The sequence below is a fragment of the Dromaius novaehollandiae genome, chromosome 4 (assembly GCF_036370855.1).
Source record: "Dromaius novaehollandiae isolate bDroNov1 chromosome 4, bDroNov1.hap1, whole genome shotgun sequence".
Taxonomy (NCBI): domain Eukaryota; kingdom Metazoa; phylum Chordata; class Aves; order Casuariiformes; family Dromaiidae; genus Dromaius; species Dromaius novaehollandiae.
The window spans coordinates 81,348,278-81,418,842 of record NC_088101.1 but is presented as its reverse complement, the minus strand read 5'-3'; the positions used below and the strand labels follow the sequence as shown (position 1 = coordinate 81,418,842).

At 50.1% G+C, this 70,565-nt stretch overlaps 1 protein-coding gene across 1 annotated transcript; it reads right to left on the bottom strand.

The window, feature by feature from the left end:
- Positions 1-38,329: 38,329 nt before the first annotated feature.
- On the bottom strand, positions 38,330-55,057 carry ATOH8 (atonal bHLH transcription factor 8). The gene is made up of 3 exons (XM_064511582.1): positions 54,291-55,057; positions 42,406-42,597; positions 38,330-39,387 (listed from the first exon to the last, which is right to left on the bottom strand). The coding sequence occupies exons 1-3, from the start codon at positions 55,047-55,049 to the stop codon at positions 39,382-39,384; spliced, it is 957 nt and encodes a 318-aa protein (XP_064367652.1). The 5' UTR covers positions 55,050-55,057; the 3' UTR covers positions 38,330-39,381.
- Positions 55,058-70,565: the final 15,508 nt, after the last annotated feature.

The window sequence follows — 70,565 nt, the reverse complement described above, 5'->3', positions numbered from 1 at the left end:
GTGCCAGAATATTTAAGCATCTCATGTTCTTGTGATTCCCTTGTGAGGAAGGGGAGGCTATTCTCCTCGTATTATAACAGGGAATTGAAAAATAAGTGTACTAGATGAATAAGGAGAGAGCGAAGGCTTGCAGGGAATTCATAGGTCTCAGAAATGCCACATCTACAACTTCCCTGTCTTTTGCTCTTGGTGTAGAGTTTCTTGGCTCATTTATTCTTGTCACTACTGTGAGCTGCTATGAGCGATATGGGACACAGGAAGAAAAATTTGTCTTGGGCTTGTCCTGCTCCTCCAAAATGTTGAGAAGCCCAAATTTTGTTCTACCTTTGCACCCGATGTCCAGGTTTCTCTCACAACTTCTCATCTTCTTGCAAAGGACAAAACCCCTCCCACGGCCCTTCCAATGAACTTTCCGCCTGGAAACCCTGAAGCTGTCACTTCATTTTGAGCCTGAAGGGGCCAGCTCTGGATTGTGTCAGGCAGGATGTCCTGAGATTCGAGGTCTTGAGGAGAAGTGATGGATAGAAAAAAAAATGAAATGAAACGCCGTTTTTGTTTCATTTCCCAAAGGCCTCTTTAGCACCGTTTCATTTCGAAACAAAAATGTGAGAGAGCTGTGTGCTGGAATGGGAAGACGGTCTCAATTCACAAGTGTGGGGTTAGCTCCTGAACTTGTGATAGTCTCACTCAGGGAACATGGTGAATGGGGAAATTCCTCTGGGCCATGAGAGTGGTGAGGACTTTCAAACGTCCCCTGCCTTCATCTCCCTTGGGGTGAGTAGGAACATGTTCCTGAAGTCTGCAAACCAAGTGCATCTGAGGTTAAATGTTTCTGGAGTAGGTATTAAGCTTGTAATGGCTGTTGCACAGTTGATTATTACACAACTGCAAGAATGCATGTCTCTCCGTTGTTAAACTGAATTAAATTCAACTTTTTTCTCCTAGATGCCCTTGCAGGTGTGGTGAAGCCTATAGCGATTCTTTCGGCATCAGGAAGGTTGCATGAAATGGCTCCTCTCCTGATGCTCCCCCAGCCAGCATTTCTTAAACCTGATATAATTGCTCACATTTTCAGAGTCTCTGATGGCCAGAAGGATCCTAAAAGCACTTGAAGACGGTTGGCCAGAAGAGGAGCATGTGGGATTTACGTAAGATGATTCTGGGCCTGTGAAAACAGCCACTGATTTTTATTGAAACAAATCATGCAATGAGTGCTATGCTTGGTAACTGTTCTTAAAAATGAACCTAAATGTACAGAGGGATTGAGAATGAAATAAGAATTATAAATTTATTAGTTAGACCTTTCACCTACCCATCTGCCCTGAATTGGCTTTATAGATCGATTTCTTTTTTTAATAATCAAATTAAAACATCCCTGGTGAACTTTTTCTGTTAAATATGTAGTATATGGGGAACATATGATAGGGGCTGTGCCAGGAAGATTTTGTTGGCCCTCGTTTGGGATGACTGATCCCCTCATTTGGGATAGAGCCTGAGTAAAATAGATGTGAAGGATAATGTAGCCTAGAAGTGCTTTCAGAATGAATTTGAGTTACAGTGCCTGTGTTATCTAAGATATATTCAGATTACTCCAGGGATGTCAGGGAACCTGTATATCCAGCTATATGCATCACATTTATTTAACAACAAATCTATTTCTGAAATCTTGAAAAGTGTGATCTTTTAGTGAGGGCTAGCTTTTAGCAAATCTCCAGCTGCTAAGCCAGAGCTTTCATTTGGCATGATGAGGAGAAAAAAAATGATATAGTGAATATGTTATTTTGTATACCTAAAATTGCCCTCCAATAGTTATTGTTATTTAGTCTTATGTCAATAGTGAGGGCTGATGGGGAGTGTTCAGAGCTCCCTCTGGACAGATAGCCTCTCTCAGCTGCCATAATCCCCTATTTTACACGTGAAAAAGGCAGCAAACAGTAGATATTCCCACCCAGCTCTTCACCCGCTCTTGGCTTTGCTGTGCCTCAGGGTGAGAAGCCCAGCGACCTCCCTGGCGAGCAGCACAGCGAGTGGGATGTGTAAGAACAGCTGTACAGGCTGGGCTAGAGCCCCTGGACTGGTAAATCTGTCCAAAGCCACCACGATGTGCGTGTGACCATCCGGCTGGGAGGAGATACCAGACCACGCAGAGCAGGGGCGATGCTTCCGGGGGCTGCACCCTTTCGCTGTTGCTGACCCATGCGACGTGTGTGCAGGGAGTGAAACACGGAGCGGCACTCGCAAGGCTGCGTGGGCCGCCGATGTCCTGGCCGAAGCCTGCACCACCGCATGCTGCGAGCTGTGCTGTGGCTTTCCTTTCAGTCGAACGCAAAGGGAAGAAGCTCTCTTTTTGCTCTACGCTAGGGCATTGCCAAAAGGTGCAGAGATCTTTCACGGAAAACTAAAGGGTTGTTTTTGCTGCAAGCAAAAGAGAGGGAAAAAAAGGGAGAATGGGTTGGGGAATGAAAGACTCTCCAAAAGTGAATGTCCAGCCAGAAATGGGACTTCGAGTCTGCACAGATGCTATTGCAGAAGTGTTCCACTTTATTTGAGCATTTCTAGCTGTCCCTCTCTCTTCCCAGCAGACACTGCAAGGCAAGGAGAACAGCACATACTGCAGGGGAAAAAAACAGAGTGCCATAGTGGAGCCAGCTCGAGACAGGAGCACAGTGGGCCAGAGAGGGATGGCTGCCCTTCCGCCTTAGTCCGGGCAGTGCCAGGGCGTATGGAGTGGTGGTGGCAGCCACTGACCGAGGATGTGCATGGTATTAGTGGTTCTTGACTGAAGAAAGGTAAATCTGACTCTCTTTATTTCCACCTGGTCATGTGGCCTGGATCAGACCTTTTCCTTACCTCTTCCCATAGGATGAGCAGGCTAGTCCTGCGCCTTCATCCTCGGGGCAGTGAAATCCAATTTTACCTGCACTTTGAGAAGCCCTGGGCTCGCTCTGCGTTCTGCACAGTAGAGACCATGGTTGCTTTGTCACTGCGTTTCGTAACAGAGTCCTGGTGGGCACTAGCACAAAACAGGTAACAAAAATGGCCAGCCTCATGAAAAAACTTATAATGGGTTTTCTTCTCTTAGCTACGTTACCAAACATGGGTGCTTTGATGGCCAGTCACACAGTTTAGGCCAAATCTCATCTCAGTATTTGCCTACGTGTCTAACAAACTGGCATATGCGTACCCATAAGAACGTGGGACGTGGGACTAGGAGGGATTATCTGGATGAGAATTTTGTTGCTGTGTGTTTCAGGCAGCAGCAGCCACCCCACATCCACCCAACATCCTCGTTAACTTAGCCAGATCCATCTGAAAGGCGCTTTTTTTCCCCCGTAGCCCTTGTTGGAAGGCTGTTCCAGGCGAGAGCTTCTCAGAGGGTTGTCTGCTCTTTCTAATTTCTAGCCTAAATTTATTCCTGGCCTTTTCATACCCGTTTGTTCTTGTGCCAACATTGTCTTTTAGCTTCAATAGTTCTGCTGCCTCCCTGGTGCTTGCCCCTGATTTATTTATAGACAGCAACCATGTCCCCTCTCAGCTTTCATTCGATGGCCTAAATGAGCTTTCTTAGAAGATGACTACCTTGGAAGCAGAGATATATAGACACATTTCAGCTGGCTTTACAGCAGCGGCTGGCACCCATACCATTCCCAGGGTGTCTACGGCAGAGCAGGCTGTACGGCTGCATCGAAGAGCCACTGGGAAACCTGCGCAGCCAGAGTCCCTGCTGGCACATCCTTGATTGCAATGCAGGAGCATGATGACACCTAAGAGATCTGGTCAAAGACCATGCGAGTGACATCAAAGTATGGTGCAGTCACACTGCTGTTGAGCTACATCCAAAAGGATGCTGAAAAATTGCAAACCATTCAGGAAAGAGCTGTGCTGATTGTTCAGGAACCACGCTCGCCCCTCTGGTGAGAGACTCCAAAGTCAATCCTTTCACTTTTGCTCTAAGAAATTTAAGAGGTGACACAAGCATGGTCTGCAGGAGCCCAGACTGTGAAATTTCTGTTTGGAGATGCCTCTTTTTACAGCAGCAGTCACCCAGCTGGAGAGGTGGTGCACTCTGTATTTCTGGCTGGCTTTTAGAAGGACATGGAGGCCTGTCCCCCTCTTTCCAGCGGTTCTGAAGCATGCAGATGTGGAAGAGGGCACTGAGTGCGGGAGCGAGAGGTTGCTCACCACCTTTGACTTCTTCTGGCCTGCACCCAGGTCCACAGACTGGGTGTCGAGGGATGTAGAGCGTGACTTTGGCCCTGACGTGTTACGTGACCCTATCTCAGCTATTCCACCTCTCTTTACTTTCTCATCATCGTTTGTTTAGCCTGCAGCCCCTCCAGGGCCCGCGCTGCCTTGGCGTGCAGCCCGCAGCGCCGCGGGGGACCCGGCTCTTGGGAGTTCCAGGAGCTTCTCCAGCAGCGCTGGTAATCGCTTCCCGTGTTGTTTATTGTTCCCTATGCGTCTCTGATCCAGCTGCTAACAGCACAGGATTTACGAGGGTTGACAGTATTCCATGGGAGGGAAGTATAGTGCATTTTAGCTTATATTTATGTGGTTCTCCTACTCCACCTATGCTTAGGGCTTTGGCGAGATCTGTCATCACTCAGTGGAAAGAAAGGAAACAATGAGTCCTTGCCTGAAAGCGATTTTTCTTTTGCAGAAACTTTTGATGAAAACAAAAGTCTTTCATGTCTGTCAGAACAGAACTGAAATGTTACAGATAAAAGTGGCGGCTGAATTTTGCCCTTCCCATCCCTCTTCGTTTCTGTGACCTGGTTACCCAGCCTACGGCCCTGTTCTTTTCAGGTGCAAGCTGTACGCGTCTTTTCTGCCGTGGTGCATTAGTGAAGGCACACTCCAGCTGGGCCACCAAAGCCTGAGCAAAGCGGAAACCCCGTGAGAAAACTACAGCTCCCAAAAAGCACTGCAACATATATTTCTGGTGTAATGCTTTGTATGCAGTCACAATATGTCAGTGTTAAAAATGACATTTTCTAGGGAAGGGTGGAAAGATGATCCACCCTAATTATGTGTACCAAGCGCCTTGCTGTCATCTTCTCAGAGGCAGAGTATGGGATACAAACACTTCTGACAGCCATATATTATCTCGAGCCTGGTCCCTTCACTAATAAGGCAATAACTGTACATCCTTTATTTCAGGAGATATTGGAGAGTTAATTTGAGGTGTTTGCACACAACTCTAAGGAACATTACAGTGAAGACCAGCTACAGAAAGAGCTACTTGCACCCACTGTGGGGTTTTTACTACATTCTGGGTACTTGGAGAAGATTATTCCCCTTCCCATCCATCTCTCTCATCTCTTCCATCGACAGAGTGTCCTAGTATTGCTGCCTGTTTCTGGACCAAATGAGAAGTCTTCTGTTCTGCCCCTAAGGCCTTGAACAGGCTAGCAAACTTTTTTCTCAGTCTGAATAAATCTGTGAAACTCCTGTTTTCCCCCCATTTGGCACTGGGACAAGCTCCAGAAACTGTTTAGCAAGACGAGAGAGGGCAGAGACAGATGGAGACTTCAGCACAGAGGAGCCAAACCCCAGTGGCTTGGACACTCATGTGGGATAAGAGAGACTAGCTCTCCTGCTCCGGTGCGATGACGTGAACCTGAGATGGTTGATCTGCAGCACTTTAAGCCAGTCTAAGTCAGCACTGATGTGTCCCCCGTCTCCTGCATCCCTCAGGCTCACGTTCCCTCTTTTCATTAGCACCAGTGCTGGTACTTCTCTGTCCTTCTTGTGAACCAGTTTAGGGACTTTAAGGATCTGGACTGAAAGAAGATGATCCTGTTTTCCTGATGGGGCTCAGCAAGGTCAGATGTTTGTCACAGGTAGGGGAGAAGGGACAGTCTGGCTGGGAGAGAAGGGTGACTGTGCCAGCTCTGACCTCCGCCAGCGTAAGCCGTTGTGCCTCCCTTTCCTGCCATCCGAGGGCTGTGCGGCTGCTTGCCTGGATCTTCTGGGGAAGGTGAGGGCTTTCTCTGGCCTTTGCCTTTTTAACTAGAATCTTATTCTTATGAATGCAAGAATGTGTAATTGTCAGTTTATATAAAAAAAAGTATTTTCCAGCCTTCTTACCCCCAGAAACACCCTACTGGGAAGCAGGCTTCCAAAGGCTCCCCCGCCTTTTGGCATGACACCGTGCCACGCTGGGCTCTGAGATGAAGGAGGCTTCACCTCCCGTACGCGGAAAGCACCCACGTGGGTAGAGGAGAGCCGGAGGAAGCCGCAGCGGTGCCCTGGCGATGCCGGGACTCCTGCTCCAGCGGCCCGAAGGCGGCTGGGACTCAGCAGAGCCGGGCACGGCCACGGTGCTGGGGCACGCGGGTCCGTTGCGGCATGCTCGTCGCGGCGCTGAGAGTCGCGCAGGCTCGCGAGTGCCACCACCGAGCCGCGGCCTCGCCGCGAGGGCCGCCGGCTCGGGAAGCGCTGACCGCTATGTCACGTTCGAGCGGCACGGGGATTTTCAGGCAGGCAGAAAGCAATTTGCCAAATTGCCGTGCTTACTTTCTCCTGACGTGTGTGATTGAGAGCAAATAACCCAGGGAAGAAAAAAAAAAGAGGCATATTGAGGTCACAGCCTTCTTGCTTGCAAGAAGGGCTGTAAAAGCTCCTCTGTGTCTCCATTTGAGGGAAGCACTTGGTCTTTCCCATTTCAGGGCTGTCTGTGCTCGCTCTGATTTTTAGTGTGTGCAAGTATGTGCTAGAGGGAGTTGACCATCGCATTTTTGTCAGCTCCCTCCTCAAAGACAGAGCTTGACGTTCTGCTTCTCTTTTTCTCTTACTTGTCTCCCCCCACCCCGCCTCCCCTTTTCCCCTGTCCACATGACAGTCATAAAAATATAATGGAAACAATATGGGAATAGTCCTGGTTAAAGCAGCTTCCTTCTGGATGAGAACCGTGCGCAGGAGCCTGGGAGACTGTGAGATCCCTTGGGAGAGTGCCCCGGGGTGGATTCCTGCACCCGCGTTTCTGAAACCCCAGCTGTGCTCCCCTGCTGCCCCCAGGGGCTTTGCAGTGCCGCTTTATAGGGGAGGTTTCTGCAGCGGGAGCAAAACGCTGGTCGTGTTTTGCTGCTGGGCAGTGCCCATCACCGGCGTAGCCCAGTGCCGCAGAATAGGAAACCCCAGGAGGAGGTTAATATAGCGGATTTTTTCTTACAGAAAGCCTCTTTGGGGCAAGGCTGTGCAGCCATCAGAGGGTGCTAAAAGCACCTTTAATCCTCTCCTTCCTCCCTCACACGTACACCCAGAGCAAAATCGCCGGCCTGGAGAGCTTGGCCTTCCTTGCCAGGCGGGATCTGCGCTGGATGTGTATTGACTGCAGCATCCTGACGGCTGCCTTTGACGGGGGAAGGACAATGCGCTGGGGTTGCTGATTGCAGCATCCACTTTAATTGTTCACAGCACACGCCATTAAAAAACATTGACTGGGCTTTCTCAGGAGGAACACATCTGAACTGACTCACCTTCATAAAACTTGGCTCACATGCTGATTAGATGGCTTGGCTTAAACAGACCGAACCCCTATTCCACTACCAGCTCACAGGATCCAATATTATTTAAAGATCCTAGGTTTCCTTATATAAGAGTTCAATTGTTTCTTCCAAAAAAAAAAAGTCCCAAAAAGAAAAGAAAAAGAAAAAACCCAACCCACCCTTTAAACAGAATATAAATTTATACATCATTGAGTTCTTAATTTTCATGGAATTTCTCTCCCCCTCACAGACAGAAGTTGTATATACAGGATTTTAGTATTTCCTCTCCGGCTCCAGCCCCAATTTGAAGGACTGTAAAAGTTTGAACCGATTCCAATAGTGCGCGGTTTGCATGGTCTCTGCTACGCTGCAGAGTCAAAACAGCCCACACAGTAACAGACATGCAGTAAATCTTGGGAGAAGTGTTTCCTTTCTTCGCACACGCACACGCACACACGCACAGAGGACTGAAATTCAATTACACTTTTAAAATAATGCTGAAATTTTGTGGCGGAAGATAAAGAAACAAGCTGTGTTCCTCGTAGCTAGGAGCCCTTAGTGTTTTGAAGTGATATCAGGTTTCATCGTACTCGGAGCTGACGATAACATGTTTAGCGTATTATGCGGTTGGGCTAGTTTGCAAACATTAACTCGTTATTAGTGAATAATCATACCAGTTAATTGTCTTAGGAGGGAGATTTAGAGTTCCCTCACACCACATTTTGCCTCTGCCATGTACTTTTCCACACGTCCTGGGAAGAACAGAATGTAAAACTGTAGATCATCAAATTAGCCTCAATAAATAACGGGAGACCGGCGTGCATTACCAGTATACAAAATCCTTTTTTCTCCTCTGCTTTTTCTCTCTGGTGTGTATTCTAAACAAAGGAAGGGAGTAGCAGGCTGTGTGCCAAATCTGCCCGTTTCTTCTTTTTATCTAGTGCTCCGTCCCTGGTGCTTTTGCCTAATTGTATCGCAGGGCCTGTAGGAGAGCGGCTGCACCGGCAGATACTTGCACAGCGCTGGGTGAGCCAGCAGCAGCAAGGACACGGGCACCCCGGCTCGTTCTGCAGGACTTTGCTTGCCGAGCGGGATGCACGTGTTGATAACTGACCCAACGCGCTGCCCGGGGTGGGAGCGTGGCGTGAGCTGCGCGGTTCTGCGGCGCGGTACCGGGTCGGTATTTTCCCGGCGATGGGAATGCAAACCGTGCAGCGTGCACCTGAGCTCCCTGGCGCAGATGTGGCTTTCTGAAGGAAGGAGCCCACACTGTAATTTCGGTGCCGAGCGCGGTGCGTGCAGCCCTCTCCGTGTTCGCTGCCGCTGTGCGACGTGCTGCTCGGCTCACCGTGAGCCTGAGCGGGCAGCAGGACCAGGCGTAAAACCCTGCATTTATCTACCAGGCAAAGGGAGGCTGTGAAAATGATAGAGGTGAGACAGAAACGTGGGTCTGGAGGAGAGGGATTGAACCGGAGAAGGGAAAAGCAGTGAGGGCAGGAGCAGGGGGGCAGCAACAAGGCAAGAGGAAAGGAAAAAAGACACAAGGAGCCCAGAAAACCAGCTGGTGGAAACTTTTTCCACTTTAAGTGGTTGAACTTTGCTTTTGAGTTGGTTTCAGGATCAGATGGAAAATCCATGCAGATTACGCCTCGCGCTTGCTGCCTCCAGGGCAATGTGTTAATGGTGCTGCGCGGGAGGTGTTTCGAGGCCACCAGCCCTGCAGTAGTAGCACAGGAGTTTCTGGCTCACAGGTGTTGGATTGCCTGGCCAACCTCAGAGGCCAGGGAGCTGGGCTGCGAAGGTCAGAGATTTAGCACGTGCCCCAGAGTCTTGGAAAGTGTCTTTGTTCGGTTGAGCCCTATCTGGAGCGTGTGGAGAATCAGGGCTGAGGGCCGAGCTCTTTGGTTGGCTTGGAAGAGGCATTGACTTGAGCTGCCGTGCTGTACGTAGGCTGTGGATCCCACCAGGCCAGCCCTACGGTGGGGCTGTGAGACCTTGCAGAAAGGCTGACAGTGAGCAGGAGGTTTCTTCCTCCTAGAAGATGTCGCAACGGCAACTGTGATCTCCTGCCCAGCTGGGGCCTTCTAGACCTTGGGAGGAGGCTGTGGCAGAAAGGCCAGCATTGCTTCTGGGGGTGATGATCTTCCATGTAGTCCAGCTCTTGTTGTGGAGGCTAAAATACCCCTCTGGGGAGAGCGACAGCTGTCCCTGACCACGCAGAGGACAGTCCGTGGGCTGCAGCATGGAGCCTTCTCCCTGGTGCGCCTCTGCGAGGCCACGAGTTTTGGCCTCAGGAAATGAGCTGGCCATGTGTGCCCCTGGCATTCAGTTTGCTCCAGCAAACAGGGCCTGTTAGAAGTCAGTAAACAAATAACCCATGAAAACCCTGCACCCCTCTGCATCCTGCCTCCCGGGCAACCACAGAGCACTCCCGTAGTGCCAAAGCAGAAGCCAGCTCTCCAGCAGGACCTCTGCCAGCCCAGTGCTCCCTCTGGGCCCCTGGGCTGGTGCTCATTTAGAGCTAGTGCTCTCCCCAGTGCCTCCAGTACCAACCACAGATGGGCAGTGTGGGAAGGAGCTGTAATTCCCATGTTTGACAGGATGAAGGGCTGTTCTTTCTCCCCTTTCTGGTGCTCTCAGTTAACTCTTCCGTTCCGTCCTCCTCCTCCTCTTGTTTGCTTTGTGCTAGTTGTCTTCAGTTCCTTCCTTCCTCTGCCTTCATCTCACCCCTTCTCACTCCTCTGATGGCATTCCCTATCTTCCTGGAGTCACTTTCTCTCCTTCTGCTCATTGCAGGAGATTGCACTGCTCCCCTTCCATCACTGTGCATCTCTCTCCCCCTCTCTTTTCCTGCCTTCCCATAGCAGGTGTCAACCATCGCTCGTCCTTCAGCCTTCAGCCACCTTAAGCAGAGGTGGCATGTAGCCCACCCATAGGGAGCCTCTACTAAGTCTCTGCTTCTCAGTGGGTACACAGCCCTTCCTCACTGCTTCTCACTAGTTTTTCAGTGCTGTCCCATAGCATCATCCTTTTTCCTTCTACCATGGCTGGAAGGGTGAACTTCTAGTCTTAAAGTTGCCTAAGGATTTAGGGTGAGGCACAGAAAGCAGCACCTCCACCCTGAATGGGAGATTTGGACTTTTGCTTGAACTCACCTAAGTAAAAATGTTATACACAGTTTCAAAGACTGGCCCCTAATTCCAGTGCCTTTCCTAACTGTCTTTGAGTCTGGAGCTGTAGCTGAGCACTGCTCAAGCCTGAGTCCCTGTACATTCAAATAGAGCTGGCTGGAGGGTTTGTGCGGGTCACTGAAATATTAATGACATCAGATCTGTGCCCCTGACATGGGATTTCAGTAGTGTTAGTGTGCACGCTCCCAAGTAGGCTGTTGCAGGAGACTTATGTTAGTCTGTCCCAACTCACACTGGACATGGTTTTTAATCTGTAGCCAGCTCAAGGCCTAGAGATCTTTCCAAGTATCCTGGATCAGTTTTCTACCACCTTTGGTCTTTCTTCCTCTCTCTTTCTCCTTCTCCCTCTTCTCCTCCCTCTTCTCCCTTTCCTCCTCCTCCTCCTCCTCCTCCTGTGCAGCCTCTCTGCTTTTCAGCATGCACGGTGTGTTTCCCAGCATGGGACTGGGGTCATATGGAGGGGAGGGGAGGTCATAGGGGAAAACTACACACATATTTAGGAAAACAGGCTTCACTGCATCTGCCACTCTATTATTTTAGTGCATCTTAAAATATATCCATTAGGGGAGGTTGTTTTGCTTTCTAATGTCCTGTTTTCATGGCGCTTTGAAAGTGCTGGAAAAAGACTCCAAAAGGTGCTTTTTTCAGATTGCTGACATACAGTGCTAAGCTGTGACTCCCCTCTAAGACCAGGTTACCTTGCATGATGTTATTAATATATTGCTACAGTGGGGTGAAATGACACATGACAGTATAAAGCAGCCTGTATTTAATAGCCCCTGTCTTGGGTGGTTTGGTGCAATGTCTTCTCTAAACCGGTGGAGCATTGGAGCTGGTACACAGGAGGGATGAGCCCTCGCCAGCAGACCTGAACTTCTACTGGTGTGTTCAGTTTGCTGTCAGTAGCTTACCCAAGAATGTAGATCCCAAGGGCTGTAATCACTGGAAAAGCACTGATCTGATTTTTTTTTTCCAGTTCATTCACATATTTAGGAGTGAAAATGCTTTCACAGCTGACAGCTCGATATAGACTGGTTTGCATCACCCAGCAGCTCTAACAGTCCCAGTAGATATTTAACTGTCCAAGCCATTTTGGGTCACCAAACAGGCAGGTTATTTCAGTCACTGTGCATTAAACTTCTCGGAGCCTATAAACTGATGGTTTGCTGTTGTGTAAAGCAGGTGTGGGATGTGGTAGGGAGCCAGGATTTGGTAGCACTTCATCAGAGCACTTGCAAGTAAGGGTACTAGAGCTGTTACAGCTCCATTTCCAGCCAGGTTTCAAGACAGCCAGGAACTGGAGAGGTGGGAAAAATCAGTCTCTCCATTAATGAGGCAACTTTATTTTTGTTTCCTCTTAAGAATAATTCCCCATAAGACATTGCCCTGGCCCAAAAGCTCTCATCTGCCACATAGACAATACAACCGTGGAGGGCTTTGTTATTCGAGGTTCATTTTAAAGTGCTCAGAGGGCTGAAAGACCCTTTTGGATATGGGTGATGTTGTGACAGTCAGGAGCTGTGAGTCCCGTTTCCATCTGCACTAAAGACATGCTTTAGGACTTTGCAGAGGTCACTAGTGGCCTGGTTTTAAGCTGACCAGGAGACCGCTGGAGCTCCCAGCTCCTCCTGGCTTTGGTGAAGATGGAAGATGTTTGGCATTTTTGGAAAGCAGGCCACAAACATCTCTGGGCCGCAGAGCCTCCATGTGTAAACAGGGGGTGTTGCAAAATTGGCTTCATTTATATGTGTGGTGCAATTCACAGGGAAGGACAAATTAGCTTAATCTTGCCAGTTCTTAGTGGGGGTTTTTGTTCCCAGTAGGTTTCAGTACTCATCAAAAGGTACCAGCTGGACACTGGGGAATCTCCCCTGGCAGGAGTTTTTGTTCTCCTGTTGTCTCTGCCCTCCTTGGTCAGGAGTCAATCGGAAGCGGCAGACAAAACTGCGGGACAGGCAGAGCGGTGTCGCAGCAAACTCCCAGGGCTACCCACGGGCAGGTCAAGTCTCAGAGGGACCATGCTGGGTGGCAGCAGGGGGACTTGCCTTCCAGAGGGAGTCCTTTCCCTGTTAGACCCCTTCGAGTGACCTACCCTAGCTGAAGTGCAGCATTGCAGCCCCTCGTTTCACCTCGTGCCCCTCACACACAGGTCAGGCTGATCGGCCGTGTCTGGTGCGTGGGGTCACGGGAGAGAAGCTGCAGCTCAGAGTTAAAATGACTGAGGTGGAGGCCTGGCTGCTGGTGCAGTGGGTCTTGCTGTTACAGACCTGGTCATAAACTGCCACCTGAGGGAGCAGAATGGCTCTTAGTGCCAGCAACGTGGGCTTCTTGTCACTAGGGGAATTTGTCACCGTCGGTTCTGTGCCTCCAAATAAGCAAACCACCAAAGGTGGCATCTCATACCCACGGAAAGCTAGTGGTTTGGAGAGGGACCATTTATTGGGAGGCGAAGCTGAGCTGTGAGAAGCATATTTTTGTTTGTTTATTTGTATGCCTTAGTTACAGAACCAAACATTTGTAAAAAATTTAGGTTTTGCTCCAGCCAAGCTTAAAATTTTTAGCTTTCATTCAATAACCCAACAAATTAAAAAACATTCTTGGGTCGAGTCAAATGTTCTTTTGGTTTAAAGCAAAACGTTTCATTTTCAGGCCTTTGTACAAAAAGCATAAAACAAATGGCTATGTGGAAGTGGTACTTGCCTTATATCTAAAGGCCCATCTCTTCAGGCTTTTATCCATGGTGAAGGAAACTTAGATTCAATTTTCTCCTCCATTGGTTGAGGTCTGCCTTCAAAATCCCACCTATGGCTATCAGTCTCTCCACAAAGCTATAACGTATTCAACAGACAATCTTCTAATCTACTTCTTAGAACTTTGCACACTGAAAAACCCTAAAACTCCATTAGGTCAAAGAAAGAGAGAGCATGTAGCCTGCAGGTGAGCAAGTGAGGCACTTGGGTTTCCCAATATTTGTGTTTATGGATGTATGCAAAGTCGAATAGTGTCAGTAAGAGTCAATGAAAAATACCTGCCAGAGAAGATCTTATAACGGGGTGACTCAAATGGCACATTGAAGTCTGGATCTAGTCTGTGAGTAAGTTTTGCCCAGAGCTCAGCGGGTTCTCTAAGACATGATGTCTCCCACATTTCTGCAGGTGGTTTTGTGTTTCCTACAGGTCGCCTTCGTGCAGGGGGCAGCTTTAGCCCGGTGCTAGAGTTCCCAGCCATGGAGTTGAGGGACAGCATGCTGCTCCTGCAGAGCTGGCCTCGATGAACCAAGCTGCTGGGCATCGGTAAAGATTAATTGTGTAGCTCCGTCTCGTAGCCTGGTGGTTTGGGGCAGGAAGATGGGAGACGTGAATTCAGATCGCCCCAGGCAGAGAAGGAAATTGAACCAGAGTCTCTCATAGTCTAAGTGAATGTACTAACCACAAAGCTATTAGATAAAAGAAAGGAGTGTTGATGTATGTGAGGGAGAAACAATCATAGCATTTTTCGGTAAATTTACTCTCCACTGAAAATAAATAGTTTGGCTTCTCTACTAAGAAGTCACAGTCTCCCATTCAAATCTTTGGGTTCTCTGTTCACAGAATGACCTTTAATTGTTTTAAAGACTCTGCAAATCTCTGTTTCAGGGTCAGCGGTAGCCAGAATGGAATGACTCTTTACGTAAAGCCGAGAGACATGAATAGTTCAAGGCAGCTGCAGGGATTAATGCTTTGCAGGGCGGCTCTTTGTCTTAGGCCATGGAAAGGACTGGTATTTGGCACTCTGTTTTGTTGCATATTTTATGGTCTGGAAGAGGTCTTAACATCTTTTATAATGCAGTCATTCCACAATGGCTCTCATCAGCAGGGCTGAGAGCTCATTGGTAGGGCTGAATGAAAACACGCGCTATTTTTCTCTTTGTATGGGCGTGTGAGAAGAGACACTCTCGGCCAAGGAATTCTTTCCAGGTGGAGGTGAAAGACTTGGTTCTAGGATCTGAAGTAGCAAAGGTCATGAGATTTGGGGTAGAATTGTGAGTTTTGGCAACACGACACATGTTTTTGGTTTGGTTTCTGCTTTTAGAATGGGAACATGCCGATGTAGTGAGCCATTGGCACAGGGCACCGGGGTCTGAGACCATGACCAATGCGCTGCGATGCCTGCCACAGGGATACAAGGACTATCCTCAGTAGACATGAGGTCAAGATATTCAGCAGCAGGATCTCTCACTCATGGTGAAGGAGATGAGCTTGAGCTTTGCAGGATGATTTGATCTCTGGGCCCAACTGCTAAAAAGGGTGTCTATTGTATGTACTAAGCCTGTGTGCTGACTGCTGCATTTTATGCAAGCAGAAGAAATCTCTGTCATGTGTCCTACACGCAGAAGCCTGCTGCTGAACCAACTATTATCGCATATTCCTTTCATGCTGCTTCTTTCTAGCATCCGCTTGCTTTCCCCTTGTTTTTTAGAATAGCATTTCTCTCTTCCATCTCATCCTTTTCTTCCTAAAAATGTGTTGGAGGAGTTGCCTCCTCCTTATAGGCTATAGGAAAGCTGTAGGGATGTGGTCCCAGCTGCATTTTGAAACTTGTGTCGAGGGAAAATGCACATTCTGTGAGATTATCTGTTGGAAGGAACTGGAGATGCCATGAGCTGTGCTCAGCTCACCCAAACCCCATCTGACAGGAAAAGGAATTCCTGTGTAATAAAAGTTAAATAATTACCTATGAAGAAACATTTCATTGTCGAGGGGTTTTGCATAGGCATTAGTGGAGAGAAGGTCAAATTCAGAGAACATAAGATCAAGCCCCAAGAGAGGCGAATTTGTTTTTCTTTAAATTATTGTTTCACTTTTTTCACAGACACTGTTGAACTCTGGGTTCTGGGGCAAGTCATGCACTCGCTGGATGGCACAGTGAGAGGGCGTTGGGCCCCCAAAGCTAGTTCGTATGGCAATTGAGTGGGACGCCTCTCTCCTGACCCCCACCATTGAGCTAAGTGGTTGCAAAGGCAGTGAGAGACAAACATCGTCGGGGAAGGTGATACGTCCTTCATTTGCTCCTGCAGATCAAAGCTGCTGCTCCAGGTTCTGCTTTGCTTTCAGTGAAGCTGATCTTGACCACCCCTCTCTTTCATGGCTGTATTTTTAAGAAAGTCTGAAAGTCCTAAAAACTGTGGGAGCTGTGAGTGAAGGGAACTTTACTCTGTTTTCTCCTCTTCTACACCTATTGAGCTCTGTCATTTCCACTATGTCCCTCAGGCCTTTCTTTTCAGCCTCCTCCATCAAGTAACTGGTTTTGTCATCAGCTTATATTTTAGAGAAGGGTGAGAGTGATCCAGATGCTGAGGAGGAGAACAACTTTTTCTGCCAGCACCTTAAAGCACAAAGCTCAATAGGTCACCTTGTCCCATCTGACCCCACTGACCACAAAGAGCACCAGCTGGGCAACTGCCAGACCTGCTCACCTCTGAATGTGAAGATACTGAGAAGATGGATGTGAAGGAGTCACGGCTGGACTTGGAGAAGTATCTGGCCCTCACTCCTTTTTCTGTTCTGATCCTGCCTGGACAAACTTCAGGTCAAGGGACGATAGAAGTAAGTGTGATTTTTTTGTTAAAGAGAGGAAAAATGAAAAATGAGAGAAAGGCAGGCAGAGAAAGTTATTGTGAGTGTGAGTTTTTGGGACTTCTGTAGCTGGAACAAAGGGAGTTGGGTGGAGGATGAGGTAGAGCCGTGCAGAAGACCTTGTTTTGGTCCTAGCCATCCATTCCTCTACAAAAACATGTAAGCTCAGGACTACTGGGGTTAGATTCATAGTAAAGTTTACTAGGAGAGCTAGTGGGGGTTTCTTAGTGATGAGCAAAGTGCAGAAAGAAAGTAGGCACTCTCCAAAGATTCAGAATGAGAAGAGGTGTTCCTGGTGGTGTGGAACCACCGACTTGGGAGACCTGGGCTCTCTTCAGGAGTCAGCCATAGGGCATGTGTTGACAATTGCAAGCCACAAAGGTTTCCGCTTGTGTTTTGCTTTGCAATTGTAACTGGCTAAGAGCGTGGACGCTCTGAGCTCAAATGCTAAATCCATCACTGTGGTCATTTGTGAGTGCCTGTACAGCTCCACAGACTTCTAGTGTGGTCCTGACTGTATCAGTTGTGCCCGGGGGCTCAGGGGAGCTAGAGGTCTGTGTGAGATAAATGAGTGAAACCCTTTGACTTGATCTGATACTATGGGGAGACGTCTGATGGGAGCTTGCTCTATCAGTTTGAGTTATGGCATGAAATACATTAGGTCGCCATCTGGTAAATTGCTATTTTTGCACAAAAGAGATCTAACTAGGAGATAAAAGTGCAGTGCAGGCAGGTCAGGACTACCTTTTATTCCAAAACCAGCATTGCTGGAAGTGAAGCTGAGCAGTAGCAGAATTTTTTTCCCTTCTTCCCACATTGGAAGCTGCTTAGGTTTTTGTTCAGGTCCATCCCCACCAAAAACAACCATTGATACTAGGCAGACTGAGATCAGAATGGGCTGAGAAGGGAAAATGATGATGGGAAGTGAGGCCTCCATGCCTTCCCTCCCTCGGACTAGCTCCTTGCTTTGTGTGCTGGCCATCACAAAAGGTACACTGAGAGGTTCACCCACAAGTGCTTCCAGGCTCAAGCAAAGCGCCTTCTTGACACCAAAAGATGTTATATTCTCTTCTTTATGTCTGCTAAAGGCCAGTGTTGGAACACCAGGAGCAAAGACCAGCAAGCAAAGTTTCCCTGTAGCTGTCTGTGAGAGAAGGTGGTCAACAGTAGCTTGCTGTTGAGACGAGCGTGGGATTAGCAGAAGCCCAAATCTGAGCTTCCAGGCAACATACAGCTGACAAGTGTAATTCTCAAATACTCAGAATCACGATTGTGATCTCTGCTTATTTTATGCAGTAGTTTTATGGGCCCTTGAAACAATAGGTGTCACTGCTCTGTCATTCCAGAGAGCGCTTATTTCAGTTTGATAAGGAGCCTGGGAGGGGCCTTAGACTGAAATATAGCCTGAGGAACAATGATTGCCTATCTGCTTATCTCCTTTAGCTGCACCGTCCAAAGAAATTATTTTTGGTCTCTGTGTGTCCTACTTACTATTATCTCTTCCCACTTGTCCTTGATTTTATCAGCTGAGAATGTGCCTATGTGTTGTCTACAAAGGATTTTTGAACAAGTGCCTTTTGGCCAGCTGGTGCCGTTGGCAATTTGGTGCAGGCTGGTGAGAAGAAAGCAGAAAGAACTGGATTCAGAGCTCCAAAAAATGAAACCACCTCATTTTTCATCCCCCTTGATTATCTCGCTGGTTTATTTGCCTGTAACAATGACAAATGATGCTACCAGCTGATGCTATCACATTTGGCAGAGTCAGCGTGGTTTTGAACTCTGCAATTAAAACTCCACGTGGGACAGATTTATAGAAATGTTTCACAAACTCTTGGGGAAAAAATGTCTTTGACAGATATAAACTAAGTGGGAATCCGAAAGGTTCTTAACAGCAACAACAAATAGTTCTCTTATATCCTATCTATTTATTCTTAGCTACTAATGCCTGGTAATGTTATTCACTGTTGTGATCATAGGACGCCTGTGTTTTGCTCTCATTGTCTTTTTGTCTGTTTTACTGTCCAAGTAATCCTGTTCCTATTACACCAGTGTAAACAGGGAGCAATTTCATTGAAATTAACTGCACAGGGTTCAGAGAGGCTCGAAATGCCTCGCGCAGGCAGCTGAATGCCGGCAGGCACAAGTGGAAATCTCACCTTTCACTTAAGATCTGCTTGGTGTTAGGAGCGACTCTGAACTTGGGAGGCTCAAAACAGGAAGGCAAATTAAAGAACTCCAAGTATATTTTTCACTTCTCATTATCATTACACGGGAGCTGGTTGGGACGGTGTCTCATGGTTCTTGAGCATTCGGGTTCGATACTGCTGAATGCCAGGGCTTTGCGAGGAAGGGACCACCTGCCAGGTCTGCCACGTTCGCTAAAGTCAGTGGGAGTTTTTTGTGCCAAGTACCTGCTGCTTTGGATGCTCTGGGTGTAAGATGGACCCAAAGCTACTCCCATCCCAAATTCTGAAGTGTTTTACAACCTCCGACTCCCCTGAACTGTTTTAGATACGGCACTAGGAGGGAGGCGTGAACCCCACCTAGAACGGCTGTCGTGGACCAATCCCAGAGTAAAGTCCAGATTAATCCCCCCATGGCTATAGCAAGAGTTATCGTACTTCTTGACCCTGCAAGCTCCATACCCAAATCCTCATGTCCCCGAGAGCCATGGCGCACCTCCCGTGTCCCCGGGAGAGGCTCCTGCAGAAGGTCCTGGCAGGGCTCACCGAAGATGGGAGATGGTTCCCACAGGGCACTGTGAGATGGGAGAAAGAAGACTATTAGGATGTGTTCTTGCCTACCTGGGCACAGAAAAGTGAGAGGTTATTGTGTTTTGATCCACTTTGCTGGGAAGCAGGTCTGATAAAAGCAGGGATGTGATCGCCGGTGCCCTGCCGGTGTGTGGCATGCTGCACACCCAGGAGAAGTCAATAACGATGCACCGTGGCCTCTAGAGGAGAGGCACGTAGACCTAATGTCCAGTTGCTTTCTCTGCCAGGAGGTGTAACCTCACAAATTACATGGTAGGCCTTCAAAAGCCCTGTTTTGACTCTGACCTATACAAAGAAATGCACCAGCCCAGCCCTCTCCTTCTGCGGTGCTGGTAGTAATTCATTCGGCACATCTGCTAATGCTCCCTGTCTCTCTCCACTGCCCATGGCTTTTGTTTAAGTGTTAATTCTGCGTGTGCTACCTTTTATCTATAAATGAAGATAGATTGCTGTGTCAGGCTGGATTTAAATTCATTTTGCTGTTAAAAATGTGTAATTATATCGAAAGGTTGTATGAAGTCCAAGTCCTCTGTGGGCTACTGTGTTTAATTAGCTGCTACAGATATTGTGCATTCAATCAGATCATTCTCATTGCATTAAATTAAGTTATTAAACATCTGAAATAGTTGAGATAGTAGCAATGCTTGATCACTGGAAGGTCACACACTTCGTTACTCATCTGGGCCAAGTGCAGCGTGTTGGGCAATTTAAGTGCAAATGGCTTTGCAGGTTGAAGAACCCTCTGAGAAGGCATTTGCTAATGGTTGCCAAATTTGCACGGACACTGAGGATAGAGCTAGAGATGGGGTGAAGCTGGGACCTCGGGAAAGCAGTGAGTTCCCTGTGCAGCAGATTAAGGGAAGTCTGTCCCTGCTTACAGGCTCCACCAAGCAAACTGTGTTCATTAGGGACTTATTGAAAAGTCCTATCTAGCTGGTTAAAGGAAGGGAGAGGATTCCTGCAAATAAATTTAGGTGGGAGTGAAAAGGTAGCTTGGGATGATAATATGAAATTGGAACTGGGTAGGAAACTGCTACATGTAAATGGAAAGAGATAACTTTATGCTATTATTCTGGAAAATGTTGGCTCTTGTCTTTGTCCTTCTTTTCTTGTCTCTCACACCCTCCTTCATGGCAGGCGGTCTAGGTACATCCTTGCCCAGTCCTGGCAGTCGTCATGTGCTGGATGACTCATGCAGCCTCCTCCCATCCTGCGCTCCTCGCAGCCAGATCTCCGCCACGCAGTGCCTGCGCAGCCCAGGGACGCTCTCAGATGCTTGCCTGCCAGCAACGACCAAGGGTGGAGGTTCCCTAATGACATAGGTCAGCTGGAGCCGGCAGGGCGCTCCTGGGGGGACAAAATGCACCCGTGCCTCCCAGAAGGACCCTTGGTGGGATATTCCCCAATTGCAGCCTCCCTCTGGAGGCTCTCCCCTCTCAACTGACCTGCGTTTGTCCTCTTGCATGACTAAATGCAGTGCTGATCCGTGGGAGGGAGCAGAAGGGCCACGTACACTCTTCCATACGGAGCCAATCGCTCTCCCTCACATGCCAGCAGTCCAGCTTGTCTCTCCTCTTTTTCGCTCTTTGCTCCCTCTTGAGCATCGGCTGCCACTGCTGACAGGCAGCTTTCGGGTGGGAGAGCGAGGAGCGGCTCTCTGAATGCGAATGGAGATCTCATGTTTAATCAAAAGCCTTCTGACCATCGATGGGGCAGGCATCTCCTGAAAGCATGCTGCACCTGGTGGGTCGGCAAACAGGCAGAGGAGAGCCTCTGAGCTGCGGCAAGGCTCTGCCTGGTTTGCTTGGAGACACTAGCTGAGGCTCCCGGAGAGGTAGTTAATGCGACTGCCTTCATTAGGGAAACTGAGGCAGGGGTTACACAGCCCATTCAAGGTCACAGAAGGCACGAGGCTTCGCTTTTCAGCAAACGGACCCAAAGCTTTTCTGTCCCTCAGGTTCCACTTCAGTGCATTAATGAGGATGTAGTTTTAAAGACAGCTCTGAGCGCCTGTCTTCAGGGAGAGAGGCTGCAGCACGGGAACCGTATTGCAGAGCTTCTGCAACGTTGCAGAATGCTGGTTCTCCCTCCTTAGCAGCTTTCCTCTGCTGCCTCCAGGCCGCCAAGAGGAAGGTGGCAGTGAATATTCAGTTCCCCAAGAAAGCTGCATAAGCCAGATTGCAGCCTTGGTTCTTATTCTGCATGCTACCCAGTAATCAATATTGCAGTGCGCTTCTCTGCAGGAATGGGGCTTGTTTTTTCTTAACTGATCTTTCTTTTGGAAATACACAGAGGCGAAGATGTTGTTTCTCTCTCCTCTGGACATGTGCTGTCTCCCCAGACCCGCAGCCTGCAGCTGGTTTTCTTTGTCGAACGGTTTTGGCTTAGTTGCCATGATAATTACACAGCTGGGCAATGGGAAATCCCATCCAGTAGCTGACGCCTGGCTAATCGCTGCTGGTTGTGTTCAGAGACTTGAGGACCTGCTGTAATAACACCACCACTTAATTAGTCTTTTCCTGAATAACAGCTTCAGAAAGGAAAGGAATTGCAGCTTCCTCGATCCTCTTAACTATGTGAATACAAGACGGGCAAAACTAGTCCTGATAAAAGACCGCAGAGGGAGCTTAGCCAGCTGGACAGCAAACCTTGGCCCTGCCTCAGTTTCCCCTTTTTGTGTTTCCCACTGTCTGGTGCCGAGACAGTGCAAATAGCACCCACTGCTGACGCAGGGTTTGTTATAGCTACACTGCAGTTCCAGTGGCAGATTACAGCAGTACAAGTATTTCCTTATCTCCACAGTTTCTTCGGCCCCTCGCAGGGCTCAGCGTTTCCTTCCCGAGAGCTGCAGGCTGTCTGGCATTTCACCAGGCCTCCCCGTTTGCGAGCCTTTCATCGCAGCTGGCCCTCCAGGCTAACCGTTCGGCTTCAGGGCCTGTAAAACTGTCCTGCGCTGGTATTTCATTTTGTTTCTAGTCCTGTATTAATCACAAGAGTGTCTTTTCAGGATTTGGAGGGTTCAGCTGCATGACTTACCATGGAGACGAAGCACAGAAATTGTTTGTGCCTGCACTTCCAGCCTATTGCAATTAGGAAACTTTTTGCAGAGAGTTAAACTACTGTGTTTCACCTCCTGCTTGCCTTGGGCTTAGGGCATGGCACCGTTACTGTGGCTTAGCTGATGAGCAGCATCTCACTATGTTATGGGGAATCATAACGGACATGTTCAGTAATTCGGTGACTTAAGTAAACTTTGCCCCAAATCAGACTAAAATAATGTGAGGGCCATTATTTTCTAAAAGAAAGAAAAAGAGGAAGAAATAAAGAAAAGAAAAGACCAAACCCCGAAGCTCCAGCAGGCTGGGTGGGAGGAGGCCAGCAGACCCCAAGGGTGAAGCCCTTTGGGAGGGGAGCTTTGCTGTGAGTGTCCCGCTGCCGCTGTGCCTCCGATGGGGGACACCAGGGTCTGACCCCTTCCCTCCACCTCCACCTGACGTCCTTGACCCTCAGCACCCAAATGCTTCCCGACAGGGCTGCCAGCCCTTGCGCCCTCTGACCCACCTCCTCCTCGCCCACCCAGCCCAGCTTCCTTCCCTTCTCCAACTTGCCCCAAATCCATTCCTTCCCGGTGTCAGTTCTCTTCCCAGCTGATCCCTCCAGACATCTTGCCTAAAGTCCCTTACCTCCAACGCTGTAATTGCTGCATTTCTACTGCTTGGCAACCGCATTTCTGCCTGGATTTGAAACTCTCTTCTCCCCTCTCCCTCCTGGCACATGCTCCCACTCACCACTGAGATGCGTGGTTGCCCTTCCCTTGTTGGCCTCTCGTCTCCTGGACCTCCTCATGGAAGTCCTGGCTCTGGAAGGGGTTTAAAGTACCTCGATCAGTGTTCCTACCAAAGAAAATATCCAGACAGGGCCCCAAAAGCAAGAAAAGGGGATATTTCCAGGAAAAAAAGCAGCCATAAGATGGCTCTACTTTGTTATAAGGACTCCAAGATCTCTTAAGTTTAACTGGGCAATGAATGGCCCCTTCAATTGCCATTTTAATGTGAGATTGGTTGGAAGAGTGAAATTCAAAACATGGTCCAAATTCACCTTGCCCCAGAGTTTCAGTAAGTTGAGATTTGTTATTGTAGTTTGGATCTGCCTCATAAAAGCGCAGTCTAAATTCTGGCTTTCAGACTCCAGTCCAAATTTCCCTCGCAGTCATGCAGCCTCTGGTTTCAGTGTTGAGTCAGGTAGCATGGATAAAAGTGAAAACATATTCCCAGTTCTGAGATGGGTCATTGCTGGAGTCTATCTTCATTTCCTTTTCTGATTTCAGCGCTCGGGGTGAAAAAGTATTAAAATTCTTGAAAATTCTTCTTGTCAGAAGTGCATAATACTTAATTTTTCTTGTCCATTTTCAGTGCCCAGCTTTCCAGCGTCAAACCTTGACCAGCTGCACTCTGTATCAGCCCTGCCCTCTGAGGAGCTGATGGTGGACTCGGGGCCAGCAGCTCTAACGGATCTGTGGGTAGATGCCGTTTGAGCACTTGGGAAGACAGGTACCAGCACCCTCACCTCCCAGTGCCAAGGGCCCAAATACACTCCGTGTGGTCCAAATACAAGGTTGGCTGAATCTGGACTCCAGATGCTTATTTTTCTTTGCTGTGTTTCTTAGCTTCCACACAGGTACTTGGTATTTCACAGAAACAGCTCAAACCGTTCCCACCTCAGTGTTATTTGTCCCCAAGAGGGACCGTACAGCTACACTGTGGCTATAAAGCCTGGTCACACAGCGGTCAAACCTAGACCATAGTCACAGCCTCGGCATCCTGTGAGCTGGGGAGAGGAGGTAAAAGTGAGGGTGCGAGAGTCCCCTCCAAGGGATTTGCTTACAGAACTGGATGAAATTGTTCATTCGAAACATTCTTTCTGCCGAAAATGACCTTTTTTATCAAAAAATTTCTGTGGGAAATGTCCAATTTCAACAACAATTTGGGGGTTTTCATTGAGAAAGCAAAAGCTTGAAAAATGTGCGTTTTTTTTGGCAACTGAAGGCTAAAAAGTTTGGTGAAAACCCAAAACAAAACCAAAACCCAAAAATCGTTTTGGTTTTTGGCCAAAAAGTTTCCAGTTTTTGATTGCCAGAAACCAAACATTTTTCAGTTTTTGCTTTTTCAATGAAAGCCCCCTAACTTTTGAAGAAAAATGTTAAGATAAGCTTTTGTTTTCCCTATTTTTTTTTTCCATAGGAGCAGTAATAATTTCTTGCATTGCCCTTTTCCTCTGTGGATGGCTGCACATGTGACCGTGTGATTGTGCTGGGCCTTTTATGGGATCCCTTTGTGTGACGGCCTGAGCTGCAGCATTTTCTCTTTTTGGCTCAGTTCCTCCAGCCCTGGCTGCCTGCCCATCGCTGGCTGTCCCATGGGCAGGTTTGAGCATCTCCTGCAAAACGCTTTGGACTTTCAGCTTCCAGAGACGTCAGTAGTGTTTGAGGATGTTAAACACTTTGTGGGAGCAGCTGACCATCATGCAGGATCTAGCCCTCAATAAAACTACCTTAGTATTGGCTGGGAAGCCTGGACGATGCAACTCCCCTTGGCTTCTTAATTGTAATTTTCCAGCCTTTCTTCCCACCCACCGTGCCTGGGATTACACCTGTCTTAATTTGCGTGTTCTGCATTGCTGGGATCCAGTTTGGACATACTCCCTTAAAAACAATTACTTCATGTGGCGGGCCTAGTTAACACCCCTTTGCAACGCTCTAGCTGCATCTGACCATGCAGATGCCAAGTGGTAGCAGTTGTGCTCTAGTTCTGTAACTCTCATTACTTCAGTGTAGACAAGACTTGTTTGCATCTTGAAAGCTTTACAGTCTTTTGGGGGATCAGCTATGGAGGGTTTGGTGGTGGTTGGTTGTTTCTTTTTTTCCCCCCAAAGATGCTGAGTGGTTTCATCTGTCAGTTAGTTCCCTGGAGCTATGGGAGACCAGCATCCATGGAAGCTCAACCAGCTTTTTGTCCTCTAGCACCCCACTGAAGTCATCACCAGTTATAAAGCCAAGTCCTTGAAGATTTTCTTCGTTGTTTCAGACACGAAAGTGATCAGCTGCTGGTTGAGTGTTGCAGAGGTCTTTGGAGAGCAGTAAGTGTTCGACTGCGAGATGAAGGGCTAAATTCAGACCATTTGTGTTCTTGGTATGATGCTCATTCTCATCAGAGCTGTGTTTGCTTTAAAAATCTGACTAGCTGGCATGCCTGGGACACTGGCTAATACAGATTAATTCTGACTGTCTTTAGGCTTCAAGGAAGTATCGCAGAGCGGTTTTCATCACAAAGAGAATGGAAGAAGCTAGCAAGGTGTCTTAACCTGAACCACATCACTGATGGCATTCAGTCATGAAGGAGGACAGATGAGATTAACCTCAAAAGCCCCTTGGCTTCCTTGTTGAGACTGTTAACCGCAGTGCCAGGTGAGAGAGGAATGCAGGAAGTGGGTCATTTTTATGTGGACATGTTCGGAACTGGACTTAGACCACCAAGCCCTTTCCACACTGGCCGCTGAGCAGCCGTCAGAGGGTGTTGACTTTTGACCACTACTGTTTTTGTTAACAGGGAAAATAAAACCATATGTTGCCTAAGTAGATGCACAAAACTTTTCTCCAAATCCCTGCAGACAAACTGTCAGCAGCAAAAGTATTTACTTTGGTAATGCAGCTGGGCTTAATCCCAGCCCCATTGTGTTTGTGCATGCCTTTTCACCACTGAGCTCAGTAACATGCTGTTTGCGAAGAGGGTGAATGAATGCATGCAGTATGATTTCTGTTATTAGGCCTATCGGTTACAGGCTGAGACAAAAGGCTGGAGTCAACAATGGTAGCACTGCATAGGCACCGTTCATGCTTTGAGTTAGGCTAAATGGAAATCTTAGTCATCAGTCACGTCAGCTAGCCATCAGCTTGAGGTAGGCCAGCAGAACTTGGCCCGGTGGCACGGATCCTCAGCTGGCTTAAATCAGCGTAAAGCCAGTGTAGTCCTAGGGGCCACAGCTGAGGATTCTGGCGCCTACTGTCTATTTGTGAGTTTAGTGGTTGCTGAACACTTAATTTGCCAGGCTGCAGCAGCTGAGTGATGGATATGCTCATGGGCTGCTCTTTGTGCTGCTGGGACGGTAAAGTCTGGCCAAGCGCAGAGCGAGCAGCCGGGACCTCTGCAGGTACCAGCCTGAAGCTGAGGGTCGGAGCCCTGGGTAGCAGCGTGTCCATGTGCTGCTCCTCCTCTCTTTCCTGCTGATCCCGGGTGTTGTGGTGTCTCTGCATCCCAGGGAGAACATGCTGGTGGAGACGTTGTGAGGATTAAGGACAAGAGCGATAGTAGGGTGGGAAAGCTAGTGTGTAACAGTGGGGAATTTGAGAGGCAGCCCAGCTTGTGTCAAGTGGACTTGTAATTTGGGGGGGGCGGTTCTGGAAACCCCACAGACACCTTTTACACCCATGTGTGGGAGGATGATGATGAACTGGTGATGGCTCTGAACTCGGATTAGGTACTCTACGAAGTGCTCACCGTGGAGAATGTGTCCAGATGTGAGCTGCCTTCTTGTGTGATAAGCCGACATGCAGCAAATATATTGCACGTGTTTCTGCAGTGCTTTGGCTTGAGCATGAGTTTAATGGTTGCCATCACTGATTTTTTGAAGCCATCTGTGGCTTGGATCGTGGCTGATACGAGTCTGAATGTAGTGCAATAGAAAAATATCCAAATTAAACAAACGACTTGGTGCACTAGTTTGGCATGATCCCAGTCCAGAGCAGGAATACTCCCTTGCTTCAGGCTTAGCTAAAATAACAGACTCCTTTCCTTGGTTCCCTAGTTTCCTTGGGGTCAGACGCATTTCAGCATTTCTGACATTCCCTTCCTTGGGCAGGGGACAAAGAAGGAAGGAGCCTGAACTGCCTCATGGATGATGGTAGGACAGGGTAGAAGGCAGGAGCTCATATAGCTCTGGACACCTGGGAAGATCTGAGGCCTGGCTGGGAGCAGAAACAGCTCCAGGATTTCTGAAGAGGTGCTGTAAGTTACAGATATATGGGTGAGGAAAAAAATAGATGGAAGTTAGGTAGAAAGAGAAGAAGAATTGAAAGGCTTGGAGCACATGGAGGTTTTGCGCGTAAGGCATGGAACTGAGAAGGTGTGTTGTTGGGAGTTATGTGTAATTTGAGGGAAGACGGAGGGAACGGTGGGATAGGGTGTCTGTGGTTAGCATTCGTGAGAGACTCCTGAGATGTGAGTGCTCGTAAGAGAACAGTTTTGTATCTAATCCGTCTGGTTCTTGTCTCACCAAGAGCCTGAATCAAACCTCAGCTTTAATAATGCTCAAACGCAGGTTTACTTTGGACGTGGACTCGGACTCTCCTGTGCCCGGAGTGGCGAGCCAGAGGCAGACGTTCTCGTTGCCTGGTATCAGCGCAAACCCCTGCAAGCTCTGCCAGCCCAGCGGCAGCAGGTTCCTGCCCGGTGCTGCCACTGCGTTGGGGGCAGCGTGTGGGGTGGTGGATCTAGGTCACCTTTCCGACGTGTTCTACCAGGGGCGGTGAGCCACCAGCGAGGCCAGCGTGCCCCAGTCCCTGCGGGAATACGCTAGTGACACTGTCTGACACACACCCTCTCTAAAAGGTTACCAAAGAGCTACTTTACAAAGCAAAAGGCTGTGGCTACTTTAATTATAGTTCTGGAAGTGGGAAAAAGACTCACGTCCTCATCGTGAACAGAAGAGCTGCAATATCTCAGTATGGTTAAAATGGAGAGTCCTTTTTTTAGCACAGCTGCGGCTGAAGATGTAAAAGCAGTTCAGCTCATGTGAAAAGCTGGTCTGATGGCCTCTCCTCGTGTTGTAAATGCCATGGTGATATGTTGGAAATACCGCGTTGATATGAATTCTCAGCAAGCAGAGCTGTGTTGTCGGTTTGAGGAACCCTGACTGTGGTTTGGCTCAGTGAAAATTAACCCATTCTCAAACTCTGGAAATCAGTGAGGAAAGGTGTTTTTGGCCGCTTGGTGGGCCAAATTTCTCCTTGTGAAGCAGAGAACTCCCTGCTCCCAAGGTAGCATGTCATAGGGAACCCACGTCTTCCCAGCCAAGAGAAGGGCATGCCGTCCAGTTGTTACAGAGATGTGAGACTTTCGTGAGCAGGGGATTTTTTTTCCTGATATTCTGTGATAGGCCGTGAGTTAATTGCTTATTGACCTGTGCAGCAAAAATCATTTAGACCAGCAAGCAAATAGACCCCTGAGAAGATAGATGATTTCAAAATATCCGTTGTAGCACCGCAGAACAAAGGAAACCATGCTTCGTTTTTCAGGACGAGAGGACACCTGATAGAATTTAGGGATAATGCCTACAATGTCCCTGTAAAATGCGGGAGGCTAGTTTTAGTGCTGGCTGATACCATTTGACTTGCAATACGAAAAAGCATCACAATACCACCAATTATTTCTGTAATAGCAAACCTTGGGGGTAAGGAGTAGCTGTATTTTGGGGCAGTGACGTGGGAAGACAGGAAGCAAGGGCAGTGGAGAGCTTAACCCACAGAGATGCCACCGCATCAGAAAGGCACCTGATGGCTTGGAAATGTTTCGGTGTTGTGTGTATCCAGAATCGCAGTCCTGCAGTTATATCGGAGTGTGACCATCAGTAATATAACCCAATTAAAGTGCCAACACTGAGCTGGGTGTGCTGTAAACTGCGTGAGAGAGAAGCCCGTCTTGTGCCAGCAAGGTTGTACCCTAGAAGATGGACACAGTGAAGCGAGTGCTGTGAAGGTTGTGACCCTCTGCAGGGAGAACGTTTAATTTGAGCACAGTGAGGCGACACTAAAAATCACTCATTGAAATATCCTGATGTTTTCTTCTGGTCTAACAAAATACTAGAGAGTGGCAAAATGACTTCTTGGAGAAAAATTTCAGCTTTCAGTGGTGAACACGACCCTTTTGATATTTTTACCCAAAATATTTTCTCCCTTTTTTTTTTTAATTTAGGCTGGAGACTGTTATTACCTCTGACATCGGAAGTTTTCATTCAGAATTTCCTACAGGGTGGGAGACTGGGAACTAGTCCAAATAATTCTTCCTACACAGAAGTCCTAAACCACTCAGTATTGCCCTAATGCTGCTCCCTCTTATCGTCCCAGGTACAGTCCCATAATCAAGTTTCTCCGCAAGCAAAGCTGTGGTAAGAAATTACTGACGTTTCTCAGCACTAAATGTGTTCCTGCTCCTGTTTTGCAGTATGCTGCCCCTCAGTTGTGCCAGAATAACTGCACATGGGTCATGCTGCAAATGGGATCTTTTTTTTTTTTTTAATCTGCATTATTTCAGACATCCCCTGCCCCAAGTGTTGTCTTCTTTAAACTCAGACTATTTCAGTGAGCTGAATTACAGATGGTGCATAGGTCCAAAAGAGGAGCACATTCAGGGACCTCTTTAGCTGGCTTTGGCTTAGGAAAAATGTCACATGGAAGACGTTAAAGGAGCATTTTCTAGCCAACGCCATGTGTTATTGAAGCGATCATTTCTTTGAGATTGGTCCCTGGCAGAACAAGGCCTCCTTTGCTGACCTCAGCACTGTGTCTTCATGTGCCAGTTACCTTCAGGTAATTAAGGTCTAAGCAGCCCGTTACAGGGTATGTGTTTTGTGGTGTGCAGTATTGCTCAGGAAAGGACATGAGCACAAGCACTCCCTGAACAGTCCTCTATTAGCTAATGCCATTTTAAAGGCTTCCCGTGTCTTTGCTTGGCCTTGGTGCCCAGAACAGGCTGCTGCAGAAGTTGAGCTGCAGGAAAATTACAAGTTTAAATGTACATGGCCTCCTCAAGCCAGCGAGGATGCTATTTAAAGCAATGTGTTATTCCCTGCTTTATCTTCAGGACTGCTTTGGGAGCTTTCATGAGAGCAGCTGGCAGAGGGAGCGATAGTGCCTCAGAGGGCTCGCACGGCTTTCCGCAGCATCGCAGCTTTAAGGGGCCTTTGAATGTGCATCCTGCAAAATGTTTTCTTGGGGATGTACACATCAGTCACATCAGTCGAATCAAAGGGGTCTGGAGTGTGTTACGTGCACGCTGGTGCACGGTCACTGGCAGAGCTGCAGCGGCAGCAGGGACGGGCCGTGCCGGGGGGCAGGTCACTGTCCGTGCTCCCTGGGCAGTGCCGGCGTGGCGCGGCAGGGCTTTGCGAAGGCGCTGTGGTTCCTGGAGGATTTCTGATGTCCTAGGCAACCTCTCATCCTCTGTCATGTTGGGGACAAACCTCTGCTTTCAAACCCAGCTGGGTCTGAAAACAGAGACAAACTGCATTTTCCCACCCCACCTTGCCGGTTCTGAAAGAAGGGCAGATCCTTCAGCTTTCCTCTCTTTCAAAGTAGGAGGTCCCACGTGTTGGATCGCCAGACGGGGCATGGGGAGGGTGCTCACTGGGGTAGGACATGGAGCACACGTGGGCAGGGAGGGTCACGAGTCACAGCACGTGGCTACCCCTTCCCGTGGGGATCATCTGAGCTCGCAGCCCCTGGAGCTGGTGTAGCCTCCAGACACCGGGTGACTGTCCTGCCCCAGAAAACGTGGCCCGTGGATCAGAGATTGGCTTGACCCGCTGCGTCTGGCTGGTGAAGTCAAGGAGCAGGAGATCAGTCCTTATGCAGCCTTACAAACGTGTGAGGCACAGTTTTGACCTGGGGTGCAAGTGAAGCGGGAACCAACTTCGTGTGTCTCCTGCTCAGCCTGTAGGGCTCGATGGCTATTGGAGGGGGCTCAGGAACATCCAGGCTGCAAATTTCCCTCAGGATAATAAATCCCAAAGATACCACGGCACCCTGGTAACACAGGGATGGACACAGAGGGAAGCTGCTTTCAGCAGACCTCCTGGGCATGTCTACAGCCCGTTGAGAGCTGCTCAAGGACCCTTTCTTCCAAGAACAGATTGGCTGTCTGTGTTGTCAGAAAAGGTCCAAGCGTGGCCTTGGGCATGGCCAGAGGGTGTCCTTCAGAGCACGTGGGATCCTCCGCTCTTGGCCAGGCTTGGGGGCTTACCGCACTGCTCGAGGACTGCCGGTGCTGCCAGGCCGATTGCTCCGGTGTCGCCAGGGCTGTCCCACTCGGGGAAGAGCTTCCCCCCGTGTTGCTCACTACAGGGAGCACAGGAATAGCATTGCCATGAGTAAGCCTCCCTTTCAGCCTTGCGTGTTTGCAGGATGAGGCCATGGAGGGGATTAGCGTGCTGCCGACCCTTTGCGGAGCTGGGGAGGTGCACGCAGCGCGGAGCTGGGCAAATGCACGCTCGAGAGCTTTTAATTTCATGCTTCCTGAGCAAGCACACTTTTCTCCGTACAAGCTGCAAGACCGTTGAGTGTTTCTGTATTAAATTTAGTGTTCCTTTAAAAGCAGCCGAGGCTAAAAGTGAGGGTGATACTGGGCTGGGGCAGATTTGTGTGTGAGCTGGGGCAAGAAGCATCTTTCTGGTCTGTGCTTATGGGGCGCACAATACGGTGCAGTCCTGGCCCGTGCATCCGATACAGACTTGTGCAGAAAGGGTGTAAGCACTGCTCGTCCCCCTTTATGCCTGCTAGGAAATGCAAAGAAAGAAAGATTTTACTGAATGTAGCAAAGCTGTTGGTTTTGCTTCATCTAAATGTAAAACTTTTCCATTTCCTTTCCTCTAACTCACTCCCTGCTCTCTAGCCCCAAACACCACCCCAAGTTTGCAAATGAGTCCTTCCCCGGTTTCTAATCCTGTAGACCCATTTCTCCCCATCTAGTAGATAGTACATGGAAAACCTTGGGTTCACAGTCACGCTCCCCCCACGGATGTGAGTACAGTCCAAGCAAATAAATTCTGAGTGCAAGCATTCATACATGAAGAACTTCACACTCGGAAACATGACCACACCAAATTGCTGCCAGAGTTTTAAAGGCAGCTTTTGAAAATATTGGCCCTGCATCTTGTATTTCTGGAGCAAATGGCTTGATTCATTAGGGAAACATCAGCTAACTGCACATACAACTGCATCCTGGGGATCCAGGGATAAGAGAGAGGCTGTGATCGAGACAGCTCTCTGCTTGTTCATAAACACATCCTGGGTTGATTAACTACCAAAGGAAAGGGAAAACTTTATGATTTCTACCTTATTTTCCATGTCTCTGCTATTACAAAGACTTGATGGAGAAGAATATCTTTCAAGCATATAAAGCATATGCTCCCCAGAAACATTCAGCAGCAATGTTTTTGGCTCCTGTGTCTAATGCTTGCAGAAAGTTCAATTTCCTGACAGTCAGCACCAGTTTTTGTAAAGAATGAGCATTTTCCTTTTCTCCCCAAGTGTTATTGACAGTTGATTATAACTATTTTATGTAAGGACATTGCAATTAGGTTTGAACTGTGTATGTGCAAATGTACAGTCCTTAAAATTCAGGTCAGAGCACGCAGGGTTTATATGCATGCAAACGGGTTGCAAAGTCAAGCACTGAAAAGCTAGGAGATTCCAGAATGAGAGTTATATGGGCCGTCTCCATTTAGCTTTCTCATGCCTGTGTCTTGTGACTGTCTGTAAATAGATGATTATATAGTATTTTCTTGCAGGATCCTCTCCCTTCAGCTCACGGAAGAGGCATCACTGTCGCAAGGAGAAGCCGCTCAATATTTTGTTTCAGCCTTGTGGTTCAGTATGTTGCTCCGAACCCTATTTACTGCTCAGGAATGAACTTATCTGTTCTCTCATGCGCTTCCCTGTGGTTTCCATCGCTGTATTATCTGAGGTGCCTCAGAAATGACATCAGAGCTGACCGACCCAGGTGTCCACCTGGAGCTGGTCCCGCGAGACTCCGCTGAGTTACTGGATCTGGAACCACTGCCCTGGGAGCCTGACATAGGTGGACCTGAGCACAGATGTCTATATTTTGGCTACTTAAAATTGGGTGAGATGAATTCCAGCCTCTTCCAGCAGGGTTTACTGGCATGAGACAGATGGTCAGCCACCGGGTCTTGGTCCATCACAGCTCTCCTTGCATCACGGTTGAGTTGTGGGCTCAAGCATGTTCTCTGGGCTCCTGCTTGCCCCGTGGTCCTTTGCTGCTCCTCAACCATGGCCTCAAGCCTTGCCAAGCCAACTCACTTTCAGCCCTCTCAGACTGCTTTTTTCCAAAAAACTCCCTTGCTTTCTTCCCCACAGCAACCCCAGGAGTGATTTATGCTTGTAACTCATAAGTTATATACTACATAATGTGCATCATGGAAAGGGATATACCAGTCAGAGCTTACAATTTTGTTGCAAACACCTATATATTTAAGCCTGTGTTTTACGTACACTTACATACATGGGATGGGAGCCAGCCCTAGTCATCTCTTTAGGTGCAGTGTGCCAAATGTTCATGGGGACAGAAATGTAATTTTAATGCCTGCCAATATCCAAAGCCGCGAGACCTTTCGGTGCACGTACCCTGTCCCCAGCGCTGGTTCACGGGGGCACCGAGCTGACTGTTTGCACTTAAGATTACAAGAAGTCCCATAAACTTCAGGAAGATTAAACACATGCGCGGATGTTCCCAGATGAGACTTTAGGTTTTAATACTGATGTGAAAGGCCACAGATTTTAGTCATTAGTATATCTGGGGGTTCAGGGTTAAAGCTTTTAAACAGCATATGGGGCAATGTATGTGTAGAGTAAGGTTTTAAATTGTATCCTCCCCCTTTACTAAATGTTGTTTTAATCAGGATTTTCTTGAATTCATTTGGTTATATCCGAGGGCACAGTTTATCCCTCTCTCACACTTAAAGCAAAGAGATGTTAGGATCCTCGAAGGAAAAGGTGCATCTCCTAACAATAACACTCGATTGCCAAACAGCTATTAATGATGAAGTGTTGTGAAAAATGTTTTGATTTCAACAAAACACTTAACTCTACACAAAACGAAATATCTTCTGATATTTAGGACTTTTAATAAGCAAGTGGAAACAAATGTAATTATGATAGGCAGAAAGGAAGAAAACAATGTTTTGCTTAATAAATTATCCCTTTTTAGATTGTTTTTTCTGGCTGAGACAGTCTGACAGCATTTTATGAAATAATTCGATTTGCTCGAAATTGTCTTTCCTTCTCTCTTCTTTTAACCAAAAAGATGTATTTTTGGCTGAAAAATTTTACTGTATCCAGAAGGGGAAATTGTTCTGTCAAGGGTATTGTAAAAAGCCCTGTGTTTCATTGGCTTTTAATGGAACCTTAATAGAAGTTGGCAGCAGAGCTGATGAAGCTGGAAGGCTGCAGTGAAATTAAAATAATCAGGAGTTGTTCTGAGGTTCATGGCCATGAGAAAGCCCTCCAAAGCCCCTAACTATTCACTCAGCCATGAAAACGGCTGATCTCATTTCTTCCCATGGCCTCCCATCCCTGGGAGCAGCGCTCACGGCAGCGGGAAGCCCGCCGGGGATGGTGGTGCTGGGGCTATCGATCTGAGGTGGAAGATGCGCAGGTACTGCAGTGAGGAGGGGAAGGATCGGCTTCTGCAAAAAGCTCGTGGAAATCTGGAAAACCTCTTGCATCTGGGAAAGAGAGGATAAATTTTAATCAGCGTCAGTGTTTACAGACGATTTAGAAAAGCCTGACTATGCATTAAGCTGTAATGACCTCTTGGCAGACTTTTAATCGAGCTTTCGCGTTATGACGGTCATTTTTAATGACGAGTGAGGTTTCTAAATCACTTGAAGAGGTCGGATCTGAGTGAACTTGTGCTACCAAGAGCTTATGCAAAGCAAGGTGTTGCACAGGAGAGTCCTTGGCTTTCTGCCAGAGCGTTGCTGAACGCAAAGTTAACAAAGATATTCCCAGAGTTTAACATTACCTGGGCTGGTATATCTCTTGCTCCCCTGCACTGGTTATTTCTCCTGCTAACATGCCACATGCACTTTCTTTTTTTTCCCATCATTACTGCTACATAATCAGATGGCTTTTGGCTTTCAGTCTATCACTTTGTCTGTTGCAGAACCCTTAATAATGGTTATTTCCTGGTAGTGAATGCTTGACTTGGTCTAGGGGGACCTGTTTGTAGCATAGTTTTCTATAATTACCCAAAATTTACACAGCAATACCAGGCCTATTATATGGGGCATAGTATGTAATTACAGACATAGCATATTAGCTCCTAATAACAGCAAATATATCATTACACAAATCATTCATGTAGCTGTGCTGATATTTTTATATGGAGAAAGTGAATACAATTACTAATAATTACAATACATGTATGGCAGCTGCAGCGTAACCGGTGCCACTGTGGTATATCTCAGCGCAGAGACGGGAGTGAGGTGACTCCGCATGAGATACATCAGAGCCTGTGAAACATCTTTGCTTCCAAAAATCAAGGTGGTTCCTTTAGCTGTGTGTGCGTGTGTGTGTACACACACATATGTGAATATATATGACAACTAAGGTCAGTCACGCTCACCCCTGTTAATGGGAATTTTGTTCCCAGAGCAGCTCAAAGTAGGAAGATGAGAGGAAAAACCCACAGGCTGGCTTCTGCCCCAAGGCACGTCTGCAGGGGCAAGTGGTTATGAGCCAGCTCTGGGTGGTAGCGCAGTATTAACTAAAAGTCTTGCTGCAAAGCAGGGAATGTTAGTTCAAGCCCAAGTCTGTGTTAATGTAGCTATGGACAGGACCTGGCTTGCACTTAGCCGGCTTCGTTTGGGCAGAGGTCTCTGCTTCGCCATCCGACTTCCGACTGGAAATACCCAGTGTTAGAGCAGGGATAATGAACTGGAAACCTGGGGAGAGCTCCAGCCTGCCGGAGCAATTTATCCGGCCGTGGAAACACGGAGAGGTCAAGCCGAGAGGGAGCGCGTCTGCTCGTGTGGCAGAGGGAGGCCGAGGAGCAACGCGGCGTCTGGCAAGACCTGTCCGGGCTGGTGTCATGCGAACGTGGTTGCCTTGGTCGGCTTCCCGTACACCTGGCTGGCGATGGAAGCGGCTTGTCCCTGCTCCAAACTGGAGCTGGAAGAGCTTCAGGGCGGCGAATGGTTTTACAAGGCTGGGAATGAGCTCACGCCTTCTGCCCCCGACGGTGCTTTTGTGCGCGGGATGAGCAAGAGAAGACAAGAGACTGCAGAAACGTGAAAAATACCCCAGTGGGGGGGGGGGGGGGGGGGGGGGAAAGGGCAGTAAAAAAAGCGAGGGCCCTCTGAACTCCTTGCTCGCCATGTGCTTTATTTCCTCCCTGATTAATGGGCACGATCTGCCGGGAAGTGGGAGCTGCTGATTTATGTGGAGCGCCCGGGGATGCTTTCAGAGGCCCGCGCACCTACAGAGCGGGGTCCTTTTTCAGCACGGTCGTTTCTCTCTCTCTGTCATGGCGTTTTCCTCCTTAGCATTGAAGTGTAAAAATGGATGTGCAGAGCGCCCTGGTTCCTGCCTGCCGTTACCCTGACTTCACCTCGTCCCCCTGCCTTTGAGGAGCAGGGAACCCACGCGAGAAAGAGGAACCGGACTTTATGGGGCAGATTATCACACCCGTTTAGAAGATATTTTTGAGACTTTGTATGAAGACTTTCAACCCCTGAAACAACGAAGCTGATGCAAAACCCGTCTTGAAGACTTTTCGCTTTAGGGCTGCCTGTCTCAGGGCTCCTCGTGCAAGAAGCACCCAGAGGGGTCGCAAGGACGTTTTATTTGACAGGTGGCTGCACCGCGATTGCTGCCGCGAAGCCCGTGCTCCTGGGAGACCTTGGAAAACGCTGGCACGGGACTGCCACGTTGTCAAGTCCATAAGGTGATCCCTCACCTCGGGTGTCTCCTTGGCTGCCAAGATCCTGCAAGGATCGCTGGGTCGCCAGTACCAGGTGACACTAACGCCCTGTGCGTGACCATTAGTGGGTGGCACTGCTGGAAGCCCAGGCGCCACGTGAAGGTGTTGGCGGTGGTCATGCAGGAGGGTGGCAGCCCGGGCGTCGTTCTGCTTTTTCGTCAGAGACCCAACATCAGTACTGGCTTATCTGGAGAGGAGCCAGAGCCGTGGTGTTTACCGGGAGGGAGGAGGGCAAGGTCGGTCCCGTACCTCGGCTGACCCTGGGCCAGGTGCCTGGCCGGGAAAGTTCAGCTCCACATTGGTTTTGAAGGGCATAACTAACCTGTTCGCTCCCCTTCGGTAAAAATTACCCTTCTGTTTGGCCGAGCAGGCTGGTTGCCACCGTCGCCAGCAGCGGGCCGGGGCTGGAAGGCTCTGGGCAATGCTGGCAGTGGGCATTGCCCGTCCTGTCGCCTCGGTGGCCTCCCGCTAGGACACTGAAACACAGCGAGAAAACACCGATGCACCTTCTTGCAGACGCTGGCGCCATTAAACCGTGCAAAACGATTTTTCTTCTTTTTCTTAACTTTCAGGGACTTTCTGCCTGCATTGGCTGGGGAGCAGCAGGTCGGGTGCACTGCAGGGCACCGAAGCCGGGAGTTCGGACCCGGGTGACCTGCTCCCAAGGGTTAATGTTTCCCTCGGCCGGGAGCGGGGACATGCGGCATTGCACGACCTACAGACCCAATCGCAACCCGCCGCCGGTGCGGGGCTCCCGTAAGGGCTTATCGAGCTACTCAACGGGAAGTCAGAAACAAAAAAAAAAGGCAAATAAATAATATCAACAGCATCGTATCGCTAACGCTCCCGCAGACCTTGCCTTACTAATAATTATTAACTATTACGGCCTGAGAGCAGCTTGCGGCTGGGGCCGGGCTCGCGCGTGCCGGCACCGTGGGCTGGGGAGAGGTCTCCCTCCATCGGCGTCACCCCCGCGTCCCGCTCCAAGCTGAAAAGTGGGTCATGTAATAGAAGAGCGGGTTAAAAATTATGCTTGAAGAAAGAAATGCAAGCGTCATCTAAAAACGGATTTTACTGGGCTGCTAGGTGGAGGGGTGACGTGTAACGGGGGGCTGCGGCTCCCCGGAGGGTGCCTCGAGCATCCGCGCCGGCCGGTCCCCCCGCCACCAGCCCAGGTTTTGCCTACTGCAGCCATAGCTTAAAAAAAAAATTAAAAATCTGCAAATTTGAAGCGCGGTGACAGCAGCGGAGGAGCTCACGGCTTCCCCATGCCGGGCTTTTGCACCGGGGTCGCCGCGATCTGAATCCGGCCGCTAAAACCACCTTTTGGCCACCCCAGCTTCTGCCCCTGCGCCCCGCGCTGTCCCCTGCCACCGCCGGCACCTTGCACCCGAACTGCGGCGCCTATAAAGTCTGCTGACGCCAAGCAAAGGTTTCTCCGGTCTTTCTTTTTTTTGTTGTTTTTTACTTCAATTTGAAGTGAAAGGTACAGTATAGGATTCAAATGCCTTTGCATTACACGGGTTTTCGAGCGCTTTTGAAACCCCCACGGCGAGAAAAACAAAATGCCTTCGCAAAACTGAAACGCCCGCTGAACCGCTTCGCTGCATCCCTAGCTGAATTTCCTTTCGTTTTTTTTTTTCTTTTATTGCTTTACATGGCACTTTATCTTTCATTTATTTAATTTTATTTAATCGTTAAAAAAAAAAAAAGGAAAATAAATCACAGCTCCTGTTTCAGCTCTCACTTTGTGTCAGTATTTCTGCCCTGCGGATGCGTTTCACAGGAAAGCACACCGGGAAAATGCAAAAAAAAAAAGAAAAAGGAAAAAAAAGAAGGTAGAACTGTGGAATAGCTCAAAGAAAGGGGGAAAAAACCCCAAACCCAAACCCCCGAACGCTGAAGCACAAGGCATCATGTCCCAGCTCTGTCCCACACTGACGGCCGGTCGCAGGGCTGCAGGCGGAGACGTGCGGACAGGAGGAATACGGGGGAACTCAGAGGAGGATTCAGAAATTCAGATGTGTCGCTGATAACTAACTGGCCCGCTCAACAGTGTCCGAAGGGAATTTCTGACTTCTCTTTGGCTCAAAGATTTCACGTTAAGGCAAAAATAAGACACAGTGTAGAAGCTCCATCCAATCTTTGGCACAACAGCAACAACAACAACAACAAAAAATTACTGTACACATGAGCCGAGAGGGGAACGTTTCCCAGTTAAGCAAAGGGAAAAGTGCTAAATAAATTGCACATACTAAAAGGTGGCTGGCTTAAAAAACAAGAAGAAGCATCCCCGTCCTTTTTTTTTTTTTCCCTGTTCCAGAGATGAAGAAAGTCCCTTGGCCAATCGTCGTCTTGAAAAAGGGGGTTCTGCAAAAAGAAGAAAAGCCGCTTGCAGTCTTCATCTGGATCACGCGACCTCTGCCAAGGCTCGATGTGACTCCGTCTGGAAGCGCTTCTGAATCCTCCCTTCCTAGTTATTACTCCTGGAAAGAGAAGGAGGCACCGTCAGAGCAGTGTGCGCAGCTCGTGGGGGGTCTCGCACGAGAAACAGAGCCCGGTTTGGGCTTTCCACGAGAAAAGCCCTCCTCCCGCTTCCCGCACCCCGCGGCGGGGCCCAGCAATACCCCGAGCCAAGCCGTTCCCCACCACCCACGTTAGTTCGGGCTGGACCCCGGCGGTCTGGACTTGCTAACGTTGCAGAGCAACCCGGGGGTCCCCAAAAGGTGCGGAGCAACCTGGGCTTTCCGAAAGGTGCAGAGCAACCCGGGGGTCCTCGAACGGTGCAGAGCAACCTGGGGGTCCCCGAAGGGTGCAGAGCAACCTGGGGTCCCCAAAGGGTGGCCAGCACTCGGGACAGGACAGATGCAATAGAAGAGCAAAGAAATACCGGGGGGGGGGGGGGGTTGGGGAAGGACGGGAACACGGTAATTAGGCGCTGGCTCCAGCTCCTGCTGCTAAAAAATGGGCAATGCCTGCAAGCGCCCGCTTTTGAGAAGACCTGCGGCTTTGCAGAGCCCCTCGGGGGCTACTGCCCGTCTCAGCGTGTGAAGGGAAAGCAAGCGAGCTGGGACAACCCGGACCCGCGCAAGCGACGGTGTTTATTCTCCGTTCGAGGGACCACGCGTGCCTTTTGCGCTCGCCGGCGCGGTTCACAACCCAGCGAGGCCCGCGGGGGCCTCCGGCGGCAGCGCGGCCCACGTGTCCCGACAGCCCACGACACTGTCCCGAATCGTGCCGGGGGCTGCAAAAATGCATCGATTCCCTTTTGGGGCTGGAAACAGCGGCACTCCCCTGCAGCTCTTTGGAGCAGGGCAAACACGGCAATAAGGCACAAATTAGGCTTTTCTTTTTTTTTTTTTGGCCTTTTTTTGATGAGAATGGGAAGAGGCAGGTATTTATCTGAACAATAACGAACTCCGGTTTCCCCATTGGCACTGGCCAAAAGCGAGACCCGAGCTCATCACTGCAATCACCATCCCCGGGAGGTGCCGGAGCGGCCGCCCCCGGTGCGAGATCTGCTTTTTAGCAAAGCAGCAGCACCAAGGCACAGCAGAACCCCTATAAGTATATCGAATGCAATATTGCATTATATAATGCAATAGTTGCATGCATAAATACAAGTGATATTAATGCAACAGGCTGCAACTGAGATAGTTGGTCTGAATTCTGTATATTCCTCTGCATCGTTTAATTCTCGAGGATTATGTATATACATGTAAGGAATAATATATATTTTTATATATAGCATTTTGATTTTTAATTCTTTGTGCCTGCAAACGCACGCACACACGGGGAATTAAAAATAAGCAACGCAATTCCCCAACTTTTATTGCGCTCCAACTGCTGCGCTGTTATTCATAACCCGGCTTCCTCTCTCACAAAGAGACCTTTTGCATGGTTTTTCTTTTTTTTTTTTTTCCCCTTTCCCTCCTGCCTCCCTAACAGCTGCGCTCAGTGTTGTATCCTGAGTGATGATGAGGTTCTGAAAGTGTTTTTTTGGAACAGATGGCCAGGAGCGAGCTGGGGAATGTGCCAGCAGCGCGCTGGGGAATGTGCCAAGTCCTGCGGTGACGGAGCGCTCCGGGTTCCAGCTCGCGTGCCTTTCCCCTGCCCTCTGCCCCAAGTGGCGCCAGCAGGACTTCCCAGCTCGCGCTCCGAACATCTGGAGTCTGCGGCTGCCAGAAGAGCGCCGGGGGGGGGGGGGGGGGGAATGAAAAAAATATATATGTAAAGAAAAAAAAAAACGCCCTTCCCCACTCCAGCTTGAGCTCCCATGTACTCGGCGGCGGCGCTGGCTTGCGGAACAGCTAATCAAAACCAAAGAGGACGGGAGGGGGAAAGGGGGAAAAAAAAAAGGGAAAAAAAATGAACCTTGCGAGCTGCAGCAGCTGTGGCTGAGCCGAGGAGCGTGCGGCTCTGGAAAGAGCTGCTCGACGGGGTTTTCTGGGCTCGGGGTGTTTAGCATGGGTTTTTTTTTCCCCTCTCCCCCCTCGTGATGCTCCCGGGGTCGTCTGGGCAGGACGGGGCGCAGCGGGGACCTTGGGTGCCCCAGGACGGCGCCGGGCCGAGGGCAGCGTGTCCCCCTTCCCAGCACGTGTGTTCAGCCCCGACGCTGCTGGGGCTCAGCACCCCGCAAGGTCACGTTTATGGGCAACCGAAAAGCAACTTCTAAAAACGCAGGATAGAGCAGGATCCTCCCGGCGCGGTTTAGGAAAAGGCATTTGCAGCCCGTCAATCAGCCCCTTGGCCGCCGATAAATGAGAGCAACCACCCTCCGTCAAGCCTCGCTCGCAGCAGCTTAAATCACTATTTAACTGCAGCTAGGGCTGGAAAGGGGATTTTTTTTCCTAGCTAAAATAGGTGGAAAAGCTAACAGCAGCTTTTCTAATTAATGCAATTTGGGGGGGGGGGGAACCCACCCGTTATGTCTCCTATTGCAACAGCGAAGCCTGATGCTGGGACCGGCAGATAAGTCGCCCTCAAAGGCAGAGCGAAGGGCTGCACCCAAGGCAGCGAACGCAACATCTGGAGCCCCGGCCCTGCCAAAACAAACTCCGAGCAGCTACTTTTTTGCGCGCGAAGCTCACGGTGCCCCAGCACACGCGCCGACCGGCCGGCAGCGGGGAGGACGGCGGACGGGGGCGCGGGGGCTCGCACGGCACGGCCGGAGGGGCTCTTCCAAAGAGAGAAAGAAAAGGAAAAAGAAAAAATCTGAAGCAGGCCCCCCCGAAGTCGGTAATTCGGAGGAACCGCTCGGCGGTTTCCGAGACCTGATTAAAACCACACGCCGCCCCGGCAAACGCGCCGATGCCCCGATTAACGAGCGCGTGGGGCCTCTGGGCCGAGCCGGTGCCTCCTCCGCGGCCGGCGGCTCCCGCGGCCGCCTAACACGCTCGTGCACCAGCTATCACATACACAACGCTATACGCCCGGCGTCCCGTCTCCATTTTTTTTAACTTTTTTTTTTTTTTTTGCTTTTTACCGGGGAGGCTGTGACATACCTTCCTTTTTTTAGATCTTCCTTCGGCTTGTAAGGTCCTAGTGCACTGCTCCACGCACTCGGAGAAGCTCATGTTACTGTGGTCAGCGCTGTAATCCAGGTCTGCTAGTCTGGCCAGGGAAAGGATATAGTTACAGGCTATTCTCAAGATGGCAAGTTTGGACAACTTTTGACCATAAGAATAGCAGGGAACCTAGAAAGGGTAACAGGGAGAAAAAAAAAAAAAATTAGGCCCGATAAAATACCTTGCTCGAAGCATGACAAAACACCCGTCGGTGATTTTCTTAGCGGTTTTTAACACAAATGCGAGGCGGCCATATGGGCCCGGCAGGTTTTTTAAGCAGCAGCTCCCCCGCCGGGCTCTGCGGGAAGCCGAGCAGCGGGAGCCGTCTCGCTTGCGGCTTAAAACGCGCGGGCAGGATACGGCCCAGGGCGCCTGCCCATCGCTCGGCACCGAGGCCAGAGCCTTTTTTTTGCTTTTTCCCTCGGGAACCCGCGCTGACGCTTTGGTCGCGCCACCTTCCTCGCCCCGCGCTTCTCCCCGTCAGGAGCCGCAGGGCACCGCGGGTCTCCTGGCAGAAGGGAGCAATAGCAGGAAGGGGCCAGAATTTGGTGCTTTTGCGCTCAAACGGCACCGGCAGCGGCTTCGCGTGGATGCAACGCCACGAAGCCGCTGCGGGGCAGAGCCTGGCGGCGGTAACTCGAAGCCCACTGCCCGGCGCCGACCACCTGCTGAAAGACCCCGTCCTGCTACCTCTGAGCAGAGCCGGGCCACGGCAACGCCTTATGCAACTTATTTCTCTATCCTTGAAGATTGCTAGTGCAATGCGAAACATTCAAGCTAAACAGCGTGTGTCTAAGTAAACGAACAGTAGATGTTTTGTGCTGCAGCAGGTTTGATCGTTTTTAGACCACGATCCAGCAAAACGCTACAGACGCCCTTCGTTTTAAGCACCCAACTTTGACATGTCCGGTTTCGCAGCGAACTCGTCTTCTGCACTCAACAGGCTCGGGGCCCCCCCTTCGCTCGTTTGCAAAATTGCAAAAGGTCATTTAATGCAAAAGCCTCGATCGCCTCCACGAAACTGGAGCCGGGCATTTGTCTGAAATCCATCCTAGCGGCTCAGGCCGTCTGACCGGCCGTCGGTCTAAGTTTTCATAAGACATCAATCACCAGCGTGGCTGAGGGTGCCTCCAGCTCCATACCGGTCTCCATCCTTCTCAGCCCCCCCGGGGTGGTCACCCCGCTCAGGGCAGGAGAGCGCTGAATGTTTTCTGCTGTTCTCCTGCCTGAGTGTCTGCTTTTGTTTTCTATGCTTTTTATCCTTGAATTTGGTCCAGGAAGTTGAACCTATGTAAAATTTTAGCATCTGCAACATCCCTTGGCAAGTAGTTCCCCAAGTTTATTCCCCATTCTACATAAAAATGTCCTCCTTTTGCTTGTTTTGAATTCGGCTCCTACTGCCTTCACTTGAGGTCCTCCAGTTATTATACTGGGAGAAAGATCTTTACCCATCTCCTCTGTGCACTCATCTTTTAAGCCCTCCATCATCTCCTCTCCCTCTTCTGTCTCTTTTCCAGAAGGAAAAGACCTAACCAGCTCAGCTGGCCGCTGCATGGAAGCCACCCCACACCTTTGACCATCCTTACTGTCCTTCTGTGAACCTCTCCTACTCCTCTTCTACTGTTCTGGAGCTGGGAGGACCAGCTTTATTTCTCCTCCTCACTGTTTCCTGCCTTTCCACCAATTATTAATCCACACTTAGGCCAAAGCTGCTTAGTTTCTTCAGTGAGGAGCTCTGCCACAACTCTTATGGCAATCCAAACCGACTATATATCAGTTGGATCATCATTATCCATGATGTTAATGGAAGAATGCTATTGACCCTATGGGACCTTTGTGGAATAGACTGGCCATTTGGCTCGTAGGATGCAGCTGAGCTGTGTAATCTGCTCTAGACACCCCTGAGGAGGCAGGGAATTTATTTATCCTCTGGGAATACCCAGCACCAGCACCGCTTTGACCTCCGGTGGCATCTGCACAGAACAAAGTGCTCCGCTGCTACTCGAATGCAAAAGGGACGGGGCCTCTTCCATGCACCTCGTGTTGGAAGAGCACAAGGGGTCCTACAGCGTTTGCCATATTCTCCTGTAAGAGCCTCTTTGCAAAGTGGACAGCCCAGAAAAAAGCAAGGCCAAGTGTAGACCACATCGCTCTAGAGTAAATCAGAGGGGGAGCTAGGAACGGCTGGAGTCTGCTGGCACAAAGCACCCCTTTTTGCCCTGCAAAAGCTACCTCTAAATCCTTGCCTTCAGTTCGCTGCCGGTTTTATGCAGCAGCAAACTGTTTCCCTTCGGATGATAATACCTGGCCCCCCCGACGCAATAAGCTGAGAGCGATTTTGACAGCAGAGCCCTGGGCAGCAGAAACACCAAAGCCTCTTTCGACACTGATGTAACAAGAACAGCGGAGAGCCCAGATCAAACAGCCGCCGGAGCGAGAGACCAAAGCAAGATGGAAACTAAAATGGAAGGGTTCAGTGAAATGTGGGAATAATTTCAGAATTAGAGCAAGAAGGAAGTTAAATCAAGTGGAAGGAAAATAGACCCGAAATCCTTGCGGCTCATGCCACAGATGCTGTCCAGCTACAAGACGAGAAGACAGGCAAATGTCTTTTTTTCCCCCTCATCTGTTTTGCTCTTTCTTTCGTGTGTTGTTCTTTAAAAAAGAAAATAAATAAAAACCAAATTGTTTTGCAGGGCATGTTTGCTGCAAGTTCCAAGAAAGATCGCAGTGCTAACACAGTTGACAAACCCCTCGACTGCGATTACACAATGCTTTTCCCACACGCTGCGGCAAAGTCCAGGCTGGCGCAGCCCTGCACACACGCGGGGCCAGTTTCACCTTGTGCCGCTCCGACACCACAGCGATGGGTGCGGGGACATCAGGAGATAAGAGTTTTCGCCATGGAAACAGTGTTAAAATAACTGTTTCATAGGAACCCTCCCTGTCTTGGCTCAGCTCCTGCCATTTTAATGTTTCCTTTTGAATTAAACATGGGAAACTGAGAGAGGAATAAGCCACTTAGTTCAGCTCCAGAGCCAAGGCTTCCCCCACCAGTTGGGGGAAGAAAGCGAATTTTGGTTTTATCCTCTCCACTTTTAAGCAGGAGGTAGCGCGAGCGGGCATCTATCGCATCCCTGGTGAGAAGCAACCCCCTTCCTCCTGCCGTCCTCTCGTGCTCATCACGCCCGAGCTGGTGGGAGAGCGGAGCTGAGCAGGTTCGCTCGCGTGCCGTTAATTCAAGTATTTTCCTTATCTGACCTCAGTGATTTCTGCTGACGGGCAGCACAGCCCCCCGTCTTGCCTGCTTTAGCTGCAATCATGAGAAGGAATTAGGAAGGAACCGCCGCTGAAATTTCACACCGGTGCAAAGGAATGCAGCTGTCTGCGAGAAAGGAAGGGAAATTGGCACCATCCTCAGCTTTGTGAGATCAACAAGGCGCTGGGCTGGGACCAGCAGCAGCCAGAGCCCGGGCCAAAGGATGTTTGTTGGTCGCGTCCGTAAAGTGCTTTGCAGCGTCTCAAGGGTCTTATCAGCGTCCTTTGGGCTGGCAGGGGCTGGAAGCAACGCAAAATGTGCGCTCTTGAAACATATTCCTGCGCCCGAGTTCTTCTTGGGCAGGAAGATAGGACAGGACGTGACCTCACAGGTCTCGTCCATTCTTGACGTCTGCGATCCAGAGGCAGAGCCCTTGGAAAAGCAAAGATGCTCCCTTTGAAGTCCATGGGAAGCTTGCGCTGGACTTTACTGGAACAGCATTCGGCCCTTGGCCATCCCTCCGGGCAAGGCAAGGCTCCAGAGATTTAGTTTCTTCCACAGAAGACGGAGTCTTGGAGTTGATTCTCACCCAAAGCAGAAAAGAGGAGACTGTGGGATGAGGTTGGGGAGGACAGTGAGTAGGTGGGCGAGGGGGGCCAACAGCAGCTCCCACCATACGAGGGTACAGGGTATATTCGCCCTAACGGGTCTCGTAGAAGATCAGGACCGTTCCATGGACTGATTTGAGCAGGTTCCTTCTGCATTTACCAGAATACCCTGCAGGGCAGAACTGGGCCCCACGAGCGGGCCAGGGAAGACGAGGGAGCTCTGAGGCAGAGGAACATCTTCATTTGCAGTGCAGTATAAAGTAAGCCCTCCTGACAGCTCGCTGCCGCCACAACATGCCATAATAAGCTGCTGAATTTACCTGTCTTCTGATTTATCTGGTTTATTTTTATGCTGGGAGTTAAACTGCCTCAGCGCTCCGCTGGGAAGCAGCTGGCTGGCTCGCCGACGAGCCCTTTCGGAGCAGGCAGCGCAGCTTCACTGTCTCCTTGTTCACGCTCAGCCTCGTGCCAAAAACACTTCCAGAAAGTTCATGTAAATGTCCAGGGCTTCCTTACATCCCTCCTTCCAGCCTGGGGTGAGCCAGATGTTCACCAGGGTTCAGGTGCCTCGGGAAAGCTGGCAGGTTGGGGTGGCAGGTTGGGTGCCTGCTGGGCGCTCCTTGCTCTCCGAACCTGAGCCTAGGGGACACCTCTCCCTGGTCTCTGTCCCCGGTGCGTCCTCTCTCCAGGGCTGGGGTCTGCAGTGCTACTGAGAGGACGAGGAGAGAAGAGTAACAACTCAACAAGCTGAAGACCTTGCCCAGAACATCACTGCTTGTTTTCGTGAACTCTTCCTTCATGAGAGCGTTTGGAAAGGGTCTGCAATAGGCATTTTTGTTTCTGTCTGACTGCAGGGGCCAGGGTGAATAAAGGCAAATCAGCACAAGCATGTGTCGCCACCGACTTCTTGCAGGACCTGCTGGTTGACTGGTTGGTTGGTTGGTGTGTCCAAATTCTCCAGCTTGGGGCTTGGCATTCCCACCTCATTCTTCACCGTCATGCACCCTGAGTCCTCCTGGCATCCCAGGAGAGATGATGACGCTCTACATAGCTGTACGAGGGAAAGGTCTGCAAGCGTGGCTGCAACGTCCTTCCACTGTCCTGCCAGGCTCTTCCCACGCAGTGGGATTCCTGTGGGTGCCTGCAGTAATGGTGCCAGGGATGTGGACAGCTGAATTAACTCCATGAAGAGTCAGAGCACACGTATTTCTTCCCTGGATCTCCAGGACCCTGGAGAAAGGTGGCGTGTCGTTCAGAGCCACCAAGCAATCAATCCCCCACGGGTTGAATCCAGGTGCTACAGGTTTCATCACACACTTTCTGCACCTCCCTGTGCAGCCTGCCCTGCACGGGCACGGCCAGGTAGCGACCACGCAGTACCGCTCCTTCTCAGCAACTTCTCCTTCCTCAGCGACCTTCCTAACTTCTCCTTCTTAAGCTTCAGAAAGGGAACAGCCACCTTCCCCGAAAGTACAGGTTTGAGTGAGGCGAGGCAGGACCCCGCGAGCTGTGTGGGTGGATGTGGACAGGAACCAAAGTGTCAAGTTTCCCTCTGGTCCGTGGGTGTCGTGGTGGCAGGTGCTCAGCAGAGCCCTATTTCTGCTGGCCGTGGGGGCTATTTTACACGGGTAGGTGTGGGAGGCTCCTGTTTCTCGGTCTCCACACTGACTAGGGAACGGCAAGCCTGCTGCTAGCAAAGGAATCAGCTCAAAAAAAAGCCTCTCCCCTGCCTTGACACACACAGCAAAGCATCCAGCCTGGGACCAAACCTAACTTAAAAATGTCAACAAGACCAGAAGCAGCATCGCCCGGACGGGAAGCGTCACGGCGGCTGGGGCTCCTTCGCCTTGCGGGTGGGTCTGCATTATCGCATAACTCGGCTGCCGGTTCGCTCCCAGCTCCTGGCTCCCCCACCGTCCACATTGCAGAGGCGTTAGTTCACTCCTGGAGCGACTGGACTGGCTTCCTCCAAACAAAACCGAGGTGTGGTGCTGGGCGAGGTCACCCCCGAGAGCTCTTCCCAAGGGCAGGCCTGGCTCCACGCCGTTTTGGACAGTCCTCCAGCACCATCCCAGGCAGTGCTGCACCCTCCCACACACCCTCGGGGCACGCACCACGTGTCCTCAGCGCTGTGCTTTGGAGGTACCACACCGGTGAGCGGCTGCAGAGCTCTTCTCTTATTGCAGACATGCTGAACCACCCTCCAAAACAATAACCACATGGAGGGCTACCGGGGTAGCACAGGGGCCCGGAGAAAGCCCAGGGCCACGGACACAGCAAGTCTACTCTAGAAGGGGCTAGCCCAGGCACTGTGGAAGAGAACACTTTCTTGGGGGCCCATTTTAACAGGGTAGTTGTAACCTCCATCTCCTGAGATGCACGGGCCAAGTTCAGGGAATAGGGAACAAGCTCCATTGGAGTTAGTGACATTTATGCCAGCACCGACTTGGTGATACTTCAGAGATTCTTCAGTCTCTGGCTGGCTGGAGGACCACAGTGTCTTCTGCTTCCCTCTTCTCCTGAGGGCCAGCCGACCTCCCTCAACACAGCACCCCGGCAAGCGGCAATGCTGAGCTGCAATACAACGCAGCGCAAGCTCCGCTCTTCTAGACGAGCATCCCTGCCCGGCCGGGGGACGGCGCAGAGCAGGAGCCGGGGGGACATATCGCCCTGCAAATGCGTGGGGGGCACGGATCAAAGGAGCTGCAGGCCACCAACAAAGGGTCCAATGGTCGCAGCAGCGAGGTCCCACTCCCCGTCCCACCTCCCGGCCACAGCGGCTGCAGCCGAGAGAGTAATTTGAGAGTGGATTAAGGCAGGGAGCGGAGGCTGGATTCAAAGCCCGCTGCAGCAAACCGGAGCCTTTCCTCTGATTTCAGCGGGAGCCGAAAGAAAACACAGAGGTTAACTCGGGGTGGCTGCAGCGGGCAGAGCAAATACCTCCCGACAGGAGCGGGATTTGTATCGGAGGATCAAATCAGTCAGCGAGCAGCAAAGGGAGCAAACAAGCCGCGCTCCCGTTGACACGCAGTCACTGTTGTCAGGATTCCCGTCCTTCTGTCTGGGCTCTCCTTTATTTTCTCTCCCCTCGCATTGTTTCAGGCCAGCGTTTTGTCATCTTCTTCAGCTGCTAAACCGCAGTGCCGGCCCCCTCTCCCCTGCCTGCGCTCTACGTAACCGCAGAGGCCCTCCAGACTGGCCGAACCGCCGAGGTGCCCCAGCGAACGCTGCGTTATTGGACGACAACCCCGCGCGTTGGGAGCAACGCGGGGAGGATGTGCCTGCGCCGGCACTCCCGAAGCCAAGCGGCGTCTCTCCAGTTGCTGCTGCGGAGCACGGCCAAACCCTGCTGCCAACCCCAGCAACCTCAACAGGAGGTTCTTCTCCAGAAACGGGGTTTTAATGTGTCTTACGATGTCTTGCTGGCTGGGATCCCAAAGGGAATGAATCGCTGGGAATAGGGCTGGGAGATCTGGTGAGCACGTGATGGAGGAAACCCCTCCGTGATGGAGAAGACTCTTCCATGATAGAGAAGACCCCTCTGTGATGGAGAAGACCCCTGAGAGGAGAAGAGCCTGTGGTGTCCCCAGCACGCAGCAAGGGCAGAGCGGCATCGCCGGCTGCAGACCGTGTCCTGTCTGCAGAAGTGCCAAACCACAGCTGCCCCCGGGAAGACGCAAACAGGGTGAGCATGTAGCAACGCTGCTCCAGAATAGCTGTTCCTCAGCCTCCACCACTTTGTGGCCAAGGCTCTTCTCAAGCCGCAGGTCCCGTCTGCACTTAGTGCCTGGCTTGTGCTTCCAGAAGCTTGTCCAAAACCGCACAGAGAATTAGCACCCACGCCACCCCGCAGCAACACAACCTCCTCCCGCGGCCGCGCTCCGACTGTGCTTCCCGACGTCTCACCACCACCCCGGCAGGAGCGAGCGGGGTCTTTTCTGCGCTGATTTAACTACAAGCCACAGCAGCCACGTGCATGCCAGCAGCTAAAAGTGAAAGGACGTTAGTTGGGAAAACTCAACTCCAGCAGCCAGAAAGCCCTATAAAACCTAAAATATCTCCAGAAGCCACACGAATGCGGAGAGAGGGCCTGTCAGCTGCTGAAGGCAAGAGAGCCCTGGTAATGCAGTGGTGAAAAGATGGAGAAAAACACCAATATACTTCAAGGGAAAATGAATGTCTGTGGACACATTTGCTCCCGGCGCAGAGACTCCAGCGCGCCGAGGCTCTGTGCACTGTGCTCTTGAGGAGGAGCTGGACAGCAGTGCTCTAGAGAGAAAACAGATGTGCAAGTGCGGGCAGGCTCCAGAGCAGAGGCTGCTGTGCTCGCCTCCATCTATCGAGGGAGAGTCTGCTGCCACCTTAGGGTCTCTCGGCACAGCTGAGCAAGTGCGATTGCAACACTCGCTAGTGCAAGTGTCCTCGCGCAAGCTAGTTTGCTCGAGTGCCTGCTGCAGACCAACAGCAGAGAGCCCTGTCCATGGCAGCGCAAGTCCTCCAGGTGCAAACCTGCTGCTAGTCCATGCTGTAATAAGCTTAAAGCTGGCCCCGTTTTGCGCTTGCAGTGCCCTGGAATAAGAGCCGCTTGCTGCTGAACGGGATCTGCAGGCAAAATGGGAGCTAGAGCTGCTACTGTGTGAGGCCTGGCCTGGTTAGCAGCAGCTCTGTGGTGGTGGTGGTGTCCCATCTTGTCTTCCCCGACCTTGGCTTGCGCTGCTGCAGTCTCAGGAACTGGAAGAGCCACCAGCACGAGGGTGTTTCAGAGCAAAGCCAGAGATAACCTCGGTTCTCATGAACTCACTGTCCCCATCAGAAGCATTCGGGTTCATTGACCACCCATTGACCATCGGCAAAAGACAACCACTCACAGCCCTTAACATACCTCCTGGGGGGTCCTGGAGCAATTAGCACAGTGCAGGAACCCCCAAAAGACCAACCAACACCTGCATTGCTGCCCAAGGACGGGGAAGGGCAGCAGAACACGACTGCGAGGAGTTGCCCATCCGAGGGGGCAGGGGCAACACCAGGAGGGACCCTCAAAATAGGAGTTACAGGCTAACTCAACCACTCAATACCTTCTGGAGAGGCAGCAGCAGAGAGAAAAAAAACTAGCAAAAACACTTCCAGCGTTTCAGAGTGTTTTCCAGCAGGGAACGTTCTCCACGTGGAGCGATCCTGCTGGCCTCAAGAGTCTTGTCTGTGGGCAGGTTCACTTTGGCAAATGATACTCAGGGGAGAAAAAGCTCCCACCAGAGAGGTCACACTTGCCAGGATTAGGGTGAAGGTGCTGCTGTTGGACCATCCTGTGAATGTGCCGGCAGCATCTGCTCTTCATGTTAGCATCACGACCACATCTTGAAGGCAGCAAGGAAATGCTGAAGGACAGAGACCCTTGTCCCCAATGGCTGTGACACAAGGTGAGAGCACAACGATGACAGCACATCTCTCTCAACACTGGACTGTTTCCCAGCACAGACAGCTGCCCATCAAGGTCCCACGTCGGAGGAGCCCTGGCCTCGGAGGCAAGCTGGGGACAGCTAAGCGCTCCGTGACACGGCTGGATTAACCTTTCTGCTTGTGTGAAACGGCTGTGGCCGGGTCTTCCTCCACCGAGCCTAAAAAAGCCTTCCTGCCATCTGGAGAGCTAGCCTGCACACGGCGAAACATGTGTGCCAGATGTGCGCAGCTGCAGCGCGCGCGGGGGCTGACGCTGGCGGCCCATCTGCCCCGCGTCGGGTGGGCGCCGAGCCGGACGGAGCGGAGGAGAGGGCGGCCTTCCTCCCCGGCTCGGCACCCGGAACGACCCGACCCCGCGGGGCTCTCGTCTCCCTTCCCAAAGAAGGAGCGTGGGGCCGGGCGCGTGCGAGCGCGACGCTCGCCGGGGCCGCTCGCCCGCCGGCCGCGGGGACGTATCGGTTTCAGGGCTTCAGGAAAAGGCGCCCAGCTGCTTAAGAGCCTGATACGTGATGACAAGGAGGGACTGGAGGAATAACTGAAGAACGACGAGCAGACCGAGGTCCGCGCGCTGCCTCCCCGCTGACGGCGCAGGGATTACCTCCCGCGCGCGCCTTTCTACGCCGCGGCGATGGGAAAAGACCGTGCTTCAACGAGGCATTGGAAACTCTCCCTGTAGCACTCATCTCCCAAAATAAATCTCCCCGTACTCTCGCTTCACTGGCCACGTTGCTGCAGAAAGAAATGTCCTTTCCACCCCCCCAGGGATGAGCGGAGGCTCCGAAAAACCCTGCTGCCAGCCCTGATGGGGATGATTTGAGTGACAAGCCAGCGCCGCGCATATGTGCAATGAAGCCGACTGTCACCTGATGTCATGTACAGCACCAAGCACGCCGCTGGCAGCCCGGCGAGGAATGAATCCAAATGTCATCCAATGCTGGTCCGCACAGCCAGCCCACCCCTCAGCAAATTGCTAGGAAAACCTTGCGGCAAACCGTTCCCGGAGAATGACTCCTTTCTCCCTGCGGAGCAAATGCAGCCCTGCTGGTTCGCTGCAGCGCTGACCCTGGAGACCAGCTTTCCCGGGAAGAGAGGACAGCGACTTGTTCTCCAGGCTCTCTGGACTCCCAGCTGAGTCCAGGGCTGAAATGATTTATGGAAACAGGGCCAAGGCCAGGAATCTGAGGCTTTTCAAGAGCTGCCCATTTCCCCACAGAGCGCGGCTTTAATTTGTTGCTTGCCTGACTTGCGCTTGAGGCTCAGCCTAGAACAAGATTGCCAGTGATTCGGGAAATCAGTGCTACTTCCCCTTGCGGTTTTGGTGGTGTAAATGCTGGTCCGCGGAGAATCCGACTGCCATTTCCACGCGCGTCTCGCGCGGTCGCCGCACAGGCGAGGTAGCACGCAGCGCCCGCCGCGCGGAAGGGAGCACCGCGCAAGAGGGGATGCTCGGCATCTCGGGCGGCCGCGTCAGCAGCTCACCGTCCCCAAGCCCTGAGCGTTTCCTCCTCCCTTTACATACCTGGAATAGTCCTGCTGGACTCGAAAGGCAAAAGAGTTGGGACAGCTGGGCTTTTACCGTCTAACAGCACACCTTGATCTAGCAGTGGGTGCTGTAGGGTGCTTAAACACAGGCGTACAAGGGCTCAGGGCACTGATTTGGGGAAGGTAGGAGAATCATGAGGCTGGGTTACAGCCTTGCTTCCTTCACTGTGTCTCTCATCTTCATGTGCTGGGGAGGTGACCGGGATGGAAGGATTTCATCCTAAACACCAGTTAACTCAGAAGTTCCCTTGCGCATGTGGGAACCCTCCTATTACTCATCCACAGGAGACCACGACGATTTTCAACACACCTTCACGAGAAAACCCGGCCCCATACACACTTAAAGCACACACTGCGGTGAAAACCACGGAAAACTAGCCAGCAGCAGACCACAGCTTAACTCTTCCTGGCAGATACGGGTCCCACGGAAAGTTTCAGAGGCGGCTGAGGAACCCCAAGAGACCGGGCGCCCCACACGAAAGTCAACACGAGCGAGTTGCTGCCCAAACTCCCAGTGGCCCCTTCGGGGCGGCCCACCGCGGCGGGACAGGCAGCGCGTGGGGGCTCTCAGACAGCACAGGAGCATCGCCCCGGCTCGCAGCGTGGGCAAACGCCTCCCTTGGCCCCCGTGTTTCCACTCGGAGGCCTTTTCCCCTTGGGGCTTGTTTCGTTTTCTGTCGTGCTCTGCGGCGGGGTGGGGGGAGTCCAAAAGTCTTCTAACAAATCGCAAGCCCTTATTTATTTATCGTTACTGTCGGCGCAGCTCTCGGGCCGCTGCTTCCAGGCATTTTGCGCCGACTTCCCCTTCTGCCGGGCATCTCCCCCCGGGCTCCTGCCCTCAGGCTTCCTCCGGCCAGCGCTACCCCAGGAGCGGCGCCTCCCCCCCGCGCGGAGCCCCGAGCCCGCCGCCCGCCCCCGCCCCGCGCTGCCCCGCCGGGGGTCCCGGCGGCAGGTACCTGCTTGCGCAGCGCCTCGAAGGCGGCGCTGATGGTGTGGACGCGGGTCCTCTCGCGGGCGTTGGCCAGCAGCCGCCGCGTCTGCTGCAGCGCTTTGATCTCCGGCGAGACGCCGGCCGCCTCGGCCGGGCGCGGGCGCGGGGAGGCGGCGGGGCCCGGCGCCGCGGCGGGGCAGGCGCCGCCGGCGGGGCAGAGCGCGGCGCTGCGCGGCTCCCAGGCGGGCGCGGCGGCGGCGGCGGCGGCGCCGGGCGGCGGCGGCGGCGGCGGGGGGGCGCGGAGCGGCGCTGGCCGCCTCCCGCCCAGCACTTTGAGCTCCACGCGGAAACTTTTGCAGCCGTGCAGCGGCGGCGCCGCCCGCGCCTTGCGCCGCAACCGCCGCAGGCCGCCGAGGTCGGCGGCGCAGAGGCGCGGCCACGGCTCGCCCGCGGCCAGCGGCGTGCTCCGCATGGCGCGGGGCGCTGCGCGGCCGCGCTCAGCGGCTCCCCCGCCGCCCCGCCGCCGCCGCCGCCGCCGCCGCCGCCTCCTCCTCCTCCCGCGCCGCGCCGGGGCAGCGCCCGCCGCCGCCCATCTGCGTGCGCTCCGCGGCCCCGGCCCGCTCCGTGCGCCCGGCCGTGCGCCGCTGCCGCAGCCCGCTCGCAGCGCCCGCAGCCGGCCCGCCGCGCCGATGAGCGGCTTTAAAGAAACAGGAAGGCTGGCTTTTTTTTTTTTTTTTTTTTTTTTCTTCCCAAAACAGCTGTGCTGCCAATCTCCTTTGTTCATCCCCCCCCTTCCCTTCCCTTCCCTCCCACCCCACTCCCACTTTCTTCTTTAATCTCGCTCTTCCATGCGATGGAAGAGAAATCCTGCCCCCCGGAGACTCGCGGCGACCCGCCGTGCGCGCTTTTCTCCCACCGCCCCCCGAGGGAAAGTCCCCGTTTCCTCGCGTTTCTACCCCATTCCGCCGGCCCTGGCTGCTCTGCCCCTGCCGCTGATTGCCCCCATGGGGGTCCCGATCTGCGCGGTGGGGGGGCACCCTCATAAACACGCCCCTGAGAGGTGCGGGCACCCCGGCGGGACGGGGCGCGGGGGGAGCGGGGGCAGCTCCGACACCTCCCAAACGCCCCGTCCGTCGCCGCCTCGCCGGTCGCGGCTCCCCGGAGCCCCGGGTCTGCTCGGCTGCTGCTCCGCTGGTGACTTCTGATCCACTTGGAAGCGATTCCCGGCAGCCAAGGGCTGCCCCGGCTTGCGCAGGGAGAACGAGGACGCCCGGCCGGCTGCAGCCGGCCTTCTGCCGGCCCCCCGAAACCCCTCAGCCCCCCTCACCCCCGGTGAGGGGGGTCCCGCCCGGCACGGCAGAGCCTGGGGTCCCGCAGAGCCGGCGTGCGGGCTGCGAGGAGGGTTGCAGAGGTGGGGACTTGCCTCCGGTCCCAGCCGGAGCAGTGGCACAGCTGGGAATAAACCATCTGTCGCAGGATCATAGGGAAACTGGCGCTGGACAGGACCTCAAGGAGGTCGGCTATCATTTTGAGAAGTACCTTCATTATTTAGGTACCTTCTTTCAAGTCAGTTAAGCCCCCGAGAAGTTAAGTTTCATTGGGAATCAATGGCATGTAAGCTATGAGTTGCTTCAGTTCGCTGCAGAAAAGGGGACGTTGGCTCCTAGCCCGTCTGCCCCTCGGCACGGGAACCCAGCACACCCCGGTGCCGTGGGGCTGAGCGCAGGCAGCTCGTACTGAGCTAGTCGAGGTCCGTGGAGCAAGAAGAGCTCTGCCTGGTGGCCAGCGGGCTCGGTCTCTTACTGCTGTGGCCAGACTGCCCCAGGGCAGGGTTAGCGTGGTTTCTCCGGGTGCCCCTGCACTGTATTGGAGAAGGTTTGGAGACCACTACTGAGGTATCTCCCCTCCTGGTGCTGTGCCATCTCTGTCACAGCCACCTTGCCTCCTCCGTTACAACCTCAGCCCAAGATGTCACCGGAGATTGGCTCTCTCTTAAGTGAGTCAGCTGAATGCAAAAATGCCTGGCTCCCCTGTGCAGGTAATGTTGCCCCCCCCCCCGCCTCGCAGCGGTGCTGGCAATGTCCATCTAGCTCTGCAAACGCCTCTGAGACCCTTGGATGGAGCGTGTGAATTACTGCAGTTATGTGCCAAGGCACACCCTAAAGACCGTTTTCTCTGTCTTTTGTCTCTTGGCTCCTTTGGATCTCAAAGATGAGAGCCAGCCAAAGGGGTTTTGATTAACTTGGATTCTCACAGATGTGCTGGTGGGTGGCAACGGCACCTCCAGCAGGGTCTACCCTAATCGTTCGAGAGGTCTGTCTTCCAGCAGAGGCTTAACGTTGAGATTTTTGTGGCCACTAAACATTCAGTGGCTCTTCTCACATGAGAAGGAGGATTAAAGCCAAGATCTTGGCCAGATTTCAGCAATTAAATTCTGCCTACCTAAAATCCTCCTGCTGTTTCAACTTGACTCATTGGACCAAATCCATTCGGGGCATAGATGGGCGAAGCCCATTACAAACACAGGCATTTGCAGCCATTTACACACTTACTTCCCACGTCTTGCCCTCAGCCATACGTGCTTTCTGGGTGCTGCTCCTCTGGTGGTAGCTGCATTGTAGAGGGCTTCCAAGAAGGAACCTAAACGTAAGCGGTTCCCAGCGCATAACTGTGTCAGACCTGCCCCTTCTCTCGTTTTAGTATCGTTGTGGTTAGAGGTCTCACGAGAGAGCGGTGAGGCCAGAGTCGGGGCTCCGTTGCGCTGCGTGGAGGCAGGGGCTGCCGGGCAGGACCGCGGTGGCCTGGCCCCCGGCGTGACGCTCTGCCCAGCGTGTCCCCACGTGCGGCCGATCCGCAGAGGATGCAGCAGGGCCAGCTGCCGACCGCGCGACGCAGGCGTTGCGTGCACATGAGCTGGTGCTGACTGCATTTACCTGCTTTGGGTCAGTTAGTTAAACCAGTGCAGACCGTGCATGGACTTTCCTGTTGTAGGCTCATGGAGTTACTCATGGTTACCTTAAAGGTGGCTGCAACCAAAGCTTGCTTGAACCTGAGCCAAAGCAAGACAGATTTAAACCACAAGAAGACAGCTTTTTTTGCCCACTTATTTAATCGGAAGTTACTCTTTAAATTAAACAAGCAGTTCTCCTGCAGAGCAAACGGTGCCCTTTGGTGCAAGCCGCGGTAGACGCAGAGCACTTCGGCTCGCCTGCCACATGCAATGGAGATGGCGAGCGACGCCAGAGCTTGTGGAGACCAGGTTGCCTTGGAGAATCAGAGCCATTCTTATAAATAAATTAGGGATTAAACCGTTTGCCTATCCCCTGTGAAGGACATGCGAATCCTGAGTAAAAATCTGAGCGGACGGTATCGCTTGGGAAGTGTTAGCATCTCATTCCAGCATCCTCTGGCGCTGAGCGGCTGAGTTATTCCCAGTCATGGATTGGCTCCAGGAACGGGACTGAGCTTGCCCCGACACCGCAGCCCCATCCCTAAACCAGCTCTGCCTTCCTGCCAGCGGGTGAAACCCCCCCTCAGCCAGCCCTTTGCTCTGCTGAAAACCCACGTGGTCGCAAGAAATGAGTGCAAAATCCTAGAATGTGTCTTCAAGCGATATATTTTTAAAAGTGAGAAATAAGTGGAAAGAAAAAGGCAATGGAAACAACCTATACTAATAGGTGGCAAGATCCAGCGCTTCCTGCGGTTTGGCTTGGGTAGAAGGACTGTCCCCCGCTCCCAGGTAGGCAAAGTGCTGCTGCAGGCTGGTGCCAGGCAAATGACTCCCCAAAACAGACTGAATGACAACTAGCAGGTGGGATATATTTTGCAGGAAAGTATCCTGAACATTTCTGAAAGGTGATTTGCCTGGTGACAACTTTATGCTTTCTGCAAACCGAAACACACTTCCAAATCCTGGGAAAAACTAGAGCTCTGCACTTGTTAAAAGAAACGTGTGCCCTCGTGTACACTTTACAGCATCCTCCTTAGGCAGAAGGAATTATTTTAAAATGCCGTTCAAGAGCAAAACCTGAAGTCTGATGGGAATTGGCACGCTGCATATGTCAATGTAAAGCCGAGTCACCAAAGCGGGGTTGAGATGCGGCCTTAATCTTTCATCCTTTCACTTTTAAATATATGCTGCGTGCCGTGATGTTGTCATTAACAGCTTGACAGCACTCGAGCAGCCCTCTTTCCTGGAGGTGATAGGATTTCAGTACGTGTATTTAAGTATATAAGATACAAGAAATGAGAATGGGAGAGCTTTTCCTCTCTTTTTTGCAATATAAATTCCATCGGGGGCACATTCTTTTATTATGAAGTGTTTAAGCAAAAAAAAAAAAAAAAAAGAAAAAAAAAGAAAGAAAGAAAAAAGAAAGCCTTGGCAGGCTAAAAGTTTGTCCAGTCCCTGATCTGAAAAAAAAAGAAAAGAAACAGAAAAAATCCACTGTTTTTATAGTTCTGTGAAAAATACGTTTTAAAAATCAGCAGTTTGAGAGTATGGGCGGGAGAGGGGAGAGGAGCGAGAAGGCTGATGAAACACACATCTATTATTAATGAAGAGAAGGGAAATTTCTCCAGCATTAGGAAAGCCCTGTAGCATTGCTAAATACGCACAAAATGTACAGTGGGAGTTGCAAGAAATCGTAAAGTTGGTGGTCTCTCGTCAGTGGGGTTTTTTAGAGCTGTTTGGAGACTTGGCGAGCGTGCATGGGCAGGATTATAGGATAGTCCTCTTGGAGAATATGAAACTGAGAATGGATAGTGAAATGAGGTAACAAATGAGAATTATTCACACCCAATGTACATTGGAGTCATATCTGTCATTGACTTACCATTGTATTTCTTTTTAAATGCTTGTTTTTTAAGTGATGCAGCCAGTGTGCACTCAGAGGAAGAAGTGCTTATGACAGTCTGCAGCTTAATTTTATTCCCTTAGACTAAGTGATGGCATTTTATCTTACTTTCCTGGGCTTTGGTCTCCTCTGCTCTGCTCTGCTCTCTGCTCCTCAAATGAAATTTATCCCATATTCTCTGCCTTGGGATTCCAAGACATTTAAAAGCCTCCTGCAAACATTCAGCTAAAAGTAACTTTGGTTTCTGAGCAAGGTGCCAACACCAAATGTTTCTTTTTAACGAGGACAGTGCTTACAAGAGGGAGGCTTTCATCCTGGCCAACGACACACAGCAGAGCCAGGGGTGCAACGGAGAGCCTCAAGTATAAAAAGAGATTGGCAAGACGAGAGAAAATGGCATATTTCCAGAAGGATATTAAAATTGAGGATTTAAAGAGGGGCTGTAAGAGTGATCCAAGGTCCGAACAACCTGGCTCCTCAGTTTATCTGAGAAAGGAGCGAGGGGGTGAGATGCTCGTGGCCTCTTTGGATCTCCGTGAAGAGGGGATTTCTCATGCCCAAAGGCTTTCTAGTCTATCACAAAGAAGTGTAATGAGATTCAGAGGCAGAGCAAACCAGGTTGGTGATAAGAGCTACATAGTTATGCTGAACATCGTGATCCTTGCAATAAATTACCTGAAGGAATAGCTGAGTCTACGCTGCCTGAAGTATATGAAAAAAGCCCTGGAGATCTTTTTTAAAGATATGTTATAGGTTAAGCTGTGGGCTTGATGCAGGAGTTACTGTTTGAATTTATTTTATGTGGAAAGTTGGACTAAATACTCATAAAAGCTCCCTCTGGCCTTAGTATTTTTGAATCTCAATCAGGTATCTGACTTTCTGAAATGTCAGTGGACATATTGGTGGAAGCTGCTGGGTGCTTGGCAGTCTTGCAGATCGTTTTGGAGATGCTGAAGTCTAGATCTAGAGGCTCGATTTTATAAAAACTTCATTTTGTTTAAAATTAAAAGCTCAGTCTGAAGTTCTCAGCCTAGCCCCAGTGGAAGTACTGTGTTACTCAGGACCAGTGTCTCCTTCCTGCTAAGGCAAGATGAAAGATGTGTCTCCACTAACCTACCAGGAGGCCTAGCCACTCTGTAGTAATTTACAGAGCAACCCCGGTGCATCAAGGCCAAGGACAACTCTTCCATTGACTTCACCAGGAGCAGATACGTGATCCTGCACTGCAGGTATGTGAGATGTACAGGAGTTTGCTTGGCTGGGGAAGGATCTGAAAAAATCCCAACCCTTTCCCCATCTGTGAGCCAATGCACTGATTTATGCACAGTTGCACAGGCAGCTGGTATGGCTTCAGCCCTATCTGACCTCATCCATCACTGAAACCAGCCCAGATGCTCCCGTTTGTTTCTCATGGACCTGCATGGGGCTGGTAGGTTGTTCCTGTGGTCAAGACAGGGCCTGTATCTGATGACGGACACAAGGTGCTGTCCCAATTCCACTGACACTTCTCTTGAGCTTGTTCCATCTCCTGTGGATGGACATGCTGGATGAGTCTTCTGGTTCCCCTCTCCCTTGGGTCCTGGCCAGTGGCAGTACCAGGTCCTTCCTTGCCCTAACCCACCTCCTCACTGCAGTCCTTGTGCCCTAGAGCAGCAGAGAGACCCGCAGTATTGGTGGTAGCTTCAACTCTTCCTCCTTGTACCTGCTGCCATGGGAGGAATTGAAGAAGAAAAGGGAAAAAAAAGGATGAGGCATGACAATGCTGAAGTCTGCCTTAATTTTCTTCGGCACTAGAAAAGATATAGTGGACCTTAAATAGACCACAGGTCTCTTTTTTAGTTCAACCTTAACATATTTTGGATGGAAGTTTACTGTTGTGGATGGGGGCAAAGCAAGCACATGTTTGCTAGATCTTTTAATGGTGGCTGTTGAATGCAGTTTGTAAGGTCCCAAGAATCCCCAACGATTCTTAGTGGTTAGAGTAAAGAGAGTGCAATTAGAAGCACATTTATTGTAAACTCTCCAGTCAGGTGCTCCAGACGGGTAAGAGTCTTTACTGCTGAAAAGGGAAGAGTTTGCCATGGAGAGCTTCATTTACGTGAGCTAAGTAACCACATATCCACTGGGAAGTCACCATGATGGTGTAGAAAACTAGATTTTGAGGAGATAGAGGGTTGCCAGAGAGGCTTAGCTTCATGGAGTTCTTATCAGCTGGTAAAGTTCATTATTTTCTACTATTTTCTGCTGTTAACCACTCCATTCAATTTATTATTAAGTATATCAGCAGGGCAACATGGTGTTTTTCCACAAAACTTTAGGGAGAAGCCTGTTTCTGGTTAAGTTTGGACTGCACATTGAGAAATGGTGCTTTAGAGGGACATCGACCAGTGAACAAGGGCATGGAAGTCAGGAGATGTATGTTGTATTCCCAGATCTGCCAATGCTTGGCTGTGTGACTTTCAGCATTTTCCCTTTAGTTAGGAGAAAAGATGAAAAGTTCATTTTTTATCAAATAAAGGGTAAAAATCACAGCTCTTCCTAGAGGCCTCAGCATTCCAAGAAGGGTGACAAGGAAGGAATTTATCCTTCCTTGGATGGATGGATGCGGAGAACTTAATCTGAGAGACGGAGAGATGATGGAAGGCCACGAGAGGACATAAGTTTCCCAGGAGGAAATGGGAGGGAGAAGAGAAGGAAAGGTATGAAGGACACATCACTGATAAGAATATGGAGGAAGGAGGAGAAGGATTGGTGGAGGGATGTTGTGAATTTACAGTGATCAAGGTAAGAAAACCACAGGAAGCAGCTAGTCAGTGAGAGACTGCATATCTGGACTGCGTGTCCTTATCTTTGCACCCGTTCATGACCATTATATACCAGCTGCCGTACTGGGACAGAGTCATATAGCAGGAAGAGTATAAGAAACTCAAACAACTGTAAGAAACAGGTTGAGTGCAGAATGGTCCTTCCCTTGGTGCATCCTCCCAGCTGCTGGTAGTCAACAGCGGAGGGAGCTCCTGAAGGAGCTTGTGTTTGAACTATTGTGTTTCATAGCCCTGATGGAGCTATCTGCCATTCCTATTTTAACCCCATTTGTATTCATTTGTGATTTTTCTCTCCATGGCAGAGTCTTGTTTGTGAGAGAAGTCCTTCCTTTTGTTTGCTTTGAACTTACTGCCTGATCATTAGGTAATCTCTGTCTTTTGATGTTCTGAGAAGCGGTGTGAAGCGAAGCGAAATAATTATTTCCTACTCATCTTCTCCACACAACTCATGATTTCACAGAGCCCTGTCAGATCTCCTCTGTCTTCTTTTTCCCATGCTGAAGGATTTTAGCCTGTTTCTTGTCTGGAAACTGTTCTCTATCTCTGGTCATCCTTGTGGCCTTTTTTAGTTCTGCTCTATCCTATTTGAGATGGGTGTACTGGAGTCATGTTTGAAAGTTTTTTATTTTGTTTTGAATTCTTTTCCTACTAGTTTTTAATTTTCTCTTTGCCATTTTGATCCCTGTAGAGCACTCAGTTCTCATTTGTAGAAAACCATCCAGTAATTCCAGGATCTTTTTTCCCACAGTAATGGCTCACTCAGAGCTCATTATTGTGCATGCATCCTTAAGATTGTTTTTTTCTCATTACTTGTATTACTCTGCATTCCTTGACACTGAATTTCATCTTCCAGTTTATTGCACTGTCACTTAGCATTTTAAGAGCCTTCTGAAGTACTTTGCTCACAGCTTCAGTTTTGAATATTTTGGATGGTTTAGTATCGTCAGAACAAGTTGTTACCTTAATTTTCACTTTTTATGCCTTTTCTAGAATAAATACGTGTGTTGAGCACCAGAGGTCCTAGCAGCATAAAACCTCATCCAGTCCTGCATGTTGCCTCCCTTCCTTACGAAACCTGATCGTTGTTTGGTTTCCTAGCTTTAAGCAGCTGTTGAGCCGCAAGAGGATCTTCTCCCTTACCCTGGGACAGCTTAATTTCTTTCATAGCTGTCAGTGTTTGGAAATCCAGGTAGACTCTACTACTCAGATCACCATCCCAAGAACTCAGTGACGCCCTCAAAGCACTTAATTTGTGAGACATGACATCCATCTGCAGATGCAATACTTGACTCTTCTCAATTATGCCTTGTTCCCCAATGTGTCCACTATTCTTTTTCAGAATTTTTATTAGTTTGCCTTACACAGAATCATATTTGTCTGTATTTCTTCAACAAGCCATCCCTGGAAACTGCTATTTCATTTTGCATCACATTTACTGCTTTTATTTTTCTGACATAGGCTGATTTAAGCAGCAGGTTGGCTCTACATCGTACTTAACCATTCAGCTGTTTCCTCTTTGGATTTCCGTGGAACTCTTGGGTGAATACCATCTGATCTTGGAGATTTGTCTTATTCACTTTATCAGTTTGTTTGAAAATCTCTTCTACTGGCACTTCAGTTTCAGATATCGCTTCAGACATGCTCTCAGTAAGGAAAGGCTGCAGTGTGGAAGCTATCCTAAGTATTTATTTGCCTTTGCTATCATGAGATAATGTTTCTTGAGAGCTCATCTATCACATATTGATCAGCTATTAGTCCTACCAGCTCTCTGGCAAACTGCTTGCTTTGGATGTGTTTGGAGCTGTTTTTATTATTAGCTTTTAGAGCTTTAGGAAATTGCTCTTCAGAATGTTTTCTGACAGATTTTAATTTTTAACATTGGCTTACCCAAACGTATGTTTTTTCTATATTCCACTTTTGAACACAGTTCCCATATTTTACTTCTAATAGTCTTTATTCTGTAGTTTAACATTTTCAGGTTTTTAGGGGTCCTTTTAAAGCCTTGGTTTTTTTTTGAGATGTTATCTATTAACGTTTAGCATTGAGTATGCACTTTTTAAATAGACTCTGTTGGTCCTGAAATCACTTAACTCTTAACTTTTCTTTTAACTTCCTTTCAGTATGATTCTTCAGTTTTGTGTCACTGCCTGTCAGCATCCTACAGGCAGAGAAAAAGCTCCGTTATGTAACATTACCACTAAAAGATGTGGCTGGTAGCCTCTAAGTCAGTCTACTACAGGACTTGGTTTAATACTAGTCAGTAAATGTCTTCCTAGGTTTAATCTGATATAAAGTATGACTGCTGCCAAGATTCTTACTTGTACTTATTCAAGCCATTTCTGCAATATAATTTTTCCACCTTGGCTTCCTCACATGTTTCACACCACATAAATGAATGCTCTGTGGACATTATCAACTTTCCGACAGTTTGGTCTGTGAACTTCTGACTTCTATACTGATCTGGCTCCTAGTTAACAGTGCAGAAAAAAGAAATAGGGAAATGGAAATTAGTGGTGGGCCAATACAGACTTCAAAGTGTCTCTACAAAGCCCAGAAGGTCGGGGCTGCTGGCGAGCTGGGCTCTGGCCAGGAGATCTAGATCTGCTGTCAAATATTATGCTGCCTTAGAGTTGGAGTTTGGATGCCTTAGAGTTGGAGTTTGGATTCAGGGTTGGGTTTGAGTATCCTGCTATCTTGGATGTGACTCGTTCTGTGCTGAGAACCGGATGTATCCATCCATTTGGGTGCCATGGGGACAGCACCAAGAGGTTGATTTTCAGTGGCCATGTCTGCTATTTGGCGCTTTCTCCCTTGCCTAGTATAGGAGTGATGGCCTCTCAGCTGGTTGACAGATGAGTTGGTTTGTTATTATTGCTTGAATTCTCTCCAGCCCCATCATCCTGGTGAAGACAGTTGTAGCAGGACTGTGTCAATGCACGCCCCAGGCCTTCCTTCCCCCACTTGGAACCTTTCGTCAGGAGGGAAGAGAAATGGCCAAAACTGGGGCCATCCTCTGGTTTGATAACCCCAGGCACCGGTACAGGTTGGAGGTTGATCTGCTGGAAAGCAGCTCTGCAGAGAAGGACCTGGGGGTCCTGGTGGACAACAAGGTGACCATGAGCCAGCAATGTGCCCTTGTGGCCAAGAAGGCCAATGGCATCCTGGGGTGCATTAGGAAGACCATTGCCAGCAGGTCAAGAGAGGTGATCCTCCCCCTCTACTCAGCCCTGGTGAGGCCACATCTGGGTACCGTGTCCAGTGCTGGGCTCCCCAGTACAAGAGGGAAATGGAGCTACTGGAGAGAGTCCAGCATAGGGCTACGAAGATGATTAAGGGACTGGAGCATCTTCCCTATGAGGAAAGGCTGAGAGAGCCAGGCCTGTTTAGCCTGGAGAGGAGAAGGCTGAGGGGGGATCTTATCAGTGCATATAAATATCTTAAGGGAGGGTGTCAAGAGGATGGGGCCAGACTCTTTTCAGTGGTGCCCAGCAACAGGACAAGAGGCAATGGGCACAAACTGAAACACGAGCAGTTCCATCTGAATATGAGGAAAAGCTTCTTTACTGTGAGGGTGACTGAGCACTGGAACAGGTTACCCAGAGAGGCTGTGGAGTCTCCTTCTCTGGAGGTATTCAAAACCCACCTGGATGTGATGCTGTGCAATGTGCTCTAGGTGACCCTGCTTGAGCAGGGGGGTTGGACTAGATGATCTCCAGAGGTCCCTTCCAACCTCAACCATTCTGTGATTCTGTGGTCTGCACCTCTGGGTCCATACTTTTAAATCATGTTGCTCTCCATGGGATGGTTTTAGTCTGGGCCAAGTGCGTTTTCTCAGATGATGCCCAGGCATGGTTTGCAGATAGCATGGGCTAGGGATGTTTTCCAATAGGCAATACACACATGGCCAAGCTGTTTTTTTTCTTCTTTTTTATGTGGGGGAGGTGAGGAGCATTTAGCCATCTGGATCCATGTTGTGCTGTGACAGTTGGCCTCATGGCTGGAAAATGGCCCTTACCCATTTTATTTATCATTATACATACAGCCACAGTCTTCATTGATGTTGCTGAATAATCTTGGGTATTAGATTAAGCAAGCCTCCTTGTTTCGTCAACCTGCTGGGCTGACAGCCTTGTGGATTCCGCTCAGCTCAGTGTGTGTCTGGGAGAAAAGATGACCAGACTTGCTGGTTAGAAAATCCTTATCAACACAAGGAATATACTTGCATCTAACAATCTGCAGGAGCCAAAATAATGTGTGATTTTCCACAGCTATCCGGTGTGGGATGTGGCTGAGATCTGATGGTTATTAAGCAATCAGTAACACTGCTCATCAGCCATATCTTTTAATGATGTCACTAACTGTTAGGAGGTCTCAGCTGGGTGGTCAGGGTCAGGCAGGGCTCAAAAGAAGCTGATGAGGACAAGTGTAGTCAGTGGATGCCGGTGCTGTGCTGGGAATTTGGGGGAATGTACTGGTCCAGATGAGTGAAATTTTCTCAAAATGGAGCTAGGAATTATTCCAAGAAGAAAATCAAGGTTTAGCCTGGAATTAGGTCGAAGATCAGGAAGAGCAGTCAATACATAGGATAGGACCCAGGACAAGGAGGAGAGAGAATGGGAGTGATGCCTGGCAGATGGGGATTGGGAACCAGGGCTTCAAGCATAGCAGTGAGAGGACTCAGAAGATACCACCACAACCCAGGAGGATGGTGAGGAGCAGAGAGGAATAAGGACTCCTTGAGTGGTGGCTGGTTGGGGCAAACCACCAGCCGAACCTCCAAGAAAATGCTCAGGTGCCTGGGCACAGTTCTGATTGATTTCAGGACTGGAAACTCAGGCAGAAGTCAGCGGTGGTGTGGAAAACATTTTGGGATATAGCCAGAGAGCAGAGGAGAGACAGGGACACAAAGACTGAAGGTCCTATGAATAACTCTGAGAATTAGCTGTGAATAGTCCTTAGCTGTGCTTGACTACATTTGTGGAACATATTGATATTAATAGTAACAGTGACATTGCCCAATGCAAAATTAGTAATGATGCTAATATGTAAGCCTTTGGGTAATTATCTTATTAATGATATTTCTTAGCTTCTCTAAATGTGATTAGACCAACCTTTTCCTAGGCATCCAGATGTTTTCTTGGAAACTGTTCATTGCTGTTTGAGTACTTGTTGTTCAAAGGGCGGGGGGGGGGGGGGGGCATCTTCCAGCAAGGCTGTAGAAGACATGTTTCTGAATAAAGTTTTGCACTTTTAGGTATGATCCAAAGCCATCTTTCCATTGGATTTCAGAGGCTTTTGGATTGAGTCTCATACGCTGATTTGCCAGTGCTCTCAGATGATTAACAGTGAAGGATATGAAGTGCCAGATGGCATTAAGTGGAATTTATTGGGTGTGGAGGTAACACAGAAACCCTAACCTGAAGGGACCCAGAAATTCTGGCTGCTTGAGTGTGATTCCCTGACAACATCAAGGTGACTGTAATAAAGGTCAGGGACCCACATTACCATTCGCTTTTCCTTCCACTGGTGGCTTATAAAATATTTTAGGATGCACTGAGTGGGCTGTGTAGGAACAGACTGACTAGTTTAGCAGATGTCACCACCAGAAGAATGCCTGCCATAATCTGGTGTCTCGTCCTTTGATAGCTGTTCAAAGAGCAGGCAGGAAATTGCACTGCTGAAAAATAAAGGGAATATTGACACAACAGAAAGAGCTGATAATGTTTCTCATTGTGATACTGGGCTGAGCCAATTAAAAAGCAAACCTTAGCTACACTGAAATGCCTATTGAAACAGGCTATGTGGACCTGGGTCTGGTTTTCATGTGGACATTTTTACTCTTGCACTTTCCACCCCCTTTAGCAGAGCTATACATAATGCACAGCAGGATAAGAAATTGAGGTCCTTTAATTTTAGCATTCACCCTAACTTACAACCATTTTCATGCTACCAATTGCTCCTAATGACATTCAGAGCCCCAGGCAAATTCCTGAGAGACTCGTTCTCTTTTATACCTGCAGGTACATATCTCTGAAGATATTAAACCTGGTCAAAATCAGGATGGAAATGGAATGTGAGGAAAGCCATAGAGCCATTATGAGGATCTATTGCTGAGCTTACCTGGGAAGAGAGGGTAAAGATTTCTCTTTTTAAAGGTCCAGATGAGAGTATTTCAATCAATGCTTAAAATAGTTGATGTGCACTGAACTGGCTAGGCAAGACCATTTTTAGGACTGTTCAAAACTGTTTACCTTTCAAATGTTTTCTGACAGAAAATGCCATTATGGATTAAACAATTTTTTCATGAGAAGTGTCTTGTTTTCAGCATGAAATTTCAGATGTTTACTGAAGCTTTTCAGCTAAAAGCAGAAAGTTTATTTTTGGCTGTTTTTTTTAGCAAAAGTTAGAATTTTTGTGAGAGAAGAAAAAACTCCATTTTCAGACCAGCTGTAGTCCCTTCACTCTTCCAGATGGAGAAGAGCCCGAAGAATGTCATTCTGAAGTGTTAAGCCCTGTGCGAACATTGGAAACCCTTAGTAGGGTCCTGGCTAGGTAGGTTTGACTCACGTCTGTCACAGGGCTTAGCTCCCTCCATGAGAGAGACAAAAGGAAAACAGGGTACGTATGAAACCTCTAATAGCATTTTCTGATAAGATCCTGCAACTTCTTAGAATTGAAATAATATGCACACACTAAATGTGTGACTTCCTCTGATACAAACTATTTGCACTTGTGATTCTTTGAGCGTTCTTCTTGCCTAAAATGTGGGCCCCAAATGCCAGGTTATGTGAATGGGGAACGAATTCTCCACGTTGCCTCAGGTGACAACCAAAACCTTTTCTGGGACCACATGACTGACACCTCTCTGGTCTGCTGAGCATGTCTCCTTTCAGTGCCTGATACTGCCAAGATAGCTCACTCCCGGTGGAGTATAGCATTTTGGTGTCCTGCCCATCTTAGACTGCGTGTGCCAACCTCAGATGATTGGTGGATCACAGATCAGGATGCCTTGAGCAGGCAAGGCCCTAGGTCTATTATACAATGTGCCAAATGGTCGAGATACAAGCTGAGCAGGAAAGAAGGCCAACTGAGTGACTCTCACGCTTGGTGGTGGAGGCCTGATGGGTCTCCACAATTTGTCTTGCTGTTGTGTCTATCACAAACACTAGTCATCCGCTGGTTCTGATGCTCAGTTAGTTCATCCTCTTCACTGCCAAACTCTGTAGGAGCTGGCCAAATAAGAAAATGAGTTTGGCACGGTTGATATTGGATGAATTCTAGAGTATCATGCTCCATGGAGAGAGGTGTTTGTGGAAGGTATGAGGCCATGCAGGGTCAGTGGGAAAGGGGAAACCTGTTTTCTGTGTGGCCTCGTGTGCTGGTAGAAATGGATGAGTTATTTGTGACTGTGCAGGAGGAGTGTAGGGGCATTTCAGGACTAAGCATTGCTTCAGATAGTGTGTGCTCCCCACTGGCATTGTGCCTGCAGCTTGTGTCTGAGAGAAAGGCTACTCCTTGCTCCTACCACCTCTCCTCCCTGCCCCTGCTCTTGAGCACTGACTGTCCCACAGAGCTGGGTCGGAGCGTAGGCATGAGGTCCCAGCTGTGAGATGACGCTGTGAGCCTGCGCCGTCCAGACCAGTGCCCCACAGAGTTTGGGTACATGGCCCACGTACCTGGTGCTAGCATAAATGGAGACAGCTCGCAGCACTCGGAGTCATTGTTTGATCATTTGGTTCCACAAACAGTCTTGCTCCCTCCAGAGGAGGAATTATCCTTTCTTCCATTGGTTGATCTTGGATCTTCCCAGCGTGAAGTGATCCAAGCAGTGAAGAGCTTGTTAATCCCTTTAGCGCAGAGCTGTTTTGAATAAATTGACTCACAAGGTAGCAGTTGTCACTGCTGAAAGCCTAGGTGTAAAAATGAGATGTTCAGTCTGTCCTTCCTGGGCTGCTGCACAGCCTCTGTTTCGCTGCTGAATTCCCGTGCAGCAGGGACACGAAGAGACCCCCCATTCATGCTTCTGCTAGAGAGCCTGAAAAAGCACCGCCGCTTGGCTCTGAGGCACGGAATCGTCTTGGCCACGGACGTGTTGGCTCTCTGGGGGCAGCTGGTAGAAGTGATGTGGGAAGCTCAAACCTGAAGTCATCCCTCCCCCCTGCCAGAATGAATCACGAAATCATCTGCTTATGTAGCCTGTGGCCAGCTATAAGCATCCGTGGAAAGGGAGCGTTCACTCCTCTCCTGCCTCCTTGCAGCCACACAGAGCCAAATCATGTCCTGGTGCAATTCCAGAGGATTTACACCAAGGATATTCACTCTATTCAACTAAGCTATCCGTCTCTCTTCTTAAAGATGCCTCAACCAAAGCTTCTTGAAGTGTGATAAACTGCCTTGCCAGAGTGGCCAAGAATGCATCCTGCCATAGCTGAGCATCTACCAGGACGTTCCTCCTTCCTCTGAGCCTACCCTCACCATGTAAAGTGAGAGGGCGTAAAGGGCAAGAAGGATGTATCTGCAAGCAATGGGAGCCCCCCCCTTTAATGTAGGGTGTCTTTGCTCCCTGCTACCTGGTGGTCTATCAGGAAATGTCCTGTGCCCGTTGGATATGAAGTTGGGCTA

What these genes read in the sequence shown, in the direction of transcription:
- ATOH8 (XM_064511582.1), bottom strand. Translation starts at nt 55,049, where the DNA reads ATGAACAAAGGAGATTGGCAGCACAGCTGTTTTGGGAAGAAAAAAAAA. An exon ending in TCGAGGCGCTGCGCAAGCAG is followed by an intron (nt 42,598 to 54,290) that starts GTACCTGCCGCC and finishes TACCCTTTCTAG; the next exon opens with GTTCCCTGCTATTCTTATGG.